We start from the raw sequence: 72,089 nt of genomic DNA, 5'->3' as shown, positions 1-72,089 counted from the left end.
ATATGTCAAGAAAAAATAGACAATTCAGAACTGACAACCAACGCATCATATTATAGACAATTTTTGACCATCGCAATAGAAGCAACGGAAACAATTTCTGAATCTTCCATCAAGAATCTTTTCCCCCGGGTTGGGGCTGTAGCTCAGAGGCAGAGCACTTGCCTAGCACGTGTGAGGCACCCGGTTTGATCCTTAGCACTCTGTCCATCTACACCAACAAAAAATATATTTTTTAAAATGATCTTTTTCTTTTTAAAAAAAAAAATATTTCTGCACTGAATGGACAATGGACATTTGTACATATAGAGATTTCTCTGTCTTCTCATTTCCAGCATTTCTTTAAGGTAGTTATTTTCTTGTCTCTGCCTTTTGAGAACTAGTGTTTTTGATTTAGTATACTTTGGTATAGAATATATTTACATTGTTTTCTCCTGTATTTCCCTTGATTTTCTTCCTCCCTTTTCTTTCATGAAGAGCCAAATTTTATTGGTCTTTCACTCTTCCATGAACCTATTACTACTGCACTCTTTCACTCCCCCTCCCTCATTTATGATACCACACATCTGCTCTGTATGCACTATCTTTACCTTTCTGAAATAGTAAACCCTTTTGGAAATAATGATTTCTACTGTTGGTGATTGCTTAACGTGCCATTTCTGTTTATAGAGCCAATTAACATTGTAAATGCCAAAACAAAGAAACTAAAGAACTAAAAGTATAATTAATAATTTAGATTCAACAAACATATATAGAATATTTCATCCATCAATGACTCAATACACCTTCTTCTTACCAGGACACGGATCACATTCTAAAATACACCACATCTTATACCATAAAGCAATGCTTAGAAAATACACACACACACACACACAAAGAGATAATGCCTTGCAGTCTATCAGGTTATAACAGAATGAAATTAGAAATCAGTGATATAATAAAAAATGAAAGCTACTTTAACACCTGGGTACTAAATAATACACTACTGAATGATGAAAGAATAACAGAATAACAGAAGAAATCAGGGAAAATGTTTAAAAAAACTTAGACAAATCAGGGATGAAATAAAAAAAATACTTAGAGGTAAATTAGAATAGCAACACAACATATCAAAATTTCTGTGATACTATGAAGGCAGTTTCAACAGGAAAGTCCAAAGCACCAAGCTTATTCATTAAAAGAATGAAAGCTACCCCAAAAAAAATAACCTAATATTACATTTCAAAGACCTAGAAAAATGAGCCCAAATTGATACTAAAAGCAGTAAAACACAGGAAATAACTAAAATCAGACCTGAAAACAATTAAATTAAAACAAAAAAAAATTTCAAAAACTCAGCAAAATGTTGCTTCATCAAAAAAAAAAAAAAAAAAAACATATTGTGAAACTGTTAGCCATGCTCACCAAGAGAAAGACTGGACAAATTCAAATTTCTAAAATTCGTGATGAAAAAGGAAATATCACCATGAACAACATGGCAACAATCAAGAATACTAGTAGCAATAAATGTTGGCAAGGATGTGGGGGAAGAGGGTACCCTCATATGCTGCTTGTGGGATTGAAAATTGTTGCAACCACTCTGGAATGCAGTAGGCAGATTCCTCCAAAACCTTGGAAAGGAACCACCATGTTACCCAGCTATCCTATTCCTCAGTATTTACCCAAAGGACTTAAAATTAGCATACTACAGGGACGCAGCCACAACAATGTTTACAGCAACTCAGTTCACAATAGCTGAGCTATGCAACCAACCTAGCGGCCCTTCAACATGGATAAAGAAAAGGTGGTATCTATAAACAATGGAATGTTGCTCAGCCATGAAGAAGAATGACTTTATGACATTTGCAAGCAAATTCCTGGATCTGGTGACTGTTTTGCTAAGCGAAATAAGCCAATCCCTAAAAAAACCAAGGTCAAATGTTCTCTCTGTCATGTGGATGCTAACACACAATAAGGAGGGGGGATAGAAGTTCAGGGTATTAAACAAAAGGGATTGAAGAGAAGGGAAGGGGCCAAGAATAGAAAATACAGTGGATTGACCCTGATGTAACTTTCCTATGAACATTTTTGAATTCATGTACATATATGAAGACACCACAGTGAATCTCTACACCACAAGCCTGGGTTCCTACTTAGACAAAGATGCACCCCATGCACGTAAAATATGTCAAAATACACTCTACAGTCGTGTCTAACTGAAAAGAACAATTAAAACAATTTTAAAAAGTGAAAGACCACTGTCCACTCAATAATGAAAAGATAATGCAGTTAAGACATAGCTAATGAATTGGTTGAAATAACAAGAGACTATATGAAGATGGCCAGTAAATATATGAAAAGATCTTCAACAAGCCAGTAACAAGGAATATGTAATCAAAACCACAATGTCACACCCTTGAATTGCTCTAGAATGACTATAAAGAAAGTAGCCAGAGCGAGGGTTGGACAGATGTGGATCCAGTGGAATTGCCGTACACTGCAGGTGTGACTCTGCCACGGAATGACACCTAGGCAAGTCCACAAAATGTCAAACACGAAGTCACCGATGACGGAGAGGTTTCCAGAGAACTGGGGACACGTGTCCACAAAGAAACTTTTACAAATACATTCACAGCAGCATTTTTTCATGCTAGACAGACAGCGGAAATGATGCAGATGTTCATCAGCAAAGAAACGGACATGCAAAACGTGCTCTTCAATGCTAGGGCGGCTACTCCTGTTACATTTCTCCTCTTCCTCTTCCTGCGGCTGTTGCTGCTGCTAAGATCAAGATATATCATCGAGCCCAGAACAGGAATGAAGTGTCTGTTCCTGCTACCACATAAATCAATCTTGAAAACATTCTGCTGCGTGAAAGAAAGCAGAATCAGAAGGCCACATCTTATATGCTTCCATCTATATGAGATGTCCAGAATAAAAAAATAAATAAATAAATAAAAAACCCTGTGGAGGCGGAAGTCAGTTGCAGTTATAAGATGATGAGGGCGGAAAGTTTGGAAGTGAATTCTAATGAATAGGAAGTTTTACTCTAGGATGGAATATTCTGGAATGAATTACAACCTTATAAACATGACAAAATGTCTTCAAGGGGAATACAAAGCTAAACACAAGAGTTATATTGCAGTGGTCCACACCTGTAATCCCAGCGACTCAGGAGGCTGAGGTAGGAGGATTGCAAGTCCAAAGCCAGCCTCAGCAATGGTGAGGCGCTGAGCAACTCATTGAGATCCTGTCCCTGAATAAAATATAAAATAGGGCTGGGGATGGGGCTTAGTGGTCGAGTCCCCCTGAGTTCAATCCCTGGTACCAAAAGAAAAAACAAAGGGTTATATATTTCAACAATGGAATAAGAGTTATATTCCAGTTAAAAATACAAAGGGTAGAGATGGTTGTTTTGATGGGCAATTATGGCCAACCTGTTTTTATTCTGAAAAGGGGACATAGTGCTTCTTCTGTTGGGCACTGATGATTCAGTTCCCAGTGTTGGAACTTCTGCAGCCAGACTACAGTCATGGTGAGCCTGGCCCGAGGGCAGCGTCCACCTCTTGCTGAAGTAACAAATCTCACCAACCTTGCTAATACTAGCTGCTGAACCAAACACCCCCATGTGTCAACCATATGCCAGGAATTCTTGCAATGGGCTATCGTGAATCTGCTTCTTGTTTTAAACCCTGTTAGTTGGGGTTGCAGTCCAAAAGCATCTTGTCTCTATGAAGGACATCTCAGCCACACAGTATGGCTTACCATTATCAATCCTAATGGGCAGGATGGCTGTGTTCATCATAACGGTTTTTTCAACTCCATATATCACAAAACCGGTCACCAGCAGAGAATGAGATGTAACATGAAAGATCATTATGAACTGATGTCACCTATATGCTATTTTTTCCCTCTTTGGAATCAAACACAGATCAGTTACTAAAAATGCATTGCTTCGTTACCTAATTGGCTTGTAAGTTGCAGCACATGCTATCAGAACTCCATCCATACTCCTCAGGCCTTACGTTCTTTTGGTGGGCTTCCAGCAATTTCCAGCTGCGGATAAATACATCTTGAACCTGAGGCATTTTGTAAAAATCACAAAAAGCTGCTCAACCTTGCTTATGTTACAGGATGGAAGTGTCAGGGTCCTAACACCCTCGGAGACCAATTCTCGACCAACAGGTATGAAAGGTTCTTGCATAAATTCCTGGCTCCCGTGGCCACCTGGTGCAATGATTCTGAGGTGGGTGTCTTGTGCCATGTTAAAGAGATTTCCTGGAGAATGGCGCTCAGAGCCTCATGTGGTTGCTGGCTTGATTCCATGCTCTGTATTTCTTTTCTTTCCTGCCTCCATTTCCTATAACTCTCCCAATGTTCTCCGTACCTGTCAAATAAACTATCAGTTCTCCTATTATCATCTCAGGGTCTGCTTCCAAGGACACTCAAAGTAGAGCCCATGTATGCAAAATTGTCCTTCTCAAGACATACAGACCTATGCACAATTACTCCTGGAATAAATATTTCCAACAGGTCCTCACTTCTGCATCAGGGGGAAGACTCACAAAAATGATGGGATTTTAAGAGTACTGTTATGGTTTAGATGTCAGAATGTCCCCCCAAGAAAGTTTAGCGGGGAAATGATTGGGTTAGGAGAGCCAACCTAATCAGTGCATTAATCCACTGATCTAGATTAACTGGGTGGTAACTGTAAGGCAGGTAGGGTGTGGCTGGAGGAGGTGGGTATAGCTCTGGGGTTTCTATTTTGTCCCTGGTGAGCAGAGCTCTTTCTCTGCTTCCAATTGCCCAGTTCTGAGCTGCTTCCCTCCATCACACCTTCCACCATGATGTTCTGTCTCACCTGGGGCCTAGAGCAATGGAGTTGGGTGTCTGTGGATTGAGACTTTTGAAAATATGAGCCCCCAAAGATATTTTCCTCTTCTAAAATTATTCTGGTTAGGTGTTTTGATCACATTGGCAAGTAAACAAACAAACAAATTGACCAAACAAGTACTAAATGAAGTTAGAAGTTACTAATATTATAAGACCAAACCACTGAATTGGTGTGACCATGAGCATGACTATTTCCTAATGAAGGTAACTGGCTTCCTCATATAAAATGTCTCATTAATTCTTGATTTATTTTAGAAATCTGATATTCACTTGTGGCATTACATTTTCACCTTTTTTACATACTGCTTATTTATTTGCTCATTAAAAAAAAATCATCTGTGCAAGGCAAGGTTCCATCAGTATTCTACATAGAGGGCAAAGCAAATGGGAAAAAACTAGAACCACACTTTTTATGCTTAGATCATAGAGAACTGGGTTCATTCGATCATCTGAAATTTTTATTATTAATTCATTCAATTAACCTCCTGAAAGTGAGCCTCTTGTAAAGTCCTATGGAATCCATGGAACTTCTTTTTACAAACCAATACGACAGCAGCAAATGTATCCACTTTTCTCCTGTCATTCTCAAAATATTCTTCCAAAACTTGACATCTTCAGAGAAAACTTAGATTCTGCAATGTTTCAAATAGCTTTTGTAAGAAAGTACTGTGGAATAAAATCAGATTATTTGGGTTAGAAATTCATTCCTAAGTGTCAGTCACCCTAAAATGAAATGTAGATAGGTAGACAGACAGATAGATAGAGATAGAGATGGATGCGGGGGCTTTGGTGAAGATCAAAATTAGAAAATGGAATCACCTCGTCCATTGATTTATGGTTTCATCATTTTCTTAAACTGAGGGCAGCATATCAAAGGTATGGATCCCAGGTGGTTATATCCTTCCCATTGAAGAATTCACTTGATGATATTTATTTACCAAATTATTATTAAAGTAGTATTACTTTCTTATCCTTGCGTATGTTCATATTATTTACAGCAAACAATTAGGATTTCCTCTTGTTGGACTGATACACAATTTCCCTTTTAAAATAAATTTTAAAATACCGCGATGGAGTCAGATTACAAAGAAACACTTATTCAATATATGGTCACATATGGAAATAGAAAAAAAGGAGATGAAATACAGTGGACCAGACACCGTCTTAAAACCGGAAGGCGTGGTTAGTTTGGGATGATCATTCATTTCCATTGTGAACTTACCCATTTCAGTTCATCATTCTGAGCTACCGTACCCTCGTAAAAATTATTGCCCATTCCCATCCTAATAGTTTATGATTCTGTCATCCTCAGTCAGGAAACAGTCTCTTTTTGTGAACTTCATCATATCTAAAATATCATTTTTAGTTTTTCGACCTGTAGATTTTGGTGTGCTAAACCTCCCACTTCTTGACTCTGCCACGTCTCTTGCTAGCCCACGTTTTGCTTATAATTTTCACTCATCTTTATAATTTAAACTCATCTTAAGTGGGTTCCACCCCACTCCCCTTCCCCATGAAGCAGCCAGAGTATTAGCAACTTGTTATCAGAGGGAAAAAAAAAAATTCTTTGCTGCTGGTACCTTCAGATTTTCTTGTTTATCTTTTCTTTCTCTCTTCCTCCCTTATACCTATGTTGTCAATGGTAATTTGCTTTTGTTATAATTTCTTAACATTATTGGATAGTTGGGGCTTTTTGGGGGGGTGGGGGAGTGGAGTCATTCCACATGAGTCATCCATATCACTAAGATTTTTCAGATTAATACAACACAACATGAGATTGGGGTTGCATCTCCACCAGGAAATGGACATATTTGGTCACCACTAAATCCAGTTTTCATTAATTTCAATGACCAGATCTCTATATAAAATCATATCTGGGTCTATTCATCTACAAGATTTTTAAAATACATAGAAGTATTTATCATGGTACTCTAACTACTTTTACTTAGATGTCAGCATGTAATTAAAAAAAAAATCTAAACATTTAAGAATCTACCAAGTAAGAAATTCACAGCCCCAATTAAGGGTACATGATTCTTTTCATTTACTTATGCAATGTGTTTTCCTGTCAAAGGTGATTTACTGTGTAATTGGGTAGAATTTCATTTCAACTTGGAGCACTTTCCCCCAAATTACTGACACGTGGAAATGACAGCAATTCCCCTAAAGCTTTGAAAACAATTATGTTAGAGGGCCAATTCTGATTGACTCTTGAGTTCAACCATTCTGTACATTAAGCAGGTCAAGTGTTAACTGTATTTTCACGCTGCAGCAAAATGTGGGTAGCACTCGCCCGCATTCCCATTTCATTGAGTTCAATGTCACCCATGAGGCTCAATCATTGCTTTCTGATTGTCTTTCAGAACTTAGCCTCCACACAACCTTTTACAGGAAAACTGTGACCATGTAAATTGGGTTAGGCTCTATGCTTACATAATACATGAGCGTAGCGCATTTCATAATTCATAGGGGTTGCATGTTTAACATCCATCTGTCCACTGGCTTATCCAGTCTCTGAGGACAACAGTGTTACCCAGGTTCCTTCAGTATCTCCTGCTCTTAGGTTTGCTAGACCGGAAAGTGTTCAAGACTTCAAAGTCGAATGCAGTTATGAATGACTGCAAAAATGCGCGTTTGGCACTATCCGGGCACACAATTCCAAGACACATTGTGTTACCAGTTTTGCTAAAACGACATCATCTAATGAAATCAAAATACCCATCACAGTCAGGTATTGTCAGATGCGTTTTTTTTGGAGCCCATGAACGTGACTAAGTGTAGAGACAGTAACTGCTCTTGGGTGGCATTTCTGATCTAGCTTTGACTGTCTCCAAGGTTGGAAAGGATGGAAGTTCACCAAGCCAAACATATGTCGTCTCATCTTTTCAGTACTCCTCCCTACTTGGGTATCCATTTCCTCTTATATAAAAATGAGGCTGGTGCTTGGTATTCGTGCCCCTTGGTCATTGTTTACAATTAAAAGAAAAATCCAAACTGTGAGTTATTTTTTTGACGTGAGTTTCTTGGGATACACAGCTCTCTCTCGCTCGCTCTTATTATTTTCTTTCCCTTATTGCAGAAGGAGATTAGTATATTTTTAGGACTTTCCACTTTCCAACTCAATACTGAAACAGAACAAAACAATAGCTATGGATCTTGGTTTCATATTGTTTCAGCGAGGTTTTTGTTTTGGTGTAATCAAAAGACCTCACAAGGATAGTGTAGGAGAGGGAAAGTTTATTTTGGATCACGGTTTCAGAGGTCTCAGTCCAGAGATGGCTGACTCCTAGCCCTGGGGACAGGTGTGGCAGATATTGTAGTGAAGGAAAACAGCTCAGGATACGACATCCAGGAATCAGAGAGTTCCTTTCACCAGGGACAAAATATAAACCCATTGGCATGCTCCCAGTAACCCATGTGCTCCAGCCACACCCTACCAGCCTACAGTTACCACCCAGTTATTTTATATCAGTGGATTAACCCACTGACTGGGTTAAGCCTCTCATAAACCCAATCATCTTGCCTCTGAATGTTATCCCATTATCTCACACATGAGCTGGGCGGGGGGGTGGACCTCAAATCTAAACAATAACAGATTTTTCTCTTTTTGCATTTTCATTCCAGGAAAAAAATCATCTGATAGGTACAAGATTTTCATACTTCCTGACCACACAACGTATTGGAGTATCTCTTAGGACATTACCGATTTAGGCAACAGACAATACATTTTGAAAATAAATTAACTGAACGTTTATTTATTTGGTAAGCTAAGATTCAAACTCTCAATTTTACCAACAAATCTCACTTCTCTCGGGAATTTCTCAGAAAGGTACAAAATTATTCATTTTTAGCTGACAGGAGTCTGATGGTCTCTGTCTCTATTTCCCAATTATTTCCATGCTGCAAGCTCCCAGCATAAAATTTTCTAGTTTATTTATTTAAAGACCACTGTTCAATACAGCTAAAAGTACCATGGTGTAGTAAACTATAAATTAGAATTTAAATAGAAAATATAACACCTTTCAGGCAGTATTTTACTGGTATATTAATTCCTCTTGTAGCCTCTAGATAATTGGATTATAAATAGGCACATATAATAAACAACTCAATTTCGCTGCAGTTTAGTAATATTTTAAACAGCTTTCTCAGGGCCTTAGTCATTCAGTTTGGCTAAGTAAACTTGTAAGATGGTGTTGCAACCTACCAATTAATTTGTGGTACTTCCTTAAAAATAATAAAGAACAGAAAACACTTTTTGTTTATGTACTTCTGGGAACCAGTGCGCTTCTTACATAATTTTCTTTGTAGCTAAAATTAAAACCTGGCCAATTTCTAAGTTGTCTGATGCATTATAAATCAGCATTTTAATCTTATTAGTAATTCTTTACCCAAGTTTTTTTTAAATTTTTTATTTTGTTATTTTTTTGTAATTACAGTTCTTTCAGTCTGGTATAAAATGGTTCAAGTTTAATTTGAACATTAAGGAGTTTTACGGTAGCATTTTGGCTGCTTTTTGTAAGGAGCTCCATTTGAAATTGGAGTCTTTAAGTGTCATATGGTTTTAAAGGAAAGTGATTAATTATTTTGCTATGGCAGTTTATAACGTGTGATACTGATTACTTGAACCTTATGTGGCCTCGGGGGTTGAGATGTTTCTTTATTATTTAAGTTAAAGGCTCTTTTGCATATTATTTCTTAATTATAAAGAAAAGTCTAAAAATATGCCCTTGGGATCCTATATGAAATGAAGTCAGATATGGGTCCAGAATTAGCAAGTTAAGTTAATCAGAAATTGAAAAGTGTCATATCCTTTTGAAAGTCAAGGGAAACGTAAATATCTCTTTGGTTAACTGTATAACTCCAATTTGATCTCATACCTTGCTATATCTTTTCTACCATATAAACTACACATTTCAAACTAAATATTAAGGTATTTCCTGCATTTTTTTATGCTAAAGTCATTTTTTTACCTAACATTCTGAAATTCTGATCAATATTTAATAAGTATTGGAACATTAAAGAATTCATGTAATTCTACCCTAAAGCAGAGAAACTTGTTTGTTTGTATTTGGTTCGGTTTGTACTTCTTTATTAAAGGTAAATGGTTTGGAAATCAGGAAAGCCGGTCCATACCCAGGAATACTGCCAAGAATATCATTTTACAAGGAACCAAGGGCCAGAATAAGCAGCCAGCATTGTCATGGATTGGTCACCTGGGTAATTCACTGCTCCCTTAGAAAACTGAGAGCAGCAACCTGAATGAGATACACACTAAAAATTAAATTAAAAAAAAAAAGAAATCAGACATTTAGAGCTTGAGTCATAACTATTATATAAGGTTCTCAATACCACAGACTATTGTTTTAGCCCCAGAATTTTTCTCTGTGCCTGGCAGATATTGGGTTCGCAAAACAAGCTTCTTGACTAACAGATAAACATTAAAAAAAAAAAAAAAAAAACACTGTGTAACTTTATTATTGTATTGTACATGGAAATTTGAGATACCTGAGTTCTTGCCCTGAGGGTAAAAAAAGAAAATCTTAGTCACCTAGAGGAAAGGAAATTTAAAACTAATTTAATCTGACTCTCCTTGATTTGCAGTTCCCAATTTCTGGTGTGATACACCAAAGATCAAGCAGCTGGCTGAACAGGAGTTTCTCTCCTACTGGAACCAATGGCTTCTGGGTGTGATGAAGATAATTACATTTCATTCCTCACCCACAGCCAAGCAGGACTGCTATGTTTACAGAATAAGAATGGGAACCCTGCCCAGTGGCTAGGGAGGCTGAGACAGGAGGATTGAGAGTTCAAAGCCAGCCTCAGCAACAGCAAGGTGCTAAGCAAACCAGTGAGACCCTGTCTCTAAATAAAATACAAAAATAGGGCTGAGGATGTGGCTCAGTGGTCAAGTGCCCCTGAGTTCAATTCTCAGTTCAAAAAAAAAAAATTAAAAAGAATGTGAACTCCGACTCTTTAGGCAGCAATGTCTCAACATCACTGTCTTACACATTCCCCTGTTCAGTTCAGCTTCAAGCTATGAAAACGGTTGTGAGTGATCCTGATGGAAGATGTTCCACCTGGATTTCTTGATCATGGTTTTTATAATGCATCAAGCAATATCATTCATCAGGCAGCTTAGTGGATATTGATTTTACTAGAGAGAAAAATCTCTCCGGACAGCATTCCTGAGCCACTGGTTGGCAGACCAGCTCTTAGTCCTGGTCTGTATCTAAGAGATTCAACTCTGGTCAAATGGCAAAATTGGTGCAGCTGTTGAATTGGATCCATCAAGGGATGATGTAGGATATGTGTCAGTGTGACAGAACTCTTCTACTTTGAGGCTCCAAACTAGAAATTGGTTCTTTGTGATAAACACTGAAACTTATGGTCATGGGAAGGTGTCTTTGGAGGGATTTGAAATGAAGTCCATGTTGTTACTGGAAGCCTTGCATGCCAATTCATGCATGAGACTAAGGGATCAGAAAGAGCTGGCAGGGAGGAGCTTCCAAAGCCAGAATCTCTCCCCTCCCCCCAAGATGGGGACAGTTTTATTTGGCTAGAGTTCTCATCTCCATGAAGCTAGACATCTTTTAGGTTGTAAACTGGCAACAAAGATAATTCTCAGAATTTGTTTCTTTTCTCCAATATCATCAGTAAGAAAGATTTAAGAAAATTCACTTTTAGACTCTCTTATGCTGTAATAAGTATGATTATAAGTTACATATCCCCCTGACATCCTGCTCACTAACAGGGCTTGTATTTACTAAATTTTTGGATTATATTGTAGAATTTGTGGGTACCTGTGGCAAAATCGGCCAGCTGACTCGGTGATTCTGTCTCATGTGAAAATGGAGGATGAAATTCAAATGTTCGTAGACTTTGCAAGGTTAAGATCTAATGTAAGGGTGATGGGTACACTTGTTACTTAGTATTGGAGTTGCCTCTGAATTGAGAAGGAGTAGATATATGTTTAGGGATCTGAGGGCTTCTATGGGCAAATCCTTCCAGCAAACAATATCTTTTTCTGATTTCTGGTTTCAAACTCTCTGACTGTGACAACCTTCTTCTATCTTTCCCTGTGATGTCCATCTTGAATTCTCTTCCAAAGGAGAATACGTTAAGAAAATCTGGTTCAGAATAGATGGTGTTAGTTCATATCAAGAGTTCCATTTCGGCTGGGCACAGTGGCGCACGCCTGTAATCCCAGCAGCTCAGGAGGCGGAGGCAGGAGGATCTGGAGTTCAAAGCCAGCCACAGCAAAAGTAAGGAACTAAGCAATTCAGTGAGACCCTGTCTCTACATAAAATACAAAATAGTGCTGGGGATGTGGCTCCATGGTTGAGTGCCCCTGAGTTCAATCCCCGGTATCCCCACCAAGAAAGAGTTTCATTTTGTTCTTTAATTGTCAAGAAATTCTCCTTTATTTAATGTTAAGAGGGAATGATATTTAAGTAGCATAAGTTGTGAATAAAACTTCTAAATTTATGCTCTTACTTTTAATGTCCTGGTGGTCTTTTCAATTGACTTGAATCAGTATAATTTCCCAGAATTTATTTATGCATAATTAATGTAGTCCATTTTTAGCTTATTTTGTAATTGGGTGGTTTTCTTTTTTAATTGCACAAATGTATGCATGCAGACAAATGCACTTGCACTAGTATTAGGGAAAACAAATTACCCAGTTCTGTAGCTTCAACGGGGTGATTTTTTTTTTTTTTTTTATGTTGTACAAAGGTATTACTGGTCTGAATTTTCGCAGGCTAGATTTTTAAGTTTTAAGATGGAGTAGATTCTCAATAATGAAAGTCTCAGAACTAACCAGATGATTACCTGCATACCGATTCCATATCTATTCCTCTGTGACCTACAGGGGAGTATGGATTCAGTGCATGTCTAGCAGCATGATGAACTTTTTGACTGATTTGTCGGAGACACACAACTGGAAAGTATTTTCATAATCATGCAAAAAATGTCACCACGTCTGGAACTTAGCTCCCTTTGAAGATTCTCTTTCTAAGCATTATTTCTTCCTTTGTTTAGACTTACGAGGAAGATCAGACCAAGTGTGATTCCTCACCCCCTCTATCATGCCTGAAAAGTGTCCCATTAAAACACAACCGTTTATGACCGTGCCAAGAGCCTAGTGTGGCCATATTATCTTTAAAGACCTTGATGCTATTCTGAACATAACAAGTTGGAAGATTGACTTGAAGACAACATGAGAAACGAACCAAATAACCTTGATACCTTTCTTTCAACAAGGTTCCTGGAAGCCTTTCTTTCCAATGGTAACTGCAGAAATCAAGGTAAGGAGGGAAATGTCTTAAAGGAGACTGCTTTAATCTGAATGGAAAGACTGCAGCACATGCAATTATAAGTGTGTAAAAAGTCAGGAAGTGAAAAGACCAAAATAATGAGAGATTCTTGTAATATCCAGTGTCACAAAGTTGCAGTGCTGTCAGAAGTTTTGGTCTCAAGAGGTATCTTGGAAAGGGGGAGGAAAAAAAAAAAAGCCGCAAGAAATAATAACTAGAACTTGGCAAAGAAAGCCTCTTTACAAGAAGTGCCTGCAGGGCAGAAATAATTGGAAGCATTGGAAGCAGAGGCTTCTTTTGCCCTGACAGGTGCCCCTTGGTTCCACCAGGAGTGGACTCCCTAGAAGACCCAAAACAGAGTATAATGAAGCATCATCTGGGATGATCTCAATATTGTATTTGGACAGAGGGAAAAGTGAAGAGAGACCTTAACTTAAGTGGACATTCCAACTGGGTCCAGTGTGGAGCTAGGAGGCAATTATTGTGTCATCGAGGCCAAAGCTTGCTTTTCCCTGAAGCACCCAGTGGGTCTTTCCATGGATGACTAGCATAACTGTTTCCATGCCCTCATCCATTTGTGTGTGTGTGTGTGTGTGTGTGTGTGTGTGTGTGTGTGTGTGTAGGAACTGAGTTGGTTTAAGAGACATTAGTGTTTCATGAAGAAAACTTCCCTCTCAGTGGTGGAACACACAATGCCTAGCCTTGAAAAATTCATTTCCTTCTTGGGAAGACCCAACACTCATGAGAAAATGCAAGTGGAAAAAACAATATGGCACCTGTGACCATCCTTTCTGCCTAGAAACTGGAGCAGTTGTCAAGAATGCACCAAAGACTGGGGTTTAGGCAAATAAATGCCTGAATATTTTTAACATTTACAGAGAACATCTACTTTCAGAAGCCCCAATTTTTATTATGAAGTGAAACACCTAGATTTATTTTTTTGAGGCGGTGCTAGGGATTGAACCCAGGGCCTTGTGCATGCAAAGCAAGCACTCTACCAACTGAGCTATATCCCAGCCCCTACACACCTAAGATTAATTCATTTGTTGTATCTCTCTATCATCATCTCTTCATTCTCTCTAGCTACTTGGCAAACTATTTAGAGAGAAATTGAAAAAGATAGATAGAAAGTAAAAGTCAGCAAAAGGGAGAAAGTTCCAGATGGCTCTTTTACGAAAACCTTAACAGTAAGGTCTAAGGCACACTTTTCAAAGGTTTAGTTGATGGGAGATGTTGAAGAAAGGAAGCAAGATTCACTGAGGTTCCCAATGATACCCTAACATGGCAATTGACAATATTTGGTAAACATATTTCACTCTATTCTCCTGTGAACTTTGCTGTTCTAAAAACAATTTAGAATAATGAGAAGAGTGAATAGAGTGGATGAGGAATGATGGCACTTGGAGTGATTTTTCTGTGAAGTGTGATTCAACTTGAAACTATATTACTCAGAATCCCCTTCACTACATAGTATAGGTTAGGTTTGGCCCAAAGATAACATGAAATACAGAAGGTATAGATGAAGAAGATGCCGTTCATTTCTGCTGACTGCCTTAGTTGGTTCCAATCTTTCACTACTGTGAAAGTGCTCACAGGTGCCAAGCATCCATACTCTGATGTTCACTATTCTTCAAATTAGAGTCCACGGGCCACAGTGGCCCCAAGTCTGTCAGTTGATGCCTGATTGCATAAGAATCCAGGGGCCACAGCTTTCTATGGATCTCCTTCCCTTCCTCTCATCCTGGTGTAGAGAAGAGAGTAGTGGATTTGGAATTCATAAGGCTTATGCTGTGCACTCTTCTGGATTTCCATAATAGTGTGACCTTGGACCATCATTCTATGGCTTGATTTTTTTCAGTCACATATAAAGAGAGTAAACCAGAGAAGTTTTCAGGTTATTTGCAATTCTGAAAAAATGAGTTGTGCCTTTGCTAGCCCTGGGAAGTGAGTAGAGAGAATAATGATGTCATCACTCCCTCAGGTAAGCATGTGGGATTGAATCAATAGAACCCGCCATTTTCTTTTACACAATTCAGTGCTCCATGGTCTACTTCAGTTCTGATATAAACAAAACACCACAAACTCTGCCTTAAGAATTCAGTTTTACTGTTCCAGACTATACATTAAAAAAAATATGGAAAAATTGAATGCAAGTTATTGACTCCAAGTAGAGTTGAAACAATCTTACAGGAAACACCAATTTTCCATATTTTTAATTATTTTCAAGCAAATATAAACTATGTCACACTTTGGTCTATATGTTTAGAGTGAAAATAGCAAAAAAAACTAGCTTAATGAGAAGTGGAAATTAAGAGATTGAACAATTCAATTCATTGCATATGGCGCCCAACTTTCACACTGTATGTCTCCTGCTCATACGAGTAGAAAATGGAAAAAAGGGAGACGTAAAAATACATGTGTGTGCGTGTGTGTGTGTGTGTATATATATATATATATATATATATATATATATATATATATATCCCAATGAATCTCACATGTATGTCTAATTATAATGCACCAATTAAAAAATAAATAGAAAGAAGACCAGTAAAATAGAGGAATACATTAAGGGGAAAGAGGAGAAGAAAGAAAAGGGAAATACTGGGGTATGAAAATGAGCAAATTATGTTGTGTCCCTGTATGAATAGGTCACCATGAAATCATGTTTAGTTATAATTTACCAGTATAGACATAAAAAATAAAACAAAACAGTGAACTCCAGACTGTTAGTAGAAAAGAATGAAAGATTTTAATTGAAGCTTTTTGGGTCAGTCGGGCAAATCATTAATAATTAATTCACTGTAAGATTTAGCAAAATGCTAAATTAATTAACCAGCAAATACATCCAGAGAGGATTTTGTGTGTTTTCCTTTATAATGACTCAATAATATCAAGCACCATTTTGACCCCAAGCTTGTAATACCTGCAGTTAGGTACAGCACTCAGGTGACACATTGGATTCAGTTCACAGCTCAGTACTGCTCTTCTTCATATCCTTTATTCAGGATACTTGGACTATCAATTATTTCACATAATTTAGAGAGAACTGACGCATCTCACCATTTGCTCAGCATGGTTAATAAGGAAGCACATCCTGCATATTTTCTAACGTAATCTTCACAGGAATTAAGGTAGGTAATGATATTATCTACTTTTGCATATGAAAAAAAACTGAGGTTGAGAAAATGGAAGGATTGGCCAACGAACTCCTAACCTAGAAGTGCAGAACAGGGTTTGAAAGTCAATATGTCTGCTGATAAGCTCCTCACTTGATATTTACAATGTGCTGGTTTTCACGGTCATTGCATATGGCGCCCAACTTTCACACTGTATGTTTCCTGCTCATACAAGTAGCAAATGAGTCCAGTGAAGTCAAATGAATTGTCCCTGGAAAGATAACCACACACACTATGATACAGTAAAAAAAAAAAAAAAATGGAGATGGTTGTGTGTAGGTACCAAATGAGTTCAACAGCAGGAAGGGCATCCATTGTATCCACTCACAGCTTTGACTTTTAAATTCCTTTTTTTTTTCCCCAAATGGAGTGTCTTGCTGTTTTGTATACAGTCCAAGAAATATGGATGCTAAATATAGAACCCTTAAAGAGAAGAATATTCCATCCCAAGTCAGAAAGATAAACCAGATGACCTTTCATATACTTTCAAGCCAGCCAAATGATCTTTAAAATTTCCTAAGGTTATTGAATAATTCTAAGTAAAAGTTCATGGTCATTTATTTTTATTTTTGTATCCGTGTAATCAGTCTTCTTGTTATTTTTTCTTATGCATTTGGAGGTTAAACTTTTTTTCTTCTAAAAACTTTTAGCAAGACAATAAAACTTCAACAGTGGTTACATCAACAATTGTATTTTTTTTTTTTTAGATTCTAATCAGTTACAGCATGAGGATACATCCCTGTGACTTTCCTAATTGTGTCTGTCTGAACTTTTTAGGTTGAATCCACATTTAAATATTTGTGCTCAGTCATAGCTAAATATAACATTTTTATAAACATAAAATAAACTACATTAAAATTACATTTTAGATATCATTTCATTTAAGAAGTATGATTTCTTCTTTACCTCATTTTCCAACAATTAATACTTCATAAAAATCAGACTGTTTCTTCACAAAATCAACATCACAAAAATTCAATTATTGATGCTATTACTACTTAACCCCTTCCTCCCCATGTAGGCTAAAACACTCATTTGTTATTGTTGTTGTTGTTGTTTTGTATACTATGATATTCACCTACCTCAGTCTAAGCTCAACTGTGACCTCTTTCAAGAGATTTTTTTTTCTAATACTTTCAAAACACTCTAATTTATGCTCTAATCGTGAGGTTTAATCTATATCCCTTGAAGTTTCTCTATTCAAGTATTTTGCAACATGACTTTAGGGTAATTCCTATCATAATTAGAGTAGGTTTCTTTACCACCCTGAATCTAGGGTGGGTTGTCTGAATTGCTTTGGAAAACAGAATGCAATGAATTTGCACCTGCCAGGTCTGAGACCCTGCATGCCGCCCTTGATTTCCTGATTCCCTGTCACCTTGAAATCAAGCTCAGGAGGCACACTACCAGACAATGAAAACACAAGGCCTGGGCAGCCCTTCCAGGTCGATGATGATGGCCAAGTGCCAGATGTTAGCAAAGTCCATCCTCCCACACCCACCTCCGGCTCACCTGTCAGCTGAGCATAGATGCATGCTTGAGCCCAGCCAAGACCTGGCCCAGATCAACAGCACCCAGCTGACCCAGAGATGTAAAAGCAATGATAAATGCCTGCTAGTTGAAACCATGGAGTTTTGGGGGTGGATTTTTATGCAATTAAAGATGGCAGATCTTCCTTTGTCAATGTCAAGGGCTTTTTCCATCACAAAGAACACTGCTTACCTTCTCAGTCATGCATATTGTGTCTCCTCAAGTAAATTCACGACCACACAAGAAGAATTAGGTGTGGACTTTTTACTAAGTACTTTAAAAATATATTTATAATATCCACAAAGCACCTATTTACTGGCAGACTTCACAGGGTAAAGGAAAGGACATTAAAATAAACTTCCACTAGGCTAATTGCAGGTCTTGCCCCTTTTACCTTGGTGATTTGGGGATTCTCTTACCCTTGGGGACCTTCTAAATGTCAAGCACAGGGTGTCTGCCACCGTACCATGCTACTGAAGAGAGTAGCATCTGGACAGTATCCTCCTACTTCAGTAACAAAGCCAGAGAACATGCACTTTTATTTTCCGTTTCCATCACCAGCCCATATTTGAAAGCCTTACTCCTTTCCAAATATTCTTGGACATCTCTATCCCTTTGTACCACATTAGCATTTCAAATCATCATTCTCTCCAACAGCTCTTGTCTTTGCCAGTAAGCTGAACCGGATAGAAATTTAAATTAAACTTCATATTTTTTTGGACAGCAATGTAAATAACAATAATCATAATACACTAATTGCAAACCTGGTCATAACAGCATACTTAATGTTGCCCCTCTTGGCAGGATCAACATGTGTTAACATACCTGGACCATTTCACCTGGTGATTCTATCCAAAGGCTAAAAACTACAGCGGACTCTAACTGAAAGAAATATACTCGTTCGTGGATGTTGGAAATATGCAATATGATGATATTAAAATTACCGACATAAAGCAAGTAGAAAAAGAAATCACCCGATAACTACCTCATCAGTAGCAATTATACAGTTTGTAGAAAAATAGGCAGGTGTCACAAAGCTCACCATGCTTTCGCTTGGCTACATTTAATTATAACTCTCTGCAGATTGCAAATAATCATATACATAGAGATGGACTTAAATAGCAGATTGTCAATACAAGTGATACATTTCATGAACAGTGAACTATCCGCGGAACTCTATTACAAATCTCTTAGCAAGAAAAATACTTCCATGGCTAAATTTTTTTTTTTTTTTTAAGCAAATGCCTGGCTCTCACAATTCTGGAGCCCTTATTTGGAACACTGAACTTGGTTTAAAACCAGCGTAATTAGCCAAGCTTGGCACAGTTTCCATGGACCGAGTACATGTTTGTGATCATTTGGAATGCATGGAGGTCCGCCATTGGGCCGCCTCTCTCGTGTTTATTCTTCAGGAATCTGAATCTATGGAGGCACAAATGAGCTCACGGGTGTCCTGGAAACCAAGGAACAATGTCCCTCTTTGACAATTGTTAAAACTTTCTTGGTACCATCAGATTCCACTTGCAGAGCCTGGATGAAATGTGACTCATTTCCTGATACTAAATAGGTTGCTTTTCAGACCTAGAGTAGATCAGAGGAGCTAACACAGTATAAATGTTCCATAGAGCAACTAATATATGCCAACAGTTCTTCTGAGCTCTTGGCTATAGTACTAAAGTAAACAGTGCTTGCCCTTGTGAGAGTTATTGTCCAATTTGCATTTATCAATACTAACACAGATGTAAGCCTTGCTCCACTTTTTTTTGCTGCTTATATCAACTTCATACTCTTTCAGTATAAAAATGTCTTTGATTTCTTTTAAGTGGCTACTTCTATCCATTTTTTTTTTTCCTAATGATGAATCGAGCCTTCCTTTATAGCTCTCCTATAATTGGAATACAGTGAATTAAAATATGAGTTACATCAAAAAGAGCTTTATTTCCTGAAGAAAGTATTGCAAATAATCATTTCTTAAAAACGAGCAAATAGTTTGAATTTATCCTTTCACGTTTAATATTGGATTCTAAATTAATCAATTTATCGACTTATCGCAGTACTGCAGACAGAAACCAGGGCCTTGTACAAATTAGGCAAGGATTCTACCACTGAGTTATATTCCCAGCCACTAAATGGATATATTCTTTTGTTAAAATGTAAGCTTGATTGTTTTATTTTAGTAAACTCTCATAGATTTAAAAAAAAACTTCCAAATGGTTCAAGTGAATTTAATGTATTTGCTTAATGTATCTGTTATGTTTACCAACATAATATCTGTGATATTTACCAACATAACAATCATTTTTTCAATTAGTTTCTCCATAGGATAAATAGACACTAAAGTTAATTGTCCAAATTTTCTGTCACTAGGAATAATTTAAGTATGCCATTCATGATTGCCAGTCCTTTGGAAAAAAAGATTGTGGTTTATTATCTGAGACTTAACTGTCTAGAAATATTATTGTTTTCATTCTGAATTGTGAATTGAAGCTTGTGTCTCTATCAAAGTCAATTCTTGTGGCTATAATTACAAACCTAAAGCAAAAGCTGACTTTAACTTTTGCAAAGTATTTGATATCATATTTGATATTTAACTCTTAAACAAGTGAGGCTGTCGTATCTACAGTCTTATGGATGAAGAGACAGAGGCTCAGGGATATTAATTTCCAAAACTTTTGTGATATAGCAGCATTGAGTTAGAATTCCTAAACTTCTGACTTTAGTCTTGTTCTTTTCTCACATTTTACTAAATATGTTCTATAGACTGCTATCACGAGAACTGCAATACCAAGCACATTTTTTTCAAAGACTCTATGGAAAAAAAAAATCACATCATTTTCAACTTTTCAGTAATAGATAACTGACCTATGTTAAATATTTATGTATTCACATTTTCCTTAAAATATGTAAAAACAATGGTACCACTGATAAATAGAATTTCTTAAGTCATTAGTTGAGAGGCCACAAAGCACTTAAAATGTAAACTCTGATATTATTTTGCAATAATACATGATTCCCAACAAAGCAAAATTGCTGAGAATCACTTATTGTCCAGTATAATATCCTACAAGCAGTACAGAAAGCACTCTTTCTATATTTTGGCTCATGGAAATGTTGCTATATCACCAGAAGAAAGTTTGAACACTAAGAGGTACTTACACTTTGCCAATTCATGAAGATTCACTAAGTGAGCAAATTTTTTTCTCACAGAGATGGATTTACAGAATTGTCAGTGGAAAATCTATATGAACTTTAGAGAAGGAAGCCAAACTCTTGGGAAAGATTTCATCCTTCTATGCTTCTGAGGTATCCAGTCATCCTCTCCCTGGGGTGAGTTAGATTCCCAATTGGGAACATCTCAAGACTAAGGAAAATGTGCTCATTGCCTTCTACCTACCAATGACTCTGGCTAGTATTGTATCTAAGAGTCTTTTCTGGAATAGACTCAGTTCACCATCACCTTCTGCGGGATTTATTGGGCAGGTCAATAAAGCTGAATGGAAGTAGATTGCCTCTGTAGATATATTGATGGTGTTCTTCCACATAATAGTTCCCTAATTACTTGCGTCTCTGTGTGTACAAAAATGAAGCAATTTATTCCCTACCTCCTGAATGACTTAAACAGTGGAAATTTTTTATTCTAATGCCCAGGTTGTTTAGGAGAAACTGGGTTTTTTTTTTTTGGGGGGGGGGGGAAGTAGATAGGGAAAACACACAACTTTGCTACTTAAAAAAATCCCTTTGTTATAAAAAATGATTGGGTCCCTAAAGGGCTACGAAGAAGTAATTTAGTCCTAGATACATAAAGAAACACGATTATTGTAGTAATTTTTAGTTTGAAGATAGCCCCCAAGCTAATTTTTTCACCATTCCTATTACCTTGTTCATATTTTTCCAATCTAGATGGGAAAATAAATTTTAAAAATTCCATCCCCAAATGTAGTGTCTTCTACTTCAGATTTCAACACTGTGTAGATTTGCCAATATTCAACTAAAACTTGCCATGAAATGGGATATATATATATCTATATCTATCTATATATCTATCTATCTATCTACATATATATATATATATATATATATATAGAGAGAGAGAGAGAGAGAGAGAGAGAGAGAGAGAGAGACTCATTCTATGCATGCTAGCAAGCTCAGAGGCAACTCTTCCCATTTCACACAGAGAGAAAAAACACATGCCCATTTCTAGGTGGTAACCAGTGATAGATGCGTCTTGGAGGTTTTTGCTTGCTTTGTTTTGTACTGGGGATGGAACCCAAAGGGAGTCTACCACTGAACCACATTCCCAGCCCTTTTCATTTTATTTTTTTATTTTTTTTATTTTAAGACAGGCTCTCCCTAAGTTGCTTAGGACTTCGCTAAGTTGCTGAGGCTGGCCTTGAACTTGCAATCCTCCTGCTTCAGCCTCCTGAGTTGCTGGGATGACAGCCCTGGGTCATCATGACCAACTGAGTTTCCATTTCCTAATCTATAGGAAGCTTATCAGAAAGCTGAGTGAGTGGAAGTAGAGAACTACGCAAAATAAACCCTTTCTCGTGGGAGGCTGTACTACTTACCACACGTTCTTTTCTGGTAAAGCAACAACGCACTTAGGAAAATGTAAGTAGAATAAGATATAGTCTGTGTTTGTATAATTACATCAGAATGGGCTCTATGGTCATGTATAACTAAAAAGAACCAAAAAAAAAAAAAAATTACATGGAACATAAAATGGGTAGGAAGAGAGAGGGTAAGAGAGAGAGGTAATACAGATGGGGGGGGGGGGCAGGGCAGGGGCTACAGTTCAACAGAAAGGAATTTTTATGCCCAAGTAGCTTAAATCCAAAATGGAATGAACTTCGTATGCACAGTCCTATCATTCCGTTCCTTCCATAAAATAACATGGAAATCTCAAAACGAGCAGTTTCCCCCTCCAATTGCTCTTTCCTGAGTTAAGGCTCGATCTGATACAATTTGTGAAGAGAGAGAAGGGCAATCAGACACCCCGAGCAGATCAAAGAAAGCGCAGCCCTTAATCTTTTGTGTTTCTTCCACCGTTTAAGCAGTTCTCCAGCTTAAAGGCTTTTTCAGTGGCATCTCCAGGAAAGAACACCTCGATCAAGTTCTACGGGGTGTTAATGCATCTTAATGATAATAATGAAACGGCTTCCCTTAATGCGGGTGGAGGTCATTTGTAGCTCACTTGAAAGCTTCAACCCGTGGTGAACAGAGAACACACTTTTCTGATGGCCGGCCTGCCTCTGTCAATGTTTAACAGTGCAGCACGCCTCCTGGGGGTGGTGGTGGGGGGGAACAGGCTGGGCTCCTCAACACCCTCCTCATCCTTCACTCACTGGCTAAACCGATGTTTATGGAAAGACCAAGAAGTCGACATGGTACTAGGGATAGAGAAAAGAACCCAGTCTCAAGGATTCCTTGAACCCAGTGTGGGGGATGGAAATGCATCTATATAATAACAAGACCAGGACACTAGTGTCCCCTTTTCCAGGTGATTGGGTTCTGTACCTGTTGTGAATGCTTGTAACATGGCTGGTAGCAAACCCTACTTATACTATCTTTGTTTCCTACATATGCATACCTATTACAAAAATTAAGAGCCAGGTGCAGTGGTGCATGCCTGTAATCTCAGAGGCTCCAGAGACTGAGGCAGGAGGATCGTGAGTTCAAAGCCAGCCTCAGCAATGGTGAGGCGCTTAGCAACTCAGTGAGACCCTGTCTCTAATTTAAAAAATACAAAATAGGGCTGGGGATGTGGCTCTCAGTGATTATCAAGCACCCCTGGATTCACTCCCCAGTGCCCACCATGCAAAATTTAATTAATATATGTGGGACGGTAAAATTTAACTATGATATAATAGAAAAACTGTAATGACACACTGAAATAAACCACGTGACCATGTTCTCTCTCAGCTGCCAAGAGGCAGGTGGTGTGTGCAGTGTGGACAGGCTGGATGAAGGAATGATTGACAACCCCAGGCAGGACAGACTGGAGCAGGGTCTGATTTCATCATTGCTCTTCAGAATGTAAGCTTACATTTGTAAACTGCATATTTCTGGGATTTTCTGTTAAGATTTGTAGATGGTGGTAGACCATGAGTAACTGAAGTCACAAAAACTGAATCTCTGGGCAAGGGGAGCCACCATAATACATATGTGTAGAAAACAGCATCGGATGAGGTTAAATGCACACAGGCTTAGCAGGGACACATGTGTCAGCTGTGGGGACAGGTCTATACTTTAAGGAAAGACACTAAGGGGTTGAGGATAATCCTCAACAATGCCAAGAGGAAAAATAAAATAAAAGACTTTGAGGAAAAAGCAGTCCCATTATTCCATTCTATTTCTGGCTCTCCAGTGGGATTCAGATCCAATATTAGTTAAAAATCACACTACACCACACAGGTTGCTTTTTTAGATTGTGTTCCAAATAAAGAGTGCCTCTCCCACCCATTTATCCTGCCTAAGGAAGGGCACATCCATTCTCTTCTCCTCCAGGAGTTCTGTAGGATTCTGAGATGAGGAAGACTGAGTCAGTAAGGCAAGATTTCAGGAAAAGTGAATCTACCACCAGAAAGGTACCCCCACACACACCGTTCTTATAAGAATGATCAGTTTTGAAAGTATCTTCTTTTTGTCGATAAAATGGAAAATAGCAGGGCTTGGTTTTTATACTAAATAAATGTTGACTAAGGCAATCTATACATAAAAAATCAGGTTGGGGTTAAGGTCAGAAGGAAATGTCATTCAAACAATGAAGCATTCAAATCTCTGTAGTTACAAAATAACCATTTGAGGCCAAGTATGGTGGTGCATGCCTATAGAGTCTAGATAGAAGCAAAAGTTTTAGAATCTAGGTATTTTAGTCAGTTTTATGTTGATGTGACAGAATGACCTGGAGAAGAAAAACAGAGGCGAAAAACATTGGGGGATGTGCTCAGTTTCAGAGGTCTCACTCCATAGATGGCCAACTCCACTGCTCTAGGCCCAAGGTGGGGCAGAACATCATGGCGGAAGGGCACAGAGGAAGAAGTCAGCTCAGAACGTGGCAACCTGGAAGCAGAGAGAGCTCTACTCACCTGAGAAAAAATATAACCCCAAAGTCATGTCCCTAGTAATTCCTCCAGCCATACCCTACCTGCTTACAGTTACCACCCACTTAATCCACATTAATGGATTAATCCACCAATTGGGTTAATGCTCTCATAATCTAATCATTTTACCTCTGCATGTTCTTGTATTACCTCACCTATGAGCTTTTATTTTCTTTTTTTAAATCTAAACCAGAACCCTGGGTTTAAGACTAAATTTGAGTACCTGCTCTCCCATCCACGTGGTACACAATCCTGAGAGAATTTACAGTTCACCCTCAGTATCCACAGGACATTAGCTCCAGCCATCCCCATGAATACCAAATCCACAGCTGCTCAAGTCCCTAGTCCTCCACCTCTCCATACTTACATCACCTCTAGATCACTAACAAAACCTAACAGAATGTAAATACAATGCAGAGAGTTGGTACACTGTACTCTTCTGGGAACAGTGGCAGAAAAATGGGCCCGTCCAATAGGGATGCCATAGTTTTTACTACATCTTTAATCTGCAATGGGTGGCTGAACCCCTGGATACAGAGGGCCAGATGCACTTAGCTCTTTGTGCCTCAGCTTTCCATCTTTAAAATATGGGAATAATGCCTTTCCCACAGGATTGTGTTGAGTAGTCAATGAGCTAATGATAATGCTTAATACATAGTAAACACTAAATAAATGTGGACTATTGTAATCTATACATATAAATCAGTGTGCATGGGTTGGGGGTCAGAATGAAATGTCATCCAAACAGTAAAACATTTCAAATATATATATTTTTTCTTTCTTTTTTTTTTTTAAAAAAAAAAAAACTATTTATGGTCAGCACAAATAGTTGTGGTAGCACACACCTGTAATGCCAGTGACGTAAGGGGCCGAGGCAAGAGGATTCCAAGTTCAAGGTCAGCCTCCACAATGTAACAAGGTCCTAAGCAACTTAGCAAGACTCTGTCTCAAATAAATAAATTAATTAATTAAATAAAAATAAAAAAGCCCCTGGATTCAGTTTCCAGAACCAAAAATATATACATAACTAACCATCTGATGGAACCAATCCTGAGCCTAGTCATTTCATATTCTATGAATATCTGTTGAGCACTTTCTAAGTAGAACTGGAAAGTACATATTTACAAATACATATAAGCCTTAAAGTAGGCAGAATCCCACCCTCCTAGGGATTAAATTCACACAGAGTGACTTTTAATTCATGACCAGTTATTGTAACTATATACCTCATAAAAAATTAAAATCCATAGTTCAAAAGGCATTGTTCAAGTGAATAACCTACACCAATGGGCAGCATATCTGTGTGCTTCAAGATGCTAAAAGGTCTCAGAAAAAGAACCCGCTCACTGGCTTTTCAAATCCCATCCTACCTGTGTGATTTTAAGAAAATATTATTTTAGGAGTTTGCTTTCCAATGAAATGATCATTTCACATAGAAAGGAGCCCCAGGCTAAGCACTTTTCCAAGATTCTTCCCCTTTGTAAGAAACCTTCCAGGAGAGTTTTAGAATCATTACTAAGGGGAAAACCAGAATAAAGGAAGGGAAAGGAACTTGGCTAGCACCGAGGACTCAGCTTTACGAAATCTGACTCCAAGCGCATATGCTCTTAACCAATATCCAGTATTGTCACATTCTAAATTTCACTATGATGAAGCGAGAGAAGGAAAAGAAAAACTATCCTAAATATTTCACTCAATATAAAAAATGGTATTAGGATTTTTTATCATCAGATGCATCACTTTAGCACTTATTACATTTAAGTAGTGAATATGTGGATGTTTGTTATATAAATTGTTGAAAAAATCTTGAAAACACTCTCTCTCTCTCTCTCTCTCTCACACACACACACACACACACACACACACATCAAGCCAGTTACTGTGAATCTTACCATGTCCCACATGTTGTTCTGGGCTAATGGTATTGATTACCCCATTTAATCCTCATGAACCCCTTATTTGGCAGATGCTATTACTAAAACACAAATCCCAGACATAAGCAACTGAAGCACAGAAAGAATGAGCCCCTTGTAGCATTAGTACTCAAATCCCGACGGTGAGGTCGCAGAGATGGTATTCTTCAATACTGATTTTCTCACTTCAGATGACAAAGACTAGCACTTAAGGAACAATTACAAGATAACAAGTGATCTTTCCCTCATGGGCTGCATGCAGTCACCCACATGCAATAATGTTCCCGACTTTACAGAGAGAGTTAAAATATTCCCACGTCGCTGGGTGGTTTGGACAGCTTTTTGGCTGCTGTGACTAAAGGACCTGACCAGAGCGATTGAAGGGGAGGAAAAGTTTAACGGCTCACAGTTTCAGAGGTCTAACTCCATAGACAGCAGAGCCCATTTCTTGTCGCTCACGGTGAGGCTGAACATCTTGGTGGAAGAGTGTGTTGGAGGGAAGCAGCTCGCATGGTGATCAGCAAGCAGGGACAGACTCCACTCTCCAGAAACAAATATATTCCCCAAAGCTGTGCCCCCAATGCCCACCTCCTCCAGCCACACCCTGCCTGCTTCCAGTTACTATCCAGTTAATACCATCAGGAATCAATTCACTGATTAGTTTAAGGTTATAACCCAATCATTTCTCTTCCATACCATCTTGCATTGTCTCACATGTGAGCTTTTGGGAGACACCTTATCCAAACCATAAGAATGGACATGGTGGCACATGCCTGCAATCTCAGTGACTATGGAGGCTAAGGCAGGAGGATCGAAAGTTAAAGGGCAACCTAAGCAATTTAGTGAGGCTCAAGCAACTCAGTGAGAGCCTGTCTCAAAAAGAAAAAAAAAAAGAAATAAAGAAAGAAAGAAAGAAAAAAGGCTGGGGATGTGGCTCAGTGGTTAAGCATCCCTGGATTCAATCCCCAGTACCATACTCATGTGAAATAGGGGAAAAATGGGAGAGAGATTAAATAACTTGCTTAAAAGTCCGTATCTAAACTCAACATAAGTTTAAGATGTGGTAAGCATAAGGACACTGTTTTTTAAACATTATTTTACTAATTCATCAAATTAACTCTGTCAGGCAAGTTCGAGTCTTATCTTACATAGAAGAATTAAGGCTCAAAAAAATGTAACTCAATATTACAAAGAAATTACATATCTAAACTGATGTTTGAAAAAATATTTTACTAGCCAGGTGCAGTGGCACATGCCTGTAATCCCAGTGGCTAGGCTGAGGCAGGAGGATGGTGAGCTCAAAGCCAGCCTCAGCAATTTAGGGAGGTGCTAAGCAAGTCAGTGAGACCCTGTCTCTAAATAAGACACAAAATAGGGCTGGGGATGGGGCTCAGTAGTCTAGTACCCTTGAGTTTAATCCCCAGTACTCCCCACAAAAAAAATAAAGAAAGAAAGAAAAAGTATTTCACTAACTCTAAACATCACTGTCATAACCAAAGGTTGAGATATTTCAAGATCAGAATATTTCAAACAATTTTAGAATTCATCTCATTCATATATATGGTATATTTTATCTGTATTTATATACCTGGAATATTTTAAGATGTGACTACAAATACACATAATATATAAATATATGCATATATAAATATATGTATGTACATTGTATATCACTATTATATTAGTAAATATACATAGACACATATACCTTTAAAAATATTTTTTTTATATATACCAAGCCCACGTCCTGAATTTTCAGCAAAGGTGAAAAGTTTAGCTCTGGGTTGAATACCACTTTTAATTTTGCCTCTTGAATGTACTATGTAGGTCACCTCCTGAGTGAATAACTCCATCCATAATTTACTTAACACGGGCAGATAAAAGTTCTCTTGCACTACAAGACTGATTATCCAGTCTTTTTTTTTTTTTTTTCCTTTCCTATTAAATGAAGTTAAAAGCCCCAATTCTTAATCTAAAGACCATCTGATGGGAATTGTGCTGAGATGATACTTTCATTTCTGGTTGGCACGGCAGGGTAGATTTTCATTACTTAGCCATTCCTGGCAAATATTGCTTAGGTTGTTCTAGCGTGAACCTTGAGTCCGCTGAAAGAATGTGACAAGATAAAGCTGCCGCATTCTAACTCCTTCGGTTTTAATCTCCTATGCAAGCGATCGGACTTCTGTGGAATAACTCTCTGAGTCCGCGAAGACCTCTGATGTCAGCTCTTTCCATTCCCCACTAGACCAATGTGACAGATAAGGATGGCGCTGTCCCCTCTGTTGTCATCTCTGAGGAACAATGTCACTTTTCACTTTGGAAGTTGCTGGGTACAACAGTGAATTATTCGCCTCGAAATTTGAAATGGAATTTCATTATGGGCTGCTAATGTTGGACTTTTCTTTTAATGGATGAATCCAGCTAAGATTGCTCTCCGTTTTCACAGACAACTATTTTAAAGACCCATCAGCTGGGGAAAGACCGGAAAACCTTGCTCTAACAATAATCTTCGTGTCACTGATGTGTATGCCAAACTCGGCCTTCAATGTGTTCCTGAAACACACCTTAACTAAACAAGAAAATAAAATGAAACAAACGATGATTCCTTTGTATACCCTTACCATAAAATACACCGAAAGAATACTGGTTTATGGGTCCAAACCATCCTCAACCTATAAATGTCAAGTAATGGGAATAAATAGTTGGATGTCAAGGTATATATGTTGTATGTGAATTTACATGTTGGCTCAATGGACTGTATATCGCCTTATCCTCTGAAGACTGAAAATGTATAGATACATTTATTTTTAGATCACTAATCATCTACTCAGGCAAAGGACCTATGAACATTCTTAGAATGTAGCAGCCATAATGCTAACGCTCCTGCTAATGGTCATGATGATCGCTCACAGTGATGAAGTTCTGGATATATTCTAGGCCACTAACTGAGTAAAAAGTGCCCCACTTAACACTCAAGACAAGCTATGAGACATGCATGATTATCCATCACTATTTTCAAATTTATGGATGGATAAAATTAATATTTAAAGAGAGAGAGAGATTTGTGTAACTGGTATAAGGATTTTTTTTTTTTTTTTGAGGGGGTGGGTACCAGGAATTGAGCTCAGGGGCACTGGACCACTGAGCCACATGCCCAATCCTGTATTTTGCATTTTATTTAGAGACAGGGTCTCACTGAGTTCCTTAGCGCCTCACTAAACTGCTGAGGCTGGCTTTGAACATGTGATCCTCCTGCCTCAGTCTCCAGAGCCACTGGGATTACAAGTGTGCACCACGGTGCTCAGCTAGGGGAATTTGTGATTCAAATAAAGCTTCGTCTAACTCAAGAGATTGGTTTTATGTCTGTTTTAAGTTGAGGAAAAAAAAGAACCCCAGGACATACTTGCTTGAAAACATGTCACTGTCCTGTCGGTGGTGGTCCCTCACAGGTCCATAAGCTCCATTCCCTGATGGATCTTGATAAAAGTATGGTGGCTTTTCTCCAATCCCCTTAGTGGCACTTTCTATTTTTGCCAGTTTACTTCTTTCTTCTTAAAACATATATTGGGGTGAGGTTACCACTTCTGGCCGTAATTTAAAAAGTAATACCTGACTGGTTCTTTAAACCCATAAAACTTTATAATTTGGAAAAAAATATAATGAGGCAGGTGCTTCCTGGAAGTGGACGACATCAGAGAGCAGAAGATGGGGGTGACTGAGAGGAGGAGGCTTGTGGGGAAAGCCCTGTGACAACCCAGGTGGCTGCCTGGGGACAGTTTTAAGCATGCACTTTGGAGAGCTGGACCGTGAGCAATGCTCCTGAGTAGGCCATCAAGAAGGTTCAGGCAGGTGAAGAAGCTGGAATGTGCAGGCCAGGCCACACAGAGGAGAGAGATGGGCAGGCTGTGAGCTCCCTGTGTTTCTCATGAAGAGAATCTAGCTGAGCCCTGAGCATTACAGGCGCCGGGCAAGGTCTCCCTGGGCTTCTCAGGTACGGGAAAAGGAAGGGACAATCTTAATAGACTCTGGCACCAAAAAAAAAAAAGACAGATTCTCAAAGATGAAAGGTTACTGCTCACCACAGAGGGCCCACTGAACATCAAAGGAGGGACAGCCACAAGTCCACAGAGGAAATAAAATAGAATGACAACAGGAATCAACAATTATACAAAAGAAAGATAAAAAAAAAAAACGAGAGAGGTGAATCCAGAGAAGACAGTAAACAGGAAAACAGCGAGATGGGTAAGTACCGATGGAAAATCTAAGCAGCCCTCGTTAACAAGCAGAAATCGATAGACTTGATAAAAATAAACTAGATCCGATATATGCTCTCTATGGGATGAATTTTAAATTTATAATATTGGCAGATCCAAAATAAAGAGGAAAAATAGATCATGCCAAGATCATCTTGGCATTATAAAAAGAGGCATGGGTATCTAAATAGTGGACATGTATTTCATGACCAAAGTACTATAAAAAAATCATGAAGGACCCTGCATTGCCTGCAAAGCAACCTACTAGTAGATAGAGCAATTCCTCTGGCACAATATGTATGCATCTAATGACAGATCATTAAAATGTATGATCCCAAATTGCTGAAAGAGGAAATCTAAACACAAGTACAGTTGAGATTATTAATATCTCTCTCTCTGTAAGTTATTAGACAAGGAGGCAAAATAATCAGTACCTGTACAGATCGCAACAAGAAAATCAAATCCATTGATCAAATTGACACATATGAAACTCCATGTCCAAACCTGTACAAAACACCTCTTGTTCAAGAACATAGGTAACCCTTGCCAAGGTCAATCAGATGCAAGATCATCAAATGCATCTCAATAAATAGCCAAAGTTTGAAATCTCACAGAGCATATTTTCCGAATAAAATAATTAACTTCTGGATCAGCAAAAACAAAAGTGAGAAGCAAATCATCTGCATATTTAGAAGCTGGATTATTCTTTTCTAAATAATCCATAAGTCAATAAAGAGATTAAAAAAGGAAATCGAAAAATATCTTGAGCAAAGAAAATGAAAACTATGCATCAAAATTTGTAGCCTAAAACTAAGGACAAAAAATGAGCTTTTATGACTAAAGATGCTTAGAGTGAAACTTGGAACTTTAAGTGGGAATAACAAAAGCAAAGGAAGACTTACAATTAACAGTCAAACGTTTTACCTATAGAAACCAGAAAAGTAGAGCAAAATTACCAAAATAGACAGGCAGAAATAAACAAAAATAATAATAGAAAAAAATCAATGAAACAGAAAACAAACAGTGGAGAAAATTCACAAGGCAAATGCTACTTCTTTGAAATCATCAATACTATTGATAAAATCCAATCAGGAACAATCAAGGCAAATGAGAAAACATAAGTTGCTGATATCAGAAATGAAAGTGGGTATCCGTAGGGATAAATGGAGTGGTTCCATTTACCTTTACAGAACCTACAAATATTGATAGGAAAATAAAGAGAAAGCATAAAGACAGCCCAAACATGGAAACATTCGATGAAATGGAAAATTTAATAAGAGCACAATATACCAAAGGTGACTAACGAAGGATTGGAAAATGCAAATTGGCATATGCTTATTAGACACTGAATTCAGAATTTACAAAAAAGAAAAAAAAAAGCTTATTATGGGGAAAATGCCACACTCAAATGCTTCCACTGATGAATTCTCGTCAAATGCTTAATGAAGAACTTGTACCAATATTAGATAAGCTATTTTAGAAAATAGAAGAGGAAACAATTAACAACTTATTCTATATAGGCCATATAAAGTTCACTGAAATACACAGGGAAAATACATCTTGACCAAAGGGTGATTTATTTCAGGAATGCTAGATTGACTTGATATTAAAAAAAAAGCAATCCATAGAATTCATTACATCTTAAGCATTAATGATTAAAAAAATCCTTGACTGTCTTAACAAATGCAGAGAAAGCAGTTAAAACTTGATGCCTATCTATGATTAAAATTATGGAAACAGCAAACTTTTTCAAGCTGATAAAGTACATCTTTGAAAAGATGACAGCTGACATTACATACTGATGAAGCACAGGATTCTTTCCTCTGAAGACCAGAAAACTACATAAAAATATAACCAATTCTACTATCTTACTGCCTATCATATTCAGTAAAATAAGGTAACAATATAGAATAAAAGTCACAAAGATAACAAAGTGACACAACTTCCTTTATTATGACATTTTATGATATACAACCTAATCCTTAAATACATGCAAAAATTCTTTACCAGAAGAAAATTTTGCAAGTCATAGGATAGAAGGTCAATATATATCAACTCAATTTCTATGTACCAGCACCAAAACAACTGAAAAATGAATATTTAAAATACCGTTTACCATGGCATAAAATATAAAAACAATTAGAAAATGGTTTAATAAAAGATGTGTAAAAACTTTAAAAACTAGAAAATAGAGCTGAGAATTTGCAAGAAAAAAATAGCTAGAATCAAAGGCAACTGTACTATAGTCATGGTTCAAAAAAGATTTATGTTTTAAAAATTGCATTCTGTACAAATCGACCTATAAACTCAAACAGACCCCAATCAAGACTCCAGGCTGTTTATCTTGAGAAAACTTAGTGAGATGATTCCCAAATTTACGTAGAAATAAAAAGTACCTAGAACAACAAAATCATATTTGAAAAGGAAAAACAAAATTGAAGGACCTCTGCCTATCTTATCTGATGTCAAAAAAATCCTATCAAGGGGCTGATATCAATACAGTGGAGGATTGACATAATAAAGAGATCCATGGAATAGAATGTGAGTCTAAGGTCAACTAATTTTTTGCTTGTTTGTTTGGTACTGGGGATTAAACCCAGAGGTACTTTACCACTAAGCCACATCCTCAGCCTCTTTAGTTTTTGAGACAAGGTCTTAATTGCTTAGGGCCGTGCTAAATTGCAAAGGCTGGCCTCACATTTGTAATCCTCCTGCCTCCACCTCCTGAGTCACTGGTATTACAGGCATGCACCACCACTCCTGCCACTTGGTCAAGTAATTTTTGACAAATGAACCAGATTAAGTTAATAATGAAATGATATCTTTCTAACCCACGGATCTAGAACAACTGCATATTCGTGTAAAAATAAACTTGGACCCCATATTAGCGAAATTAGTTGCCAGGAATTTCCATAGATGGGTGGTTGAAAAAGCAGAACTTACTCTCTCACAATGGTGAGGACATGAAGTCTCATATCAAGGACTTAGCAATTCCTCCTGCAGCTCAGAGAAAGAGTCCATTCCCTGTCTCTCTCCTAGGAACCAGAGTCACTTGGACACTCATCCCATTCCTTGGGATGGGCTGACAAGGCTTCTTCTCTGCCTTCACAGGGCCTTCCCCTCTGTGTGTCTGTGTATTGAATCTCCCTTTTCTTTCTCTCCCTATGGACCCAGTCATTGGACTTAGACTGTACCCTAAATCCAGGATGATCTCACCCCTAGATCTTTCATTGTATCCCACAAAGACTCTATTGCCAAATAAGGTCACCTTCACAGGTATGGGGTATTAAGACTTTTACCTACTTTTTTTGGTGCATAATTCAACACCCTACAACCTTATTCAATACCAGGTACAAAAATACATAATAATTTGAAATTAATTGCACATGCAAATGTCGAGGCTAATGTCATAAAAATTCTGGGGTGAATAATATAGAAAAAAAATTCTTCATGACCTTGGATAAGCAAAAATGTTCATAGATGGCACACATTAAAGTGTGAGGTATAAAAGAAAATAAAAGATAAATTGAGCTTCGAGATAATAAAAATCTTCTCATCCTGAAGGACACCGATAAAAAATTCGAGCCAACCCATACACTAGAAGAAAATATTTGTAATCTGTTTGGCAGAATACGGTTACCTAGAATATTTAATGATTCTTACGATTCATATAAACACAAAAACAAACAAATGCCAAGAGGCTCAGTATTAGAAGTCTTCAAGGAAATTCAAAGTAAAACTGCACTGAGATCTGTCCTCACGTCCCATGGAATGGGAAAGTGGGTCTCAATTGGAGCTTGTTGGTGGAAAAATGAAGCCGACCTGGAACTCTTACACATGGCTGTTGGAATTGTGAAATGTACAAAAATTTTAACAGTGTGGTAGTCTCTTAACCATGTATCGTCTATATAGTTCATCGATGCATGCCTAGATATTTATGCAAAAGAAATTAAAACACATGTCCACATTTTTATACCCAGATATTCATAGTAGCTTTATTCCTGGTATCTCTGTTCTAGAAACTATACATCCCTACTAGTCAACAATCAAAAGGAATACAAGAGTGTCCTATAATTCATTTCTGACACTGTCTATATGGAGTTAGGATCACATCCCACAGGTTAAGGACTTAGATCCATGAGACTACCTCCCACTTTAAATCCAAATCCAGGTCGTGAATGGTCACCAATACTTCTGAACAAACTGTTCCATCAGAGATTCCCATCACCCCTTCCTTGGGTTGGGTGAACTTCCTAGGAATGGTCACAGTACTTCGGGAAACTCTCATGTTTTCCAGTTATCCAAAAGGATATACAAAGGACACAGATGAACACTCAAAGGGAAGATGCATATGACAAAAATATGGGGCTGTACCATCCTTCAGGTACCTCCCTGTTTTTGACAACTTGAAAGTTCTCCAAGCCCTGCCTTCCAACGTTTCTATGGAGACTTCATTATCTAGGTGTGAAGATATCATTGGCCATTGGTGACCTTCAGTCCCCCAGACCTCCTTGGAGGTTCAAAGAGGGGGACAGCTGTAAGCCCCAAACCTATAACAATGCTTTCATCTTTCTAAAAACTGACCCCCATCCTGAAGCCCTCTACAAGCTGACAGCTGCCAATCATCTCACTACCAATGCAAAGGACATTTGAGACATCCCAAGAGTTTTAGCTGTGAAGTATGAGAAACCAGGAGCAGAGACCAAATATATAATCCTTCTTATATGCCAATATCACTATGTGTATGATTCTATTTATACCGAATTAAGCTATATTGATAGAAATTGTGTCAATATCATTTGGGTATTGGTGGCACTAACTATTGAATTCAACAGAGCCCAAGGAAATTTTTTGCTTTGATAGAAATGTGCCTTATCTTCATGTAGGGTACAAAGGTGTGTAAGTCTACCACAAATTATGGCCATTTGTGACTTTTCTATGTAAATTATACCTCAATAAGTATACCACTACAAGAAAGGACATTTGAGTTTTTGTTCAGGAAGCAATTACAACAGGGCTAATCTCTGGGGATGATAGTGTGAGCAAAAGCTTATTAACGCCCCCCTGTGCTAGACTTCCACTAAGACTTCAAGCTAATTTGATGGTTATTACTATTATTCCCATATGACAAAAAGAAACTGAGGCTTCCAGGCTGTATGGCTAGTACACAAAGTCTTGAAAGCAATTTTCAAAACTTAGCAGTGTAATTTGGTTATAACCTTCAATTACTAAGCGAGTCTAAATTGTATCATCTCCTCAGTACACGATTCCAAATGGATGCGGAGAGGTCGCCTTGATATTGTGTTTATTGTTTTACTTATAAAATGGTAATGATAGCTTATTTGCCACACAGTTTCTTTTCAGAGCATTTTAATATGGCCTAAAATCATTTCTCCAAACTCTATAAATTTCACAGGTGTTAAGGACAGCTTTTTATACTATGAACTTTAAACTGAATGTAGATTACTCACTGACTGCTACTTGAATTTATTTAGTTTTCTAACGGGGAATTACAAAAGGGAATTTTTTTCCACCTAAAACTTCAAAATGATTATATATTTTCCTGATTATTTATAAAAGAAATGTTGTTAATGTTACTAAACACACTTTGATTCTCTTAAATTTTATTTTTAAAAATTGTCAGGTAGGGGTATATTTTATTAATGTGTTACAACTTCCATATACTTATATGCCATATATATATATATATATATATATATATATATATATATATATATATATATTCTCATGTGATATTTTCTACATAACCAATAATATGTAGTGAATCTAATCAGATCTTTAAAACAGAAGCAAAGCTGGGATCCACATGATTAAAGCATTTTTTTTCCCTGCAACGATATTACAGAGCACCTTGCACCACTGTTGTTCTAATCCACATATTTTGAGCATGTACATCACCCTGACAAACTCTCTCAAGAAAAAAAAAAAGTCTTTTAATCATGTGTAAGAAGGCTATGCTACATGTACTCACAAGGTTAATTATTAAAGGCAATTTTGCCTAAAAGCATAGAACTATTTAAAACATCCACTTAGTGCTCTCTCCATATATAAACACATGCCTACCCAAGCACATATATAAACATAGACACACACTTTTCAATCAGGTCTTCAGATGTCAAGTCCTTTTTATATTCTAAGATAGATCAGTGGCTGCCAATACTGAAAGTTGGTAACCAACACATAGATCGTGAATTGACTATTATTTGGTATGGATGAACAGGTTAGTAAGGAGCTTACCCTGCTGCTTGAAAAAAAGTTACCAAAAATCTCTATTTAAACTGGGTGCAGTGGCACCTGCTTTTAATCCCAGCAGCTCAGAAGGCTGAGGCAGGAGGGTTGCAAGTTCAAAGCCAGCCTCAGCAAAAGCAAGGTGCTAAGCAACTCAGTGAGACCCTGTCTCTAAATAAAATACAAAATAGGACTAGGGAGGTGACTCAGTGGTTAAGTGCTCCTGAGTTCAATCCCTGGTACCCCGCCAAAAAAAGAAATCATTTTTTTTTAAATATAGAACAATTAAAAATGGAGTGCTTATTTCATCTTTCATTGCAAGGAAGCATCCCATCACCACTTACTTTCACTTATTTGTGGAAGAATGAAGTAATAATGAGCAGTGCACAATATTCTTTTGTTTCATCAAGAATGATAACGGTCTGTGCAATTGTTGTGGGTTGGTTTGTTTCACATCGGGGTACTGATAATCACGCACTATACTTTTTTTTTCCTTTTACTTAAAAATTACATTATTTGCGGATGAATCACCAGAAAGCCCTCCCATGACAGAATTCTCAAATATCGAGCTAAAATGGAATTACTTCCTTGGCAAGCAACCTTTTTACATGGGATTCTTCTGAGGGTGCCCTTTGAAAAACGTGTCCTGCTGGTGCTGACAACTCCCTTTTGATCCACAGCGCATTTTCCTTTTAATGCACATCACAGCCAGTAGCACCACACGCCTGTTGCTTATTGGTATCTCCTTTCTGTAAACTTCACTCCACGAATCAATGAACACCTGTGTCTGACACGGAGTGATGGGGTCAGACTCAGGTGGCAAAGAGCATAAAGCATCTGCTTAGTTGTCCATGTAAAATTAAGCTAAAAATAACCAGCGTGGGAGAAAATAGGGACAAGAGAAAAAGCACATATAAGACCTGCACAGTGACGCTCAGGGTTCAAGTGTCCAAAATTAAATTTCCCCAGTTACGGAATGAGCTCCAGAGTGTGTCTCGCTTCTGGAGATATTAAAGAGAAGGACTGCGCATGTGAGCATTATTTTAGAGGTGATTGGCATCCCTTCCCACCTGCAAACGGAGGCAACCCTAAAACCCGTATCCCTGTGGAGTCACTAGGAACTCAGCAATGACATAACTAGTTTTATTCGATGACTTCTTGGATGTCCTACCCTGCTGTGCTGGGCTCTTCTATCCCAGCCAGTGCCTTCAATAAGAAGGGGAAAAATGTTGGTGTCAACTGATTCTAATGAAGATGCTCTATAAAGGCAGGACCCAGCACCGTTTCCACAAAACACAACATACGTCCATACACACCCCTCATGAACACCCCCACCCCCCCAGATCCTTTCTTATTTCAGAACTAGTGTTAGAATCGCAGGTTGGTGGAAAGAATTGAGCGGTTCAGTCATCTGCCCCCAAATACTATCTTGGATGATGCTCTTTTGAATCATATGGAAAATAATAACCAAAAGCAACAGTACCCTATAAAAGCAATTGTAATATGTTAGAAAATGCAGTGTTAGTCATTTTTCTGTCTTGTGCTTTCATCCTTAAAACTGAAGGCTTAGAGAATTTTCTTGAGATTATATATATATATATATACACACACACACACATATAAAATATATATATATATATATACATATATATATATATATATATATATATATATATATATCACTAGTGTCATCTGTCGGTGCAACTGGAAAGTACAAAAGGTCTCAGAATTGGATTTCTTTAAGGAAAAAAAATATTGATCACTTTAGGATTAAGGGTGAACCATCTATGGGATTTAGAAGCTAATAGAACTCTGCACCATTTTATCATCTCTTTTCAATAAAAAAAGATTCAGAGCTTTTTTTAGTTCCTGGTTGAGGAATGGTCAAAGCAATTTGGTAAAATAAGTTGGAAATGGGAGGCTGGGTTGGATAAGCTGATATGCATATTGATATATTAAATAGATAGATAAAGGCATTTAAAAAAGTAACCCATCAAGTAAATATATAAGGGAGAAAAAACACTAAGGAGAGAAAGGAATTGAACCATGATGCAGGACAGCTGTGTCGCTCCTTTGCGCTGGATGTTGAGAAGAATAATTTCCAATGGTATAACACGTAAGATCATATCTGAACATTAGTAAAGAAATAAATCTGGAGATGTTAAAATAAAACCTGCCGGGCCGGGAAACCAGCTGAGCAATGGCCGTGGCATTAAGGTGACATGAGGGACAGAGAGGAGCAGAGACCTCTGGTAAGGAGGCAAGGTCATAAGAAGCAGAGGGAGAGGCAGGAACTGGAATGCAGGTTATACTAAAAGCATGCATTTGAGCCTGGAGTGGTGCACACCTGTAATCCCAGTGGCTCAGGAGGCTGAGGCAGGAGGATCGAGAGTTCAAAGCCAGCCTCAGCAAAAGTGAGACGCTCAGCAACTCAGTGAGACCCTGTCTCTAAATAAAATACAAAATAGGTCTGGGGAGGTGGCTCAGAGGTCGAGTGCCCCTGAGTTCAATCCCTAGTACCTGCTCCCCCCGCAAAAAAAAAAAAAAAAACCATGCATTTGTAAAAATGTTACATGCTGTATTATTCAGGAAATCTCTGTAAGAAAGTAGTCTGGCTCAGCCAGCCAGCCACCTCTCCATGCTTTCATTCATTTACGTACACATCCATATTTCCATCTATAGTTGCTCATAAATGTTTATATATATCCTAGTGTCTTCTGCTCTCTTTAAAACAATGAATATGACATTAAATAGGGTTCTAGTTATTGACCTCAAGGAGATCGGTCTGGTGACAAACATTTTATTTTATACTTAATAAAGAACCAAGACCCCTTCATCCCCCGCCCCCAACACCCTACACACCACCTCTGTCACTTTTCTTGTTCTGTGCTCAGACGTGTAACTTGCTGGGAATTTCACCCAGTAGAGACATCAGCCTCCTTGCCGTTACAGTCATGACTCTCTCTCTCTCTCTCTCTCTGGTGTCTGACAACAATCAAGCCCCTTATCTCTAGATAACTCACACGATAAAGCCTGTGTCTGCAGCATCCGAGCAGACAAATGTGCCTCGGTGCCTTTATTAGAACACACGCCTTTGGATATCGCTTTAGACGGATACACGGGTGGTGGCGATAAACAGATGTATTGCATCGTCTGCCTAAGTGTACAGATAGACAAATAGATGCAGTCGGGAGAGAGGCAGCCCTCTGATATCTGTGCCTCGTCCCTGGGAGAGCTGATTGCTAGAGCCTTCACAGAAGAAACCTATTTACTTGTAACAAGGATCATGCCGGGTTGATTTGACAAGTTGTGAAGTCAGTATTTTAGAACCATAATGGAAGACGAAATTACTTAACCCAAAGTCCTTGTGAACCAAGGGGAGTTTGTCATACGACATTCCCTCTCCATAACTTTATGCAGTTATTCCCCTAACGGCATGCGTATTCACTGGGTATGATGGCTTCATTCCATTTTGAGAAAGAAAGGGCCGGGTGGTGACTGCACGGCTTGCTCATGAGGACATCCATTTTTCTGTTCCCTAAATGGAATCTGTGGCTTATCCAACACTAGCAACTGTGTTCCCTCCTGCATATGCCAGGAAAAGTTCATAGGCTGAGCAATACAGTCACATGGGAAGACCATGCAGGAGCGAAAAAGTTCAGATGTCTATAGTTGAAGAATAGAGGAGAGATTCACTCAAGATATCTTGTAATGTTAACAGAAATTTCTCATTCTCCATCTTCTTCTTGTAGAGAAAAAGCCATCTCCCCAAACTGTGGACTCTAAAATCCACCACTGTGTTATGGGGCGTAGAAAAGATGGTGGAATGAGATGGGCATCATTACCCTAAGTATATGTAGGAGGACAGGAGTGGTGTGACTCTACTTTGTGTACAACCAGAGACATGAGAAATTGTGCTCCATATGTATACTATGGATTGTAATGCATTCTGCTGTCATGTATAACAGATTAGAATAAAAACGAAATACAAAGGGCTGGGAATATAGCTTCGTGGTGGAGTGCCTCTGAGTTCAATCCCCAGTACCAATAAATAATCAAATAAAATAAATAAATAAATAGAAACCCACTGAAGCAATATAATTGAGGCTGGTGAATGGGATCAGCTCAGAAATGCTGGCATCTAAATAAGAACACATATCTAGGCTTCTTGCACATAGGAATCAATGGGTTATGATTTGACCCTTTTCTCCATCAGGAGACCTGAGAAAAATCTTTGGGGCCGTGGCAGAGAATCCAAGCCATTCATAGGAGCGTGCTGCCATTTTGACTGGCTTCAGAGTGTCACAGCCTAAGATGAGAATTAAATATTTGGTTGTTTACAGTAACACATAAAGAGGACAGGCCAGAGGGACTCTAGTGGCAGTGGACATTCAAGTTTGTATATACTGCAGAAACGCGGAGGGGTTGGCCAGGTATGTCCATCTTTCTTGGAGAGCCAGTGTCATGGATGTACTGTGGAAACCCAGTTCCCTTGATCACGCTTGACTGAAGCAAGGATCCATTCGTATCCCAGTTTGGACAATGAGGATCCTTTATCTTTGGAATTAGGACTCAGAACAAGTGAGCCTTGGTCTATGCTCTCGACTGTAATGAGATACAAGTAGAATCTGATGTAGTGTGATGGCTGTTGACATGGAGGCACAGACGTACATGGAGAAAAACAGTAAGAGTTCACATTGCGAGAAGCAAAGACCACTCTGTACATCTTGCTGTTGATTCCACCCAATTTCCTTGATTAACTAAGTGGGAATGGTTTCTATCTTTTGAAACCAAAACAGTTTAAACGAAAACCCAACTCGATGCAGGCCAGAAAAACAATCTGCTCTTTTTAAAAGCCAGTCTTTAACTTTACCTGATATCAGAAATATCAATTAAACGACTCATTGATTGTTGTTCAAAGCCGAAAAAAAACATGTCATCAAATTTCATTCAGGAACCTAGTCCCCACAAGGCGTTGACAATTTGGTAGGAACAGGAAGTTTAATACCATGCCTTTGACCTTGCAGACGGGTGGCCAAGGTTTCTTGTAGCTCTATTTGTTGAATTCTGTTATGCACAACATGGAATAAAAAATAAGACTCAGCAAATGGAATCAGGATTTTTACCTGATATATTCAGACACGTCCAGAGCCACAGAAACGTCCCAGGAGTTTCCAAGACTGCAATACCCAGAGCTCTCTGAGCAGAGGCTGAAGTGAAATGATGTGATTAACTCCTCTGCTTACACAGACCAGTCCTTGGAGAAATCCGATTTCCAATGCTTGGGGAATCCATCCAAAGAAAACAGTCCAACAGCATACTGGGAAATCTATAAATCCAAGATGTTAAATGCCAACCCACTGTTAGTTGAATATAAAAGTTGGGCAATTAATCTCTGGAGGCAACAGTCGCTTGTGTTGGAAAATGTTTATGTAGGAAAGTGTTAGGTCAGACTTATTTAGCAGATAACGCCTTGGCTAAACCAAGGTACTGACGAGAGTTATCAGACCACTGAGCTACACTCAAGTTTGGAAGTGTTCTTATTTGGGATGTAGACACAAGGAGTCTAATAAAAGATGAACACATGCCGCCTTTGCACCATCCCATAATTAGCAACAGAGATATGATTTGAGAAACAATGGTGGAAAACTATACTCAAATGTACTCAAGAGAGTACACTGAGCACAGAAGACCATACTTCGGTCCTCAATGGAGATGCATTCCGTTGGTTCCATGTCACATCATGGACCTCTCAGAGAAGTGACAGTTCTTGGTCCACCAGACAGAGACCTCAACATAGCATTTAAATTCCATCTCTGCTACTTTCTGTGTCGTTTTAGATAAGACATCTAACTACTTTGAGATTCTTCCTTCATCTGCAAGATGAGGAAGAGAAAAGAAACTGTAATATCTTGTGTATTATATCAAGAATATTTTGGACATCATCCATATCTACTAAAATGTTCACTAAATTTACAAGGCCCTGCAAAATTAAGTTGTCATGTTCACCTCTTGCCTCCTTTATTGGTTAATCTTTTTTTTTTTTCCTAAGTACTGGGGATCAAACTCAGGGGCACTCGACCACTGAGCCACCTCCCCAGCCCTATTTTGTATTTTATTTAGAGACAGGGTCTCACTGAGTTGCTTAGGGCCTCCCTTTTGCTGAGGCTGGCTTTGAACTCATAATCCTCCTGCCTCAGCCTCCTGAGCCACTGGGATTACAGGCTTTTTTGAACATTACCATAAACCTAAGACCGCATTTCCATGTCTGGTCTGGAATGTTCTCCATTCTTATGTTCTTCCAGCTCAACTCCTCTCTGAAATCCAAAATCAAGTCACTCCAGGCTCTCAACCAAACATGGATGCTTTTAAAAATATCACTTATCGGGGCTGGGATTGTGGTTCAGAGGGAGAGCGCTTGCCTTGCACTTGTGAGGCACTGGATTCGATCCTCAGCACCACATAAAAATAAAGCAAAGATATTGTGTCCACCTATAACTAAAAAATAAATATTTTAAAAAATAGATATATCCCTTATCTACAACTTACTTGGGATCTCCATATAATGCCTTTTCTTTTCCTTATTTGAGAGAAATATTTTATTTGGGAACAAAACCGTATTTTTTCCTTTCCCCACATCCATTTGGTCAAGAAGGAAGGTTTGAATTTTTTCTTGCTCCCTACTTGACCTGCTCATGAAAAAAATGGACATATTTCCAATCCTCTGTGCTTCTACTTCCAAGTTGGTTAATGTGCTCTGGGGTTTGGGGATGATTCAGTTAGATGGTGCATACACAATGCAGTCATCCCTCCAGGGTCCCATGGAGAATTAGTTCCAGGACTCCCTGGGGATGCCCCAATCCCCTCCAGTCGCTTATGGAAAAGGTTGTAGTATTTGCACTTGACACACAAAATCCTCCTGTGTACTTTAAACCATCTTTAGGTGACTTAGAGCATTCTAAAATGCAAATGTAAAATTAGTGAGAATAGTTGTTTTGCATATTGTTCAGGGAATCAGGACAAGAGATGAGAGTCTGTGCTTGTTTGGTACATGGTAAATTTTTTTCTGAGTATTTTAGTTCCCTAAGCAAGGATCCCCTGGCTACGAAAGGCCAACCGCATGGCCGTTTTTCTCTATTTGTCACCTCCTCTGTTCCCATGTATTGTCTCACTGTTTTTGGCACATTAGAGTGGACAGAGGGAATCCTCTGGGCTCCTAGGCCCTTGCGCTCCAGGTGGGTTGGGCAAAAGTCAGGAAATCTGAGCAGAGAGCAGCCCTTGCCTTAGCAAGATCCTGGAAGTGGCCACAACCCTCGCTGAAGTCCCTGTCAGGTGCCATCTCTCATGAAACCTTCCTCCTGGTCCCCATGATGCAATCTGCATCCTCAGGTCTGGGTAGTAAAGCTTCCCCCTCTCCCTCGGCCTTGGGTACCTCATGGGAGAAACACGCTCGTCTGCCCAAACCCAAAGAATGGGCTCGGAGACGAGGGTGCAGCCGAGGCAAGACATTACAGATGGTCTTGCAAAAACAGGTGTCCGGTGGTCAGACACCCCAAGTGGTTACAAATAGCATGCTATCCCCCTGGTGAAAAGGGTGCCTACCCTGGTTCCCGCGTGGCTGATTACCGTGGGGTGCACAATCTTCCCAGAGGTCACCTGGGTTTTACTGCCTCCTACTGGCTTATTTAAAGAAATGCAGCTTGAGTTGTCTCCACCTCTCTTTGTTCTCTTGTGGTAAGAAAGCCTTTGGGGGTGGAGGGAGACTGCATTTTTGAAGGTACACAGTTTTTACTTCTCCATTTAAGTTACTATTTCTTCTTTTTCTTTTTTTTTTGCGGGGGGGGGGTACCTGAAATTGAACCCAGGGACACTTAACCACAGAGTCACATCCCCAGCCTTTTTAAAAAAAATTATTTAGAGACAGGGTGTGTGTGTGTGTGTGTGTGTGTGTGTGTGTGTGTGTGTATGTATGTATATATGGTTAGCGTTAGGGTTAGTTTTAGGTTAGTGTGAACTTTGCCACCTCTGCAGGGTACTGTGCTACTGGGCTCCACTCTATTTCTCCTCTGGCTGTTAGTCTTACAACCCCAATAATTTTACATGTAAGGCTGTACTGAAAGGACCATCAGACTTTCTTTTTCTTACACTCATCATCTTCCAATGATACCCTTGTTCTTCCCAACACAGAAGAAACTCCCCTTTATTAAACTCTCTCCACATCAGCCCTTTAGATTTTTTTTTTTTTTTTTTTTTAAGCCAGAGAGGTAACTGATGTGGAAGCCAAATACCTGTCATGGAGCCAACATTTAAAAAACATCAGCTCTCCATGTGTAACTAAATACTACCTAAAATCACCACATGATTATCCACTTATTGATATTATGAATCAGTGTCCACAGATACCCCTCTTGAGAAATCACTCTAACTTGGTAAATATGATTTTTTTTGAGGATTTCCACAAACTAAGATCTCTCCATGAAAACTCAAAACCACCCCGTGTTTCAAGTAGTTTGTGGGTGAACACAATCATCAGTTAAAATTAAACTTGTCGGGGTTTTGTTTTATTTTTTAAAATGGAATTCATTGTTTGAGATTCTGTTTTAATTAGGGATTTAATGTTGTTTTGATAAGCTGAGCTGATTAAGTGATCAGTTTTAACTTAGACCTTATTCTGTTGTTTTGTTTAACTCTGATGGAAACAGTTTTTAGTGGAAAAGACCCTTGGACTTTTCATGTGGCAGAGTGCAGACCCTGTAAGATCCAACAGGAAGGGTGTTAAAACCTGGATTATCAGACCTGGAGAGCAGGGGATGCAATCCTCCTGGACAACACTGTGTGGCCATAAATGAGAAAGCCCATTATCTTCCCTGCAGATTGTTGGTGAAATGAGAGGAGCAGTGTCTGTTCACCCAAGGCACTCAGTTGGCAGTGAATGACTTTTGAGTCCTGTCAATATTAGGACAACCCAGTTACAAGAATTAACTGAGAACCCAGAGAGGTAGAGACAATGGATGCTTCTCAGTGTAGAGATGGCTGGGGTCAGGAGACTGGTACCCTGAAGGAGCCTGCATGTTCTCATCCCTGTCATAGCAACACCCCCCAAACAATGGCTTCTACCATAGATATCCACTGTCTCAGGGTCCTGGAGGCCAGAAGCCCAATCTCAAGGTATCAGAGAGCTTGGGTTTCTCTGAGGCTCTGGGGGAGGGATCTGTTCTGGATCTCTCTCTTGCAGATGGCCATTTCCTCTCTGTCTCACCTATCAACCCCCTTCCATGCGTATCTCTGAGACCAAGATCCCCCTTTTCCTAAGGACTCCAATCACACAGGATGAGGTTCCCAGCCCAATGACCTCCTTACTGGGACTTGACAACCTCTGTTAAGACCCTAACTCCAAACAGGGTTAGAATCTCAGGCCCTGGGGGTCCTGATTTCCACATTTCAATGGTGGGGGGTGGCTTTAACCCAGAATATAATGAATAAAGAGGATGATAGCGTGCTGCCGTGGAAAAACAGCACCGAAGGCTTTGAGAACAGAGACAAGAGGGGAGAGGTCTGCCCGAAATTATTAATATCATGTCTTAAGCCTCATTTTTTAATTTCTCCCGGTTTTAATTAGCTCCCAGTCATTTTATGTTTTCTCAATACCCAGGGCTTTGCTGCATTAACCTGACGAATGTACTTCTATTCATTAACCTACAACTCATTAGATACCCTTCTTTTCAAGCATTTCTGCAGGACTGAGCCCAGGACTCCAGTCCCTGTTAAAGGCATTAGCTCACAAGGTGACCTTGGGGCAAACCATTTAAGTGCTCTGAGCCTCTTCTACCTACAAAGAAAGACAGCAGGGGTGGAGCGGCCCAAGCTATGCTTTAACCCCAAGATTCTGAGGTTCCTATTGTATTTATAAATAAATACTGCCTTACACCAACCCAGGACCCTTTCTTTTCAAAGAGTGCCACTCTGCTAAAATGGGTAAAAAACATATATTCACCCAATTATGTAATTTTATAAAAAAAAAGTCACAGATTGTGCTGAGAAGCTAATTGATTCATTTAGAGATCTTTTTAAAAAGCTAATAGAAAGCACTTATTCTTTGGGGAGGAGATAATCAATGATAGTTCCTGGTTTTCATATTCAGATTGCTAAAGTGAAAAATCAAGTGGGTACTTGGTTACACTCGCTGAGGTCCTTCAACTACATCTACCATATTTTGGGGTTTTCAGCTTTTCAGTTTTTTGTTTTGGGTACTGGGGATTTAATCCAGGGGCACTGTACCCCCTGAGTCACATGTCCAGGGTCTCATTAATTTGCTCAGGGTCTTGCTAAGTTGCTGAGGCTGGTTTCAAACTTGCTATCCACCTTCCTCAGCCTCCCCAGTCACTGGCTTATTCTTTGGAAACTTCAATCCAAAGTTTCCCCTCTCAAAATTCCTAGATTTTCCTCTTTAAGACGTATAGCTGTTCCTGAAGGGATCCAGTTGATGCCATTGTGGCATGAGGACTATTTTGAGTTAAAGATATCTGATGATTGAGGATCCAAAGTCTTAGGGAAAAGTTTTCTCTACACAGCTCTTGTCTAAGAGCAGAGGCTTCCAAATGGACAGGACTATCCTATATCTCCCTTTAAGAGAGGCTTCCTATCCTGGAAAGAATGAGTGATTCCCTGTCATCTAAGACGAGAAGACATTGCTGAGAGGAGACATTTGCATAAACACACCTTCCTAAACAGACCATATCTTCCAATCATCCTTGCACGTATTTCCCTCATTTGTGGTTCTTTGAAATCTTAGCTCTCTCCCCTTCTTGAGATCATGATTAGTCCTGAAGTCCAATCATTGCTTTGAGCTACATTTTTCTGTGAGTTCTTACGTAGGAGCAAGGATACAACTTTTTCTCTTGCTCATCTGTCTGTTAATTCATAGGTCTGAATAAAAACAGCACTGAACCTAAAAGCATAAGAGGAAAAAAGTTTTTAATCTCCCTGCCATCCTCTGCATCAAATTCATTATTTAGGAAATACTTGATTACTCTATACACGTCATCAGTTAGCTTAATAGCTTGAGTTAATCTGATACTTAGGGTGGAGATAGTTCAAAAGTCGTGTTTCTTTTACAAGCAGAAGGAAGCATATCCTTCATACGGGGTCCATTTTAGAAGCATTGCCTGCCTTAATAAAAACAGCATGGGTTCCAAGCTGAGACGCTGACATATTCCTGAAGCCATGCCCCTGGTGTGGAGTTAGAATGATAACAAAGCAGTATTTGGGGGGAGCTCCTCTTTCTGGTGATGGTCATTTCACACATTATCCTGCAATTTATTTTAGCATTCCCATGGGTTCGATGATCTAGCTGTCACAGTGTCCCCCAGCGCGCGCGCACACACACACACACACACACACACACACTGGGAGTCAGCGCAACGCCCTCAGGAACACAAAGTGCAAACCTAACTTATGCAAACTCCTACAAGCTACCCATCTGAGGTATCCCGTTCCTACCAGAAATCCAAGAAGCAGAAGGGAGAGGGGCCAGCCAATGAAAGCCATGCCACATAATCAAATAGTGACGTCCTCGCAGAAAGTGAGTTTGTAGATTAGTTTTGCACAGGGAGCAGTACAGATAGGAGCCCCTGAGCCGCCATGTGTTATGAAGAGATGGTTTCCCAGGCACACAGGAGGAGGAAGTGGAGCTAGGGTGAGGATCTCATGGGGAGAGTTTTCTGATCCTGGGCTTTTCGTTTGCCACGTCGTACACTTGGTGAAACCTCGGACATTTCAGTGGGGACCCAGCCGGGTGGCATTCTGTCAGATTTGCACAAAGTCTCATTTTGAATCTCGGTTCTTCATTTTTCCGCACATTCAAAAGCTGTGTATTCAGGGTCCCCTGTGTATCCGGCACCGTGCTGGGCATGGGAGAGACAGGTCTACCTCCCATTGCCCTGTAGCTCATCACAGATGGGAGACGAGGAGAGCTTCCACCGAAAAATGCCGGTGAACGTGGAGTAGACGCAGGTGAGCAGAACCCTGAGGCATGCAGACCCCACAAGGCAGAGGAGAAATTGAATTCCCCATGGAAGTCAGTGGGGGATCTGTTGAAGGAATTGAAACAGAACAAGAACTTCTTGGGTCTGCATTTCAAACAGATCATTGCAGAAACCCCAGTGGACGGTGGGCTCAGAGATGAAACAGAATAAAACACTGTAAGCAGATAGTTCTGTCTCTTCCCATGAAAATCCAAGTAATGATAGTCGGTCACAGTATTTAAATCCATTCCCCCTAAAGTCCTACAGATTAAACAGGTTGACTCGTGCTAGACCAGAGGTTGGCAATCTGCAGCCCAAGGGCCAAATGTGGTGGGAGAACCGCTTTTGCAAATGAAGTTTTATTGCAATGTGTCATGCTTATTCATTTTCTATTGTCACTGACGACTTTTGTGGGAAATGACAGGGCTGAATACTGGTGACAGAGACCATATGGCCCACAAAGCCAAAAATATTTACTGTCTTTTCTAGAAAAAAAAAATAGCCCACCCTGCAATACACCGTCAGCTGGGTTCCTTCCAGGTGTATTATTTGAGGCTAATCAGATACTTGACTGAACACCTGAAAACCCTCTCCCTTTCTCTTCTGCACTATTTACAGAGTACACATATATAGAGATGCAAGGAGGGAGATCGCTGTAGATAAATTGATGTATTGCTTCTCAGAGTGTGACTGTCACACGTGTTCAAATCGTGGGTTAAAAAATCAACTTAGAAAGTTAAAAAATGAGGAGCTGGGAGTGCTGTCATCCCAGTGAATCATGAGGTGGAGGCAGGAGGATCCCAAGTTCAAGGCCAGCCTCAGCAACTTAATGAGGCCCTAAGCAACTTAGGGAGACCCTGTCTCTAAATAAGAAATAAAAAGGGCTTGGGATGTATGTGGCTCAGAGGTTCAACTTCTCTGGGTTCAATCCCTGGTACCAAAAAAAAAAAAAAGAAAGTTTTAAAAAATGCATTCAACATTAAATCCAGACTTAATCAGACTTAATTGAATGTGATATATAGGGATGTAGATTTCTTTGGGGAGAAGGTGGCATGATGAATTTACCACAAGGCATTAGAAAGTAGAACATGTAAGAAAAGGGACTGAACAGAAAGAGAAGGGTATTCTCAGCACTGATTCACTGAATGGGGCTCGGCTATCACCTTTTCTCATTATCGTTAATTTAACTTTTAAAACAGGTTAGGGTTTTATTTGTATGGCAGAAAATGTGATTGGCCAGTTACACCTTCAAAAATCCAAGGGAGGTTGGCAGACTTGCTGGGAGGCCTCCCCCTCTCAGGGACTCACAGTTTATGGCTATTAATGGGAATACATCAAATTTATATCACACCTCTTTCCTTCCAAGAACTCATTAAATCATCTATTCTCTCAGATTTGTATTTAAGATGCCATGGTTAACGTTAAAAAAAAATGTTCCTTAGAAATATGGAAGTTAGGGCAAAATTAAGGTATAGATGCCACCGTCGATTTTCTTTTCCTTATTTAACTTATTTTTATCCCTTAGTGACAGAACTAGTTAAGGGAGGTCCATAGATGAGCTCATGGAGACCAGAGTCTGCTTTCTAAACTAAAATTGAGATTGCATTTCCCAAGCTGGGTTATGGGGCATCAAATGCTAAGACTAAAAGTTTGGGTTGCTTTCTGACTTACATGAGCTTCTGAAACTCTCTGAGCATACTTTCCATCAAGGGGGAGATGGACCTAATGCTGGTGTGGGGAAACCTACATTTGAAGAGGAGCGAGATCCTAATAGTTTTAAGTAGGTGATTTCAAAATGTCAATGATCACCAGCTCCATGGGTCCTTGTTCGTAACAGAACTCTTCACTGACGTGCAGTGTCAGGTTCTACAGACTGCCCTAAGCTTAGCCCCAGTCTTTCTTTGGAAGCTCTAGCAAGCTCTTCCAGTCTTGGATAGATCTGAATAACCGTTAGCTGATTTGAATAATGTTAGCCAAGAATTGTTGTCTTAGGTTGGGCAAAGGAGGGTGATCTTAATCATCATGTTATGCTTGTTTTATTCTAACTTTTCTGACAAAAGATTGATTAAAAGTAAATAAAGGTATTTTTATTACACACACACACACACACAGACACACACAAAGAAGAAGAAGATAAAGAAGAAGAGTTGAGTGGTCACTATGTACCAACATGACATAGTAGTCGCACTCCTGGGTTCAATTCCCAATACCACAAAGAAAAAATAATGGCACTAAAGAATACCAGGTACTCTCTTATGAGATCCTCATAGCAATTGTAAGGTGAGAACTACTAATTTTATGGATGGAGTTGGAGAATATCATGCTAAGTGAAGTTAGCCAATCCCCCAAATCCAAATGCCAAAATGTCTCTTCCGATATAAGGAGGGTGATTCATAATGGGGTTGGCGGGGACATGGGAGGATTGGAAGGACTCTAGATAGAGCAAAGGGGAGGGAGGGGAAGGGGGGAGATGGGGGTAGGAAAGATGGTGGAATGGGATGGACATCATGACCCTAAGTACATGTATGAAGACACGAATGGTGTGACTCTACTTTGTGAACAACCAGAGACATGAAAAAAATTGTGCTCTATGTGTGTACTACGAATTGTAATGCATTCTGCTGTCGTATATCACAAATTAGAATAGATTTAAAAAAGAACTACTGATTTTATTATCACTATTTCTCAGATGAGAACATTCAGCCACTCCAGGAACTGATGGATTCAAACGCAGGAACCCTGACTCCCAGTCCCCACCATTAACCCATATGGAATTTGGATTCTAACTCACCAGTACCTGGCTATCCTGTTGGTATGACATTTGTGTTTTTATAGTTTGCAAGCCAGCTTTACACTTTAATTTTATTTTCAATACAACTTCTTTTATCCCCAACCGGATATGATGCCTTTTGAAGACAGTGACCATCTCAGCAACATCAGAAGAGTAAATGGGCATGATATTTCCTGAGAGATTGGCATAAATGCCTACCTGTACATCGAGGAGGCTGTGCAGGGTCAGAACCTGAGGCAACTTCCAGGTCTTACACAAGCACTTAGGGTCCTCACCACCCCTACACCTGGAGTATCTCCCCTCCTTTAAACAATGATCTCACTTTATTCTGTCTCCCAGAATTCGAAGCATTCTACCTACTATCACATAGATCATAGAATGTGTTTTAGCTTCCTTTTAAAAGTCATTGAGCCATCCCACTCCTTGGTTTATACCCAAAGGACTTAAAATCAGCATAGTATGGTGAAAAGTCACATCAATGTTTATAGCAGCTCAATTCACAATAGCTAGACTATGGCACTAACCTAGGTGTCCATCAATAGATGAATATATAAAGAAAATGTGGACTGTATAATCAATGGAATATTACTCAGCTTTAAAGAAGACTGAAATTATGGCATTTGCCAGTAAATGGTTGGAACTGGAAAATACCATGCCAAGAGAAATAAGCCAACCCCACAAAACCAAAGGCTGATTGTTTTCTCTACTATGCAGATGCTAATTCCCAATAAGGTGGGGGGCACTAGGGAAGAATAGCGCTACCTTAGATTAGGTAGAGGGAAGTGATAGGAGGGGAGGGGAGGGGATGTGGGGATAGGAAGGATAGTAGAAGGAAACAGATATGATTACTGTATGTATATATGTGACTGCATGACCAATGGGATTCTGCAACCTGTACCCTCAGAAAAATGAGAAATTATACCCCATCTATGTATGACATATGAAGTGTATAAATGCATTCTACTGTCATGTATAATTAAAACAAATTTTAAAAATCAAAAAGAAAACCATTGACTTCTCAGGTTTAAGGCTGAGATCACGTTTTACTCTTTTTCACCAGAGTTCTTCAAAGAATGCCTGGATATGGCCTTTGGAAATACAACTCTCTGATGAATGAATGAGTAGACATTAGTTGATTTTATTTGTTGATTTCTGCAATCCATAATATCTAGCTTTTCCACGTGTGCATCCTTTTATTAATTGAGATAGTTTTCCAGATAGCATGACATCTAAAAATCCTAATGATGTTTTAATTGGATTTCTGCCTTTTATCCTTAAGCTTTGGCCTATATGGGATTTCTCCAATTCTGTGTTTGACTTTCTGTAGCTACAGTGTGCACAGGAGATGAGGTGGGCTTGCGGTATTAGGAAAAGTCATCATGAAGACGGGAACATTATCTATTTCTTTCTTTAGAATTTACATTATCTTAAATTCAGTAACTTTGAATATAAAGAAGCACTGGTGAGGATTCACCTAATAATAAGTTGCATCTAGAAGATGAAATGCATTTTTGCGAACCTTTGACAGTCGACTGAATCCAATGTCCTTAGGCTTTAAGTTCAGTTGTATTCCGGACGTGATTTTCTTTCTTTCTTTTTGTTTTTTAACTTTCATCTGTCCTTTTTATTTCTGTAAGGTTCTAAGAAGCGTCTTTAGCAATATGTATCATCTCCTATCATACTTTTTATTAACATGTTTTCAGGCAGAGTTTAATTTTAATTACTTATGATACCCTGCCCTTGTTTTCCTGCAAAGGATAATTGAAGAAGGATGAGAGATGTGAAGCTTCAGAACATTACTTTCTATTACATTTTCCAAAGAAGTGTGAAGACTGCTAATTATCAGGTTTTTAAGGTGGGAAACGCAGAGATTTTACCATGTTCAGAAAACGATCGACAGAATTCATCGGTAGAACTCACAAAGGGCAGTTTCATTTCCTCGGCTGCTGCGGACAAGAGTGGGTAACCCTGAGGTCAGGCTGTGGGCTCCCCTATGTCTCCCAGTAATAAAAGCACTATGGAAGGTGTACTTCCCTGTGTTCCTGAATCATGTTTTACACGGGAAACCAAAGTCTCAGAGGAAGTAAGAGTGGCGGCCTAAGACTTCTTGAGCCCAGTTAGAGTTATCAGTTAGAATATTTGCATAGGCAAATTTGTAGACCATCAGCATTAGATGGGTAATGGGGGGTGGTCTTTGCAACGACCTTGTTCAAATGCCTCATTGTACAGCTTAGATTGGATCAGGAGTTAAGGTGACTTACAGAAGTAGGCTGATAGTTGGGTGTATCATCTAACGCTCTGCAAACTTCTACTTCAAAATATCCTGGGCCAAATCCTCCACTCTCCGCTATGTCTCATCATGGGGCATCCAGTGCAGGTTCAGAATGGAAGATACCATGGCCGGGCGTAGAGGTGCATGCCTATAATCCCAGCAGCTCAGGAGGCTGAGGCAGGAGAGTCGCAAGTTCAAAGCCAGTCTCAGCAATTTAGAGAGGCCCTAAGCGACTCAGTGAGACCCTGTCTCTAAATAAAATATAAAATAGGGTTAGGGATGTGGCTCAGTGGCCAAGCACCTCTTGGTTCAATCACTGGTACTAAACACCACCCTCCACCCTGAAAAAAAAAATGGAAGACACCATTTTCCTTATGATAAAAGAATTTGAGATTCTTCTCTCTCCCTTTTTTGAACTTCTCATCTTTAATTTTGAAATAATCCCTAATATCAGGAAGGAGTCAGTCTCAAAATTAAGAGTTGAATATTGTCTAATGTTTGCTTCTCCAATTATCTCCCTGCCTTCTGTGGATCTGTAATAGAAGATCTGCAGTCTTCTCAATACTGGAAGCAATAAAGTACACTTGGAGGATGACAATAACAGCCCTTACTTGGAGCATGTCAAACAATAAGATGTCAAGTTCAAGAAGAAGAAAACCATCTGCCTGGCATGGTCGTGCACACCTGTAATCCCGTGGTTCAGGAGGCTGAGGCAGGAGGATCAGGAGTTCAAAGCCGGCCTCAGCAAAAGCGTTTAGTTAAGCAACTCAGTGAGACTCTGTCTCTAAATAAAATACAAAACAGGGCTGGGGAGGTGGCTCAGTGGTAGAGTGCCCCTGAGTTCAATCCCTGGCACCCCACAAAAAAAAAAGAGAGAGAGAGAGAGAGAAGAAGAAGAAGAAGAAGAAGAAGAAGAAGAAGAAAGAATCCCATCAATCTTCAGAGTGTCCCCAATCCTCCATAATCTTTCCCATTTTTATGCAATGCTTTGGCCTATTAAAAAAAAAAAAAAGTCTATATAACAGGTTTCGCAAGGGTTTACTTTTCCTGCTTATCCTATAAATCTCTTTCTAAAAAGAGCTTAATATATCATTAGAGAAGACCAAAAAAATAAGCCTCAGGACATGAGGCATGAAGGCATTATCAGACATCCGTGAGAAGAGCCTGAAGCAATGCTTAAGAGATGGCGTCCCTAATCTTGACATTAGCCTACGCTAATTTTGAAGTCCGTATTGCTCACATAAATTATGTATAAAAGATTAAATTCTATTTATTTGCAATCTTTAACATGCAAGGGGATGATTTCTCCCTTTCACATACACATTTAAATCTCCCTTTCATACTAACCATGCGTATTCTACCTCTTAAGTGGGAGCAATCAGCACCCTAGTCATGCACATTTGGGGTGAGCAGAGGAAGCCTCATTTCCTCTTTATTCCTGATACCAAACTCTCTTGTTGGACCAATTTGAGCCCCTATATTTTTCTTGAAAAATTAACCCGTGTCCTATGGCCCTCTCGGTATCCCTAAATGGTGCAAAATCATTATGTAGGCTACCTCAACCATTTCCTTGATATGAAAGAATTCAAGAGAACACAGCTAGTGCTAAAGGTCTGGAGGCTCAAATCAAAGTACCTGGCTACAGATCCCAGCGTCACCCCTTGTGAGCTACGTAACGAGGGCGAATTGCATAGAGTTGTCACGAACTTTCAAAGAAATGACACGTGGGGTCATTAGCAGGACACCCAATAGGGTGTGTTCCTCTTTTATGGTATTACCGCGTCAACCACGCCAAAATATGAAGGCTTTTAGTCTCCAGTTTTCTCTACATGAAAGAAGAGGGCCGATTGGAATACAAGAATAATTCCTGGTCTCATTCATATATTACCACGTTGCTCAAAGGTCACTCTGTCAATGAGAATTGTTTTATTCAAAATTGAAGTCTGTTCTTCACGTTGACCCCATACTCCCAAATTCCTCAGGCTGTTCTGTTTTCCATTTACAAAACTGATTTCTTAACCTGCAGTATTTACTGTCTTTTCACCCTAGAATAATAGCGTCTCAAGAGCAGATAATTATATTAGCACTCGTCCCCAATATAATACCTCAAATGCCCAAAATAGTCCCTCCATATATATGTATACATGACTGATAAATACAAAAACTCACCCTAGTCCCTATGTGTGTGGGCTTCACTATCAATATATCAACATTGAGTGAAGAAAGAAAGGAAAGAAGAGACAATGTAAGGAATTACTTCTGTCCCTGTCACCCCTTAAAAACCAGCGATAAAAGCAGGAAGAAAAAGAAAAGCAAGAATATATAAACAGCCAAGATGGGAAGATCATCTACGTAAGGCTACAAATATTTTAAAAGCAATGGTAACATTGCAAAAATGTGCTTTCTCTATTAGTGGTTCATTAACCTTTTATAGCTTAAAATGTACCGACAAATGTAGAGCTTTTAATCGTAAAAGTTTCTTCAACAGAAGGAAAAATAGCTTTAATTATATGTAGAAATTAAGTCTGAAATTGATGGCACAAATAAGGCCAAGGGTACTTCCTCGGACTCATGTTGTTTTTGCGGTCGTTCACGTTGCAGATGTGATTTTCTGTAAACTGAGGTCCAAACTTTCTAGCTATCACCTCCTTTAGCCCTCAGAAGTACGAGCCTGGAAAGGAGACAGTCGGCTCCACCGTTTGCACAGTCTGAGTACAACCTCCTCTCCTTCATCAGCCCTTCCACAGGTGGGCTGACCCTCTTGCAGGACCGGAGGAAGACAGCCAAATTATTTAAGTGGCATTTCCCATGAGGTAGAACCTTTGAGGGGAAGAGCATGAAGCACCCTCCTGTCAAAAACGACACCAATGCTCTACGTAACTCAGTAGTCACGCAGGCCACGTGTGTGCCTCATTTCGTCACTGTCAGTTTAGAGAGAACATCGTAAGTCCCCGGAGAAAATGTTGCACGGAATTGGCATTCAATGGGACAGGGACATTCTCCAATGGAGGTAATTGATTTTATGCAGTTCCAGGAAGTTATTAACCCATGACCTTCCTGAGCGATCAAATCCAAGACAGCTTTATCACACAAAGGATGTTTCATGCATCTTTTTTCTGTATTTTCCCTGTACACCTTGGCCACCAGATGCCACATACCCAAACATTCTAGCCAATCACCTTCACAATTCTTTTTATGTTGGGCTATCTAGGGATTTTCTTATCAAACCACCTGAGGCTACAGAGTACGGGTAATTAAAGACACCATACACCATACACCAGGTGTGGTGGCACATGCCTGTAATCCCAGCGGTTCAGGAGGCTGGGGTAGGAGGATTGCAAGTTCAAAGCCAGCCTCAGCAATGATAGCAAGGTGTTCAATGATTCAGTGAGACCTGTCTCTTAATAAAATACAAAAAAAAAAAAAAAGGGAGGGGGCTGGGAATATGGCTCAACAGTTAAGTGCCCCTGAGTTCAATCCCTGGTACCAAAAATAATAAATAAAGAGACGACACATCCCAGTGTTCCAGGGAGAGCCCCAGTGTTTGGCAATATTTCTAGCAATGTAAATTAATAGCACTTTCCTTCAGTCCAAAAGCCATCTGAGCTTGGATGATGAATATTCTGTTTACCTTCAAGATATTGAACTTCAGATACCAGAAGAAGAAAGAAAGTTCCAAAGAGATATTTCACAGTACGTCCATCCTCCAAGGCAGCTCTCTACTTACTGTGCACCATGGAGGATTCTGAACAGGTCTTCCACCACTGAGCCTCCAGTCACCCACAATAATTTGCAATAATTTCAGGATCTTGAAAACAACCTTTAGCTCAGGTTTAGTCCCAAAGCTTTGGCAAAGTCGACTTATATTAAAGGCCTGTCTGCACCCTAAAACCCCTAAACTCTAAATCTTGTTGTTGTTGTTGTTGATGTTGTTTTCCTAAACCTATTTATCAATTCTAAAATAAAAGAGGTATCTTACCAGGAAAAACATTGGATACCTCAATCAACAACAGATGTGTATTTATTTACCCAAGGTCTCTGGGGAGTGGGGGGGAACTTCCACCTATGTCAAAAATTTTAAAAAATCTCTTCTTTAGAACACGTGGGATTATAATCATTTAAGTTCAGGTGGGAAAACAACCCTAAACTATACTAAGTAAAGAAACCTATTAGTTGAGCTCATTTTAAAAGTGGAAATAGGTTATTTACCCTACAGATGCTATGCTGTGGTTGGGGGGAGATTTTATGGATTTCCTGTAATGTATTCTAATTAAACTACCCTCATCCTGTGAGGATCCCTTTCCTTTTCTCGAAAAATCATGATCTCTTGTCCCCTTTGAGAGTATATTAAAGCATAATTAACGGCTAAAAATTAGTTGGGACAAGGCCATCAGGCAGGCATAACAAAATCCAGCTATCGATTGTCATTTAGCTACCATTGGAGTCCCAGCCGTGGAGAAGTGACTGATGGCAGGAATGAAGCCCTTCGCCGGCAGGATCATGTCATTTAAATGGGAGAATTACACCAGGCTTGTCCCTGCAGAAAATGACACCCTTCTCCAATTAGGATGCCGGCTCCTCCAGCCGCAGCCATGGCCATCATCAGTATGAGGAAGTGTTCAGGATCACCACAAGGGATGTCCTCCATTTCTCTCACTTTCCGGCCCAGCGCTCTGGCTCTCCAAAATGAGATCGCTGAGTGGTGGCGAGATAGTTTCCTAATGATTAAAGATGCTCGGGGTGTTCCGCCATATGTTTGGTTGCTGGAAATGTTAGGGGTCTAATGAAAAGACAGATACCTCTGTCCGGGAGAAACCTGTTCCCGCAATGCCCTTTCCCTGCGACCTGATTAAATCAGGATGCTTAAGAGGCTCATGCTTTTTATGATACAAGGAGTAGGAGGAGCCCTATTGGCATCGGGTTTAAACACTGCAAGCAAAAATATTAGTTTGGGGTCCGCAGTGTATTCATAGCCCTGAGTGTCTCCAACAAGCTTATCTGGAAGATTCTGTTTATGTGAAAGAAATTGCTATGATCAATCACCGTGGAGGGAAAGAATCAAACGAAAGGCTGAATCGAAAAGTGTTTTCCACCGGCCCTGTACAGCCAGAGACAGGAGGACTACAAGTGAGCTGTTATAAATATTCTGCAAGAAAAAACGACAATTTATGTTCTAGATTTTTTTTCCACCCCCCGGTGCTTGATATGAAACTTCATGCTCAGCATCGTTTATTTTCCCTGCAGCTCCTATTCTGCAGTCTCCAAAGAGCAGGAGGCAATTTCGGTTGCCCAACCTCAGCTCTTACGAGTGTTTCTGAAGCTTGTATTTTTCTTGGAGTCAAAGAAAAAAAAAATCTCTGAAAGTCTCAATGTGTGGGGTAGAAATAAATTTGATTTTTTTTTTACCTCCTTCTCTAAATCCACATGAGGGTGGCCAAAATCATTATCACCGTTTCATAAATACACTGAAAAAGTGACACAACGTTTGAGGGATAGAAATCTCTTCAAAGAAATAGCAACGTGGAGAAAACAAAAAGAAAAAAAGAATCCTGGTGCCAATTTCCAGGGGTAACAATGAATCATGGAGCAACCTGTCATTTCAAAATTTATTTCCATAGGTCCTCTTATGATTTCCCAGGGTACAGCAGGATTTTGAAATTGCATGGGGTGGTTTCTTTGGGCCCTTTGTGTGGAGGAAGCAACAGACAATGTTTTAATATTCTGATTTTATATTTCCAGATCCCACCCCCTATCAGGTCAGAGGCTTAGAAGTCTGGCCAAGGCCACCCAGCATCTTCTCAGATTCCACAGTTAGATTTTTGGCTAGTGGATTCACATGTGTGAACTCATACCCAAACTCAGACCTCGCCTTTGTGGAAACCACTGTTTGATGGTCCATTCTGAAGCCACACTCTGAATATGGCACCGTAACGTACTGCTTGTCAACTTGACAATTTAGTTTCAAATAATTGTCCAAATTCTTATCTAGACTTTCAAGATCCCCAATCTGCAATTTGGATGGCACTGACTTTTCTTCCTGTCTCCTTCCTTACTTTTCGGTTTTGGTTATTTAATCAGACTCTAGCCAAGTACTCCTCATCCTGTAACTTTACTAAATAGATTTCCAGATTCTGAGGACCCTCTTTTTTTTTTTTTTTTTTTTGCTTTTGAACTTGTTCTCAACACAATCCTGTTTTGAGCCTCCTCTCAATATCAGGTACCCCATGACATCATTCTGCCATTCTGCATCTTGCTAAGGACAGAGGAGAATCTTCCCGTCTCCTGCATGCCCATGGGTTTACCACCTGTTACCAAACTTACCACTTCTTACATCATAACCCAGGGATTAATAAGCATACTTTAGTGCTCCTGAGCCTGAAAGAAAACAAAAATCCAAATCTCTTCCATTTTGCAACGCTCTCCTTGACGGGCAGTGACTTCCAGCTTGCAGGAGCCCTTGCTAAGGGACTTTAGAGAAGCGTTTCATTTTTTCAATTCTCTCCAACTCATCAAAATTTATTTGTGGTAAGTCCCAGTCTCTCCCTGAACTCCCTTCTCTATTAAGAAATTAATAACCTGATTTATGATAATGGAGGTTAATGAGTTAATGTTTGATTCTCACTCTAGGCATCTGCCTTTAGAAACAACTTTCTTAGTGACTCTGCCTTGGAGTTTTGACAGCTGTTATTACATGGGCAGCATTTTATATATATATATATATATATATATATATTTTTTTTTTTTTTTTTTTTTTTTTTTTTTTTTTCCGCTTGCTCGCTGTCTCTCAGTTTAGAGTATTTGTCTTCACGGCTTTGCCCACAAAATGACATGACCTTCCTGTGCCCAGGAGGACTCAATCCCCAGCTCTGCTGACCAATATCTTTTCTTCTTTATGAACCACTTACAAAGGTCTTTTTCTCACCATTTTTACTTTATCTTGTTTCAACCCACCCTGGACAGCATAGTCCGAACAATTCAGAAGATGCCTTCTTTGAAAAGAGCAAATCATTGAAGAAATCAAACATGCAAATAGATATTGATCAGAGCCTTTTTAAAAACAATAGGACTCTGGCCCCCCCAGTCTGCAGCAAAATGGTCCCCACATCCAACCAATCTTTCCTGTAACCAGTCCAGGAAATCAGATGACTTATTCCAAGAACCAGTCCAGAGACTCAAACCAGAACAATATCTCAACAGGGCCACAGCTTATCAACAGACGGCTCTCCTAATTTGTGTTCCTCCTTCCAGTCTAGGACCAACTAGAGAAAGTCAAATATTTTTACCCTACCCTATCACACAGGATGCCTGCTGTGGGCCACCCACCCACTGCCAAGAGGTCACCATCAGAATGCACCGGAAAAAGCAAGGGCAAATGTGCATATACAAAGAGATCAGACATATTTGGCCAGAAACAATCTTTTACCCACTGCTGTGACAGCGTTCAGACCCCTGGGTCTGTTTCTACCACCGACTAAGCCATACCAGATTCCAAACCACCACTGGGTATTTGGAGATGTACTAACAGGTAGTCATGGATGAGGTCGCCTATGGCTACAGCATCAGGCCAACCCTCATCTTTTTAATACTCTCAGATAATTGTCTGGTCCTTTATTTATATAACTGAGCCCAGAAAATGTAGTACCTCAAGTACTCATCACAGCTACTGCGCTAGTTACTAAGCTATGAAAATGAGGCTTAGGGTGCAGCTCCGTGGCAGGGTGATTGCTCAGCATGTACAAGGCCCTGGGATCCACACATGACACCACCACACACACACACACACACACACACACACACACAAAGATGAGTAGAGAACTCAGCGAATGGACAATGTATTGGACAGGTCCTTGAAAACACTCTTAACAAGAAGTAGGGCAACTTAAGCACCACGATCAGAGTCCAATTACAACAGAGATGAAGTCGTTTGGGGCTATCTATTACTCTTCTGTCTTTTCTAGGTATTGATTTATAAATCCCCCCCTTCATTTTGTGTTCTTAGTTGAGAGGTCAATCCAAAAAATAAAAATAAAAATCTTACAACTCCCAGCACCCAAACTAGGCAATCCGATTTCCCCAATCCTTGCCCAAAGTGACTGACCTGTGTGATCAGCTGACATCAGGAGAGCCACTAAATGTCTCTTTCCTCTCTGGATCCCTTCCTCCCTTTCTTCCTCTTTTTCCTTCTTTTATTTTTGACAATGATGATAAAGATCCCCTCCTCTTATGGAGTCTGGAGTTTCTGCGTGAAGAACAGAAGAAAGGAAACCAAGTTATTCCCAGGCTTCCCAATTAGGTGAGCCAATGAATTCCTTTTCCCCATTCAAGTCTGAGTAAATCTGTGGTTTGCTTCCACCCCTGACTGAGCCCTGCCGGATTCTAAACCACAACTGAAGGCATACGTCAACGGAGGGAAGATTTTTACTTTAGAAATGACACTTAGGAAAGGACCCTGTTGAATGGGTAGGGTTTCAACAGGAAGGAATGGGAGCAGGCAGGGGGCCGGCCACGGTGGGAGAATCCCATTTGTTGGGGCCGATGGAATACAAAGGAGGAGAGTTTGAAATGAGCCTAAAAGGTATTTGAGAACCATAATGGACATAAGAAGCCCATAAAAGAGATTCTGAATTTAATGCAATAGACACAGGGAAGTCACTGCCCCACTTTTGTAGAGAGGAAATCAATCAGCCGACTTCAGGGAGCGTCCAAGGACAGAGCGATCAGCTCAATGTCAATGTCAAGGTCAGAGGCAGGTGAGAGGCTTTTAAAGCGGAATCTATAATGATGGGAAACCTCCTGTCAGGGGTGGGAGTAAAATGGGGCTGAGTTTCTGAAGGAAAGGAGGACGATAGCGGGAGGGAGAGAGGAGGGGAGGGGAAAGGCAAGACCTTTCCAACCCCAGAGCTCCTTGGGGCCAGAGATCAGTGGCCGAGGTTTGGCCGCAGAGAAAAGGGAATAGCAATCAGGCTTCCGTTTCAGAAACTTCTTTGGACTGAGTGTACAGACATGTTTCAAAGAAATGAGACTGTTCTCAGGATGGTCCACTACCTTGCCCAAGGTCACACAGCCGGCCAGAGGTAGAATTCTAACAGAGGTAGAATCTCCACCCCAAGAGTCTGGCCCCCAAAGTAGCCCGTTTGCACTTTATTTCACCCCTCTAATAAGCAGTTAATTCTGGAGTCCTTCTGTTATTAAACATATCTCAGCCCTGTGCAAATAGCAATCAACTACTTGGGCTGACATTAAAAACTTTTTTAACAGGTATCCTTGACTCGAATATTCTGTTTTCACCAATCCATGATCACTGAAGTTATTAGACTGATCTACAAACACACACACACAAACTCACACACACGCATACACACACACACACACACACCCCACAATCATCAACTGTTCTCACAGTGGGGTGTAGGACTTCCACATATGCATTTGTGGGGAGCAAAGTTCAACTCATAATGCTAATGAAGCTTGGCTCTTGCTCAGCGTCTTACGATTCTCCATCTTCACCTTTGATTCTAGAAACACTTACATAACACCACCACTCTCCCATGTTATGGGTTAGATATGTAGTTATGGTCTGGATGGTGTCCCTCAAAAGCTCATGTGTGAGACAATGCGGGAATGTTCAGAGATCAAATGGTTAGAGTACGAGAAGACTAGAAATGGTAGGGTGTGGCTGGAGGACACGGGTCACTGGAGGTGTGTCTTTGGGGGCTTGCATTTTGTCCCTGATAAGCAGATCTCTATTTCCTAGCTGCCATGTCCTGAGCTGCTTCCCTCCCCCTCACCCTTCTGCCATGATGTTCTGTCTCACTTTGGAAACACAGCAATGGAGTCGGCTCACCAGGGACTATTGAATCTCTCAAAACATTTGCCAAAATAAACTTTTCCTCCTCTGAAGTTGTTCTCATCGGGTCCCTTGGTGCCAGCAACAGGAGAGCTAACTAAACCGCTAACTAAACAGAAGTCTCCCCCCTCCCTCCCCGCCAAGATGCATGTGCTGAAGGCTCATTCCCCAGGACTTCAATATCCAGCAGTGGGGACTCTGGGAGGTAATGGGATCAGGAGGGCTCTGACCTCATCCGTGGAATAATCCATTGATGGAGTCACGGTGGAATGGATTGCTGGGACCATTGGAAACCGTAAGAGGTGGAGGAAGTGGGTCATTAGGGACATGCCCTGGGAGGGGACATCTTGTTTCCTCCTCCCACCTCTCTGCTATCCTGTCACCATGAGCTGAACAGCTTCCCTCTGCCACCTTCAGAACATTCACAGTGTTCTGCCCAGCTCAGGTCTAGGGCAATGGAGGTGGCCCACCAGGGTCTCAAACCTCTGAAACCTCCTGAACTAAAATAAACATTTTTTCTCCTTTAAATTGCTGATGGCAGGTGTTTTGGTCCCAGCCACCCAGTTCTGACACACCATCTGCTTCCATATTCTGGCACAAAACTTTCTGCCTTCCCCACATTGTCCTGGCACTGAGACGCCATCACTCTCTGGACTTGGTTGACGGTGGCACTATCCTGAGAGAGGACCTCCTGAGGGCTTGGCTACTTCTGCCTCCGCAAGGGCCCAGGGAGTGAGGGGGAAAGTCTGGACTTGCATTGGCCAAACTCACAAGTTCAGTGTACAAAAAAGCAAGCTCTCAGTGTATGTATCAAGATAGAAGTCCCTTCCAGACTCACTGGTCCCAGCCAGGCAATTGGCCTCCTTCCAGAGAGACTTCTGGGCTATGCCAGTCATCAACAGAAGGTTGCTTCAGGAGCCCAGAACTGGGACCAGGAGAGGGAGATGATCGGATGGTGGTGGATGGCACTGGCCGAGGGCCGACAATCTTTCCCCATCATAGGATGACTTTACCAATTTGAGAAGGGTAAGAAAGTCGATGATAGTTCAGATGAAACCCTGGGGACCAAACATTGTGTCCTATGAGTTGCTTAATCCTCACAGCAAACTAGTAACATCTATGCTTTTATTTTTTTTAAACCCCAAATTATAACTAAAGGAAACTGATACCTGGAGACGTTAAGCAAATTCTTTGCATTTGCACAAATGGTACCTGACCCTAGTGTCCTCAATGTACCTGCCTCGCTGTGGTGCCAGAAGCTCATTGAGAAAGAGGCTCTCTCTCCTCACTAATCAATGCCTACATGGAAATATCCAAACTCTTCTCTCATGGATCTATTTTCCCCCCAACACCGATCAATGTATTTTCTGATAAAAACTGGGTTTCGAAATCCAGTTATGTCTCTACATCATGGGAGCAGGCCTGTGTCTATTAAACAGGTGGCTTATCTATGCTCCTGGGGTCTGGAGGGCTCTATCGAAGCCCTCTTTCTGCTGAGACTTGACATTGCTTGAATTTCCATCAGAATCCTTGGCTAGGTTTTCCAACCATCCCATACTTCTTACCAAAGGCCAAAAAAATCATTTTTATTGAAACTTGCACAGAAACCATCATGGAAAAATAAAACTGTCTTAATTATATTAGATTTTTAATGACGTGGGTGACTTTAAGCATCAATTTATTCTTACAAAAGGTGAGTAACTTGAGTTCTAGATATATGTTAATGAAAAATAGCATTCCCTTTGGTTCTTTAATTAACCACCTATTGGAATTCTATCTACCCTCCCATACTCATTTAAATATTCCTTTAAAGTCTGTGGAACCCTCTCATTGCAATTAATTTCTTCCACATAACACTGTTTCCCCCATAGTCTACATTATCTTCTAGTACTTTTCTGTTCATTCTACCAGTTAAAAGACCCTTGAGGGCAAAGGCTTATATCCAGAGTAGCAGTTCTCACCGAATCTAGCATAATCTATGTGCCGGCAGGTATTCAATAAGTGGATGAGCTTGAATTTTATTGATTTTTTTTCCAAATAAAGGACGTATTGTTGAGTTTAACCCACTAAGTTTGTTCCTGAATAATCAAATCCCTTCTTACAAATTATCTGATTTTAGGATCCTCATACAAACTCATGACTGCGGATCGATAAAATGGAAAGCATATGTTTTGTCTTTTTCTTAGCTGGGTCTATAGTCTTAATCAGAGTGTTTAGGCAAGAAAGACCTTGATGCAAATTAGCTAAAGGAGTCACCCACGGAAACGTCCAAATGGGCTGTGGAAATGGTATTTCTAACAAGCCCGAGCCTGATTTTAAAGTAAGCTCTGTGCTGAAGAAGAATCTCAGTATACAATAAAAACTCTTTATCTCACCATTTTGCCATGGAATCCTGGACTCGCCAACATAACAATTGTTTTCAGATCTTCTCTCTCAGCTTATTTTTGCCATCATGAAACTGGTGTATGGAAAGATTATAAGACTGTCTACATACATAACCAATATTCATGGATCTATTTGGCACAAATGCAAATTTATAAAGGTGATAAGAATCTATAAAGACACAAATTCTGCCCTAAGTTAAGGGTCCAAATCAAGTCGTCTCCTTCAACAGAGATGGGATTAATTTGGCTTCTGCCTTTCTCCCTGACCAGGTATCTACCCCTCCATGGTTGACTTCTGTATCACTCACCCATATTAACCCAAAATGGTCATCAGCCTCCTCAGAGGTCTGTATGCTGCAAAACCAAGCTGACCTAGCCTCACTCCGGTGGTCCATGTCCCCTACATCTTCTATCTGTGTTGATGAGAAGGTTCATGGGTACCTTCTGCTAGGAAATCTGTGTCCCCTGAGCCACTGCAATTGTCTTAATGTTCTTACAATCTCAACCCCTTTTGCAGAAATTGTCGACCCATTATAAATGGAGTCCCACAAATTCCACTATGTAGGAAAGGTTGCTTCTGCCTCTGACCTTTGTTTTCTGAGATGCTTCCAAATAGGAGGACCAGTTCCTTCTAATACTGAAATTCTATGTCTCATGCAATTCACCATCTGCGTTGTTTTATGGCTCTGGGCTCTCCTTGAAGTAGTGATTAGGTGGGCAATGGATGGTTCCTAGTTTGATGCTCTTTGATGGGGTCCATTTGAGTTTTTTTCAGAGCCCAGAGGCAGGTTCAGATCAGAAGAGGTTACCTTGCTTGCCTCATTAGGCATTCCTTTAACTGGCTCCATCCGTCCTCTGCCTCCAAGTTCTCCTGGGAACCTCAGAGGTTTGTAATAAACTCAAAGTGGGTGACAACTGGCCAGATCTATATGGATCACTAATGAAATCCTGGTGCTTTCAAAAACTCTTCAATAATTAAACTGGGCAAGGCGCACGCCAGGTTTTGTTTGCAGAGTACTTAAAACAATTGAGTAGGATAATTGATGATTAAAACACAAAGAATCTGCAATTTGTTCCCTGGAATGGGAGTCAGAATGCTAAAGAGAAGGTGCAGGCCCCGTGTAAGTGAATAACACTACACATTGGAAAGTGGTCCAAGAACATTGGAAAACGGTCCAAGAGCTCTAAAAGCTAATCCCTCATCAGCATATACAGAGTATACTCTATGTCCGCCAAATGAGTGTTTATTTCAATGTTTGCAAAAGAATCAACATGTGCCATCCCTCTCTTAATCAGGAATTGTACTATAAAAGGAGAAAAAAAATATATTTTATCAAAAGAACTCTGTACAGTGCAAACACACTGAGCTGAATCTATGGTAGAATAAAAAGGGCTAAGATCACCCCATTTAGCCAGAGAGAGCCAGCCAGGTACGTGAGAGTTCTTTACCAGAACTGGTGATGGTTTGGGAATCACCCCTGGCAAGCCGTGACCCGTCTTCCTTGTACTCAACAACAGCTATTTGTTAGCTAAAAATGCTAACTGGGACATCTGATGACTTATAACCACTGTGTCTTCCTTAAGAAATCATCCAATTCATTAAACCAAGAAGTGGCTACTCTAAACAAACTCACTTTCATGTAAAACGGGCCACGTTTTCATTTCTCTCTCACCACTCCAATTTTTTTCTATGTATTATATATGCCCTTATGTACTTTCTTGTCTTTCTAACCCTCACTGGGTGACTGAACTCTAGAGATAAGTAGAACAATGACTCTTTGGTCAATCAACCTCTAATACCTAAAACCGGGGCTTCCCTGGGGGAGACGATGTTGATTGCTGCTGAATATGTCGATCATTCTGTAAACAAGATCAAAATACACGGGGATGGTTTCATTGTCCCACAGAGGAGAGCGAAGTCCACACAACTGGCTCTTTCAGCAATAGATCTGAAGCTACAAAGAAACAAAACGTTCATCTGTAAACTTTCTACCAGAGAAAAAGCTTTTCCTACCTGGAAGGCAGGAGAGGCTTGGTGAAGTCTCCAGGAGGAAATCACCGTATACTTTATCTGCAACCCTGGGCTGCAGATCAGCATGATGAGTAGCCTCCCAAGGCTTTAGAAATACACACCAGGCTCCAACCTCCCCGCCACAGCAAACCCCAAATTTATGTCCACTTCAGTCTTTGCCATTTCAGGGATAATTTACTGCTGGGGCTCGAGATGATAAGCAAATACTATATATTTCTACTCACTTATGTGGACAAGAGCCTTCCATGACTAGCATCTCATTTATTTTATGACACTGTAGCTCTTGCCAAACATTCTTATCCGCTCACGCCACATTTGCATTTGGTGATTTAATGTAAATCAATATTTGTTTCATCGCCGATTACTTTTGGATCAGAGGGCTTCCTGGTCATTTTGTTTGGCTGGAGGGAGGTGGAAGGTTGAAGAGTACATGGGGTGGGAGCATGGCGAGATGTGGGAGGAGGCGGGAGAGAGGACGTGAACTTGGAGCAGGAACGTCTTCAGCTATAAGGGAAAGCTTTAGACTTGACCCTCTAGATTATGACAAGCATGGCGTTTGATACAAAATGTTTTTCCCTCGCAGGGGCAGAAGCAAGCCAAATTCCCAAGGACTGATGCATTGCCTGGCCTCTGCAGATCTTCCAATCTGTCCCCATGTCTGTCCCTCAGACATACTATCCCTGCGTATTTAACGTCTTCAGCTTGCAAACATCTCTTGTCTTACCGTCCCATGGCTCAACCCCATGCCCCTCCACAAGGGAGATTTCTTTCATTATCCTACGGAGCACTGACTGACACCTCCAACCTGGACAGACACCCTCTGTCCTATATCCTGCTTTATTTCAGAGAACTCCTTATTATCTGAAATTTTTTTTTTTTTTACTTGTTGGTACACTGATTTTGGGGGGCACTTGTTGATTCTCCTATCTTTGCCTCCGACATATAAGCCTAGGTCAGGCCCAATTTTGTTCAAGACTTTATGTCCAGGTGTCTAGAAAAATTCCTGACTCATAGAAGCTGCTAAACAAATGCCTGTTGATGGAATAAATGGATGAGAATTCTAGTGGGATGGAAGGAGCTTCTTTCTGACAATCAGAACTCCCTTTACCACAAAATGAAACAGGAGGAAAGGAACCAAGGCTTTTTGCTCTCTGGGCCTTCTAACCTCTGAGCTCTCTGACTGCTTATCAGGGTAGCACTGATGCTCTCCCATGGTGTGAAGATGGTAGAGCTTGCAAATCCTTCTCATTAAACTCTGGGCAGTAGGAAGGCGTTACAGTGTCGGATACACATTCTTCTGCCATCATGTGGAGTCATTTCTACGGAGTGCCATGCTTATCTAGTGACCTCCTATTTTGCATAATAATAACAGCAATGATAAGGAAAATGTTACCTAGATTTCAACAAAAAAAAAAAAAAAATTGAAAGAAAGCACAAACAAAACCAGTAATAAACATCCACAGAACTAAGTTGGCTGCCCAAGCACATAGTTTATATAACCAAAGGTGACCACAGAATACTGTAATAATCACACACACACACACACACACACACACACACAGACTTCAGTTGAGATGGTCTGACAGATACTAAGACCAAAGAGATAGAAAAGCAGTTCTCCGAGAGGGTTACTGCTGAGAATGTGGATCTGGAAGAAAGTGCCACCACCTTCCCCCGGCTGAAGGAGCTGATGGGGATGCCTGATCTGTGCACACTCAGTTCTGGAAGGTTCTGGAAGGGTCCCACTGCCCGGGCAATGGCTGAGATCATGGTCTCTTCCTCTACTGTAGCTTATCTTGTATTTGCACTTATATTTGCACTTGTCTGGCTTCTTTGGCTAGAAAAAAAATGATCACATGTGAACCAATGAGACTTTGTATAACACAGACATAATTCTGAAGGGACCCATCACATGTGAACTCATGTGAATGACAGAAGCAGGTATAGTGGCAGTGTCAAGGGTAACTGCTCCAAAGTGGTGCTTGATAAATGGTATTTGAATGAATGAATGTAGGATGGCAAGAAAGTTTGGCTTAAAGGGTGTCTTTGCTAGTTTCGTTTGGCAATCAACAGCATTTGCAAAAAATAAAAGAACATTTAAATGCTTCATCCCAGGATAACACAGTGTGGTATCGTCTCAAGGTCAGGGAAGCATCACTTGGAAATGAATAACAGTATCTTTTAGCAGTTATTCCTCTTAGCATCCTGACATCCTCATAAAGAGATTTGAATTCCAGAGATGTTTGGATTTGGTTTTACATTTCTAAAGGGTATCCTTAGTTTTGTTCATTTTTAAGTTGTCCTTCTCCCTTAGGAAATGGTATCATCGTGTATGATTAATATCATGAAAACGATGGTTTGAGATACTTAAAGTGCTGGCTTAAGTATTTGGGACTAATTGCTTGGTCCTAATTCTCACCTGTTTCAGAGTAGCTCTTAATAAAATTGGGACTGATTGCATCATGATTGATGATACCCCTTTCTTGCTGGCCTTTCAGATTTTGAACTGACTTTCCATTCAATACCTTGATTAAACACCATTCCCCATTATTAAACTTTCCTAGGTAAAGGGTAGGCTATATTAAAATCCATACATAACTTTTATGATTGAATAGATGAGCTGTTGTCTGTAAGCTCATTAATATGTGATAATCCAGATAGGAAGAATTAAGATGACAATTCTGGACATAGATACCACTGGTTCCTGCAAGTTGAGTGATCTCTATTAGCAAGTGGAAGGGGCTACACAGAACTTGAAAATACTTCTCAATCAGTGCTGTGTTGTAGATGAGACGTAACAACTGCATAGAAATCAAAACCAAGGTTAGAGAGTTCCCTCTTCTTCATCAGGAAGAGCACTACATACAAATGTTCTTAGATTTAAAAAAAAAAAAAGCTACATTGAAGCACAGATTCTTTGAGCTTAAAGGAAACTTAGAACTTATTGATTAGAAGCATCTATCTAACAAGTGAGTCCCATTTACATTATTGCTAATATATTTGTCTTGCAAGCTTGTCAATCCCTTTTGAACACCCTGATGAGTGGGAAATTGGATATAAAGCAGAATCTTTGAATACCTCAATTGCTTTGAAGTGTTATTTCCAAACTCTCGTGGATCTGTGATCTTGCTAATTCTCTCCATTGACAGAGTAACAAAAACATATTGAATTCCACTCAAGTATGATGGGTTTTTAAAGCCATTATTTTAGTTAGCGTCTACCCATTTCTCTCTCTCTCTCTCTCTCTCTGTCTCTCTCTCTTATACATAAATCATATGCTCCAGTTTTTTAACTTGTCTTTACCTTCCTGGGTATTTTCATGTGAT

The sequence above is a fragment of the Marmota flaviventris genome, chromosome 20 (assembly GCF_047511675.1).
Source record: "Marmota flaviventris isolate mMarFla1 chromosome 20, mMarFla1.hap1, whole genome shotgun sequence".
NCBI lineage: Eukaryota > Metazoa > Chordata > Mammalia > Rodentia > Sciuridae > Marmota > Marmota flaviventris.
The sequence above is the reverse complement of the archived record's forward strand: the minus strand, read 5'-3'. Positions refer to the sequence as shown.